The 72089-nt window shown below is 44.1% G+C and overlaps 1 protein-coding gene across 1 annotated transcript; it reads right to left on the bottom strand.

The window, feature by feature from the left end:
• Positions 1 to 25748: 25748 nt before the first annotated feature.
• CASR (calcium sensing receptor) lies at positions 25749 to 51993 on the bottom strand (the record flags this gene model as incomplete). The annotated part of the gene is made up of 6 exons (XM_080919599.1): positions 25749 to 27247; positions 29057 to 29180; positions 31368 to 31598; positions 43877 to 44761; positions 48958 to 49264; positions 51809 to 51993. The coding sequence occupies 6 exons, from the start codon at positions 51991 to 51993 to the stop codon at positions 25749 to 25751; spliced, it is 3231 nt and encodes a 1076-aa protein (XP_080775725.1).
• Positions 51994 to 72089: the final 20096 nt, after the last annotated feature.

The following is a 72089-nucleotide window of genomic DNA, read 5'->3' as shown; positions in this document are numbered from 1 at the left end:
GGTGAAAGCACTTGTCTGGCTCCGTATGTGCGTCATGTCGAAGGAATGCCTCCCCGAAGTAAATAAAATTAAAGTATGAAATAGCAATTGTTTAGGGGTTAGTGCTGGGGCCTAGTTGGCAGAGTGCTTGCTTGGCATGTACAAAGCCATAGGCCTGATCTCCATCCCAGCATGAAACCAAGTGTGGTGGACCTGTGATCCCACTGCTTAGGGGAGAGTTGGGAGGACCCAAAGTTGAAGATCACTACAGAGTAAATTCAAGGCCAGCCTGAGCTACATGAAATGTCTCGAAACCCAAACAACAGCAACAACGGCAACTCCCCCAATGACTTTATTTCTCAGACCATAAAGATATTGTGAACATTGCAGAAATAAAAACAAACAAACAAACGAACAAAAAACAAAAAAGAAAAGAAAGAACCATACCTTCTAAATTCTAAAAGGAGATTTCCAGCTTTTTTTTTTATTTTTTATTTTTTAATGCATCCAAGTACCAGTGACCCTTCCTGTCTTCAAGTTCTATATATGTAAATTCAACAGATGTCAGATCAGAAAGATTTGGGAAATGGGGCTGAAGAGAGGGCTCAGTGGTTAAGATCACTGACTGCTCTTGCAGAGGACCCGGGCTTGGATTTCCTAACCCACACTGAGTATCATACAAAAACCTGTCACAGGATCCCTATTCTGGACACTGCGTACTGCATGAGTTTGATGCATAGACACATACAGACACAGACACACACAGACACACAGACCCAAACACACACACACACACACACACACACACACACACAAATAAATAAAAAAAATTAAAATTAAATATTTGGAAACGTAGCTCTGTACTGAGCATGCAGAGGCTTTTAGTAATTATGTTTTTGCAAATACTATCAGAATGATTTATATAACACTTATGCCATATTAGATATTAACATAATCTGTGATGGTTAAATGTCTATGGGAGGATGTGTGTAAGTTATATATGAATACTATATCACTTCACATAAATGCCTTGAACAGCCAAAGATTGTGGAATGCTCAGAAGTCTTGGGGTCGATCACCTCTAGACACGGAGGGTCTGGTGTCTGGTTAGCATAAACTTATGTTTGCCTGGTTCATATTGTCTCTGTTGTTTTGACTGCCAGTGCTCTTAACATACGCTTTCATAACTTGACACTTTCTCCATTGACTTCTCTGTGGCCTTTTCTCTTTTCACACCCGTGGCCAGCTTGTCCTCATTGTTTGAGGAGAGGGACGTATGTAGCAGACAACAGTTAGACAATGTTCTGGTTTCTGCTTAAGAAAGAGATTCTGATTCCACCTAAGAATCTAGGGGCTGGAGAGCTGGCTCAATGGTTAATAACTGATTGCTCTTCCAGAGGACCCGGGTTCAATTCCCAGCACCCATATGGCAGCTCACAACTGTCTGTAACTCTAGAATAAAATATTCTTACAAAAACATACACAGATAAAACACCAATGAACGTTTAAAAAAACTAAAAAAGAGATTAAATCTAGAATGGAGAGGAAGCCGCATTCAAGGGGTCTGCTTGTAATGACAGTGGACTTTGAAAATATTTCCCCTCAGTTTAGGGGAAGGAAATGGTCAAATGTACAAAAATCTCTGAGGGCTGGAGGGAACCAAGGTTCTCAAAACCAGAAGGTCTATGTTGGCCTGGTCCAGGGGAGAGGCATTGTAGCCAGAAGCTTCATTTGGGGCATTCAGTGCTCACAACACCAGGACCCCTCTTTCCTAACAAGGGCCCCTTAACAGTGAAGAATGCTCAGTGGAGATGGAACATTTATAGTCCCTCTGTCCTCTTAGGAGCTGTGATAGGTCTCTGGTCACTGCTAGCTTCCACCTGCCTATAATTTTGCACACTCTCATGGGAAGTGTAAGTTCCCGCCATCTTGTTATTGTGTGTGTTCTAAACACGTGTACTATGTGACAGCTCAGCCTCCAGTTGAAGGGTGGGGCTCTTGTGGTCTTTGGCAAATGGGAGTGAAGAGCAAGATACGGACCGTGATCCTTTTCAGACTTTGTATTTTGATCCTGCAGCCTTTATTACAGTTCCTCATGTTGTGACCTCCAGTCATGAAATTATTTTTGTTGCTACTTCATAACTGTTTTTTGCTATTGTTACAAATCATAATACAATACAGTCCGTATCTGATATGTAGATGGCCTCAGGCGACCCTGTGAAAGGGTCGCTTGTCCGCCAGAGCAGTTGCAAACCCCAGGTTGAGAACCATTGGCATAGAAAGACAGACCGGAGAAGTCAGTCAGAAGTCTTGCCTGGAACTTGTTCTGAGAAGTCTGCTATTAGCTATTCTCATCTACAGAGTTCAAAAGTACAAAGAAGGGTTTATACCACTGGAAAACTTCAGTCCTAAGCACCTGCAAGATGTTCAGACTCACAGATGTGTGTGGGCAATCCTGGGAGAATTAAGGCAGCCCTCTAAGAATAATAACCTCAGTGCACGGATGCGATGGCTTTGTAATTCTTATCTAATAGGTACTTAAAAGATGAGATGAAAAGAAGGTGCAAGCGGCAGAAAAAGGAACCCATACCCATGTTCTTAAACAGTGTAAACTATAGCAATTAAGTCACAGAGAAAGCAAAATGGAGCAGAGTTTAGAGACCCACCAGCCCTGGGGCTTAACTACTGCGTCACAAGCTAAACCTAGTCTGGCTCTATATTTATTTTTTTAATACCCCTTAATCTAAGAATAGGCTTTGTATTTTAAAGACTTCTAAATTTAATATAGTTTTTTTTTTTCTCCTTGAGACAGGGATTCTCTGTGTAGCCCTGGCTGCCCTGGAACTCACTCTGTAGACCAGGCTGGTCTCAATCTCACAGACTCACCTATTTTTGTCTCCTAAGTGCTGAGACTGAAGGCATGTGCCTCCACTGGCTAAGACTATTTTAAATAGTGTGTGTGTGTGTGTGTGTGTGTGTGTGTGTGTGTGTGTGTGTGTGTAAGAGAGGGAGGGGGAGCAGGAGAGAGAGCAGTGCATGTGGAGTTCAGAAGAGGACGCTGGGTTCCTTGGAGATGGATTTAGGCAGTTGTTAGGCACTTGGTAGGGTTCTGGCAATGGAGTTTGGGTCCTCACAAAAACATTAGATACTTGACCACAAAACAGTCTCTTCAGACCCCAGTTTTGGCATTTTTTAGTGGCAGGGGAGAAATCCAAAGAAGAATGGTGTTTAATGAACCATGAAGATGATGTAAAGGTTCAGTATCAGTGTCCACAGATGAAGTTCCATGAAAGAAGCCACACAGTTTGCCTCTGTATCGGCCATCACTGCCTTTGTCCTCTTGGGCCAAGTTGGAACAGGGTGTGACTTGTGAAGCTAAATATATTTATTATCTGGTTCTTCCTAGGGAAAAAATGTACTTAACTCTACATAGCTCAAAGTTCAGATGAAGAAAATCCCTCCGAGTACAACTGGTTTGCTCTGCTACCGAAAAAGGAATAAAGCAGTTCTTCCTTTTGGAGTAGTGTAGACCAAGAGCAAGCCTAAATTTAATCTACCCAGTTCTTTCCCTCCATCTTCTGTCTGTCTATCAATTGTGGCCATCTATTTTGTCTGCCTGATGTCTGTCTGCCCTTAACATGGGGGGCTTTTTGTTCTGTATTTTTGAAGAGCACAGAAAATGTGGTGTGAGAAAGAAATGAATTTTCAACAGAAAAATGTTAACAGAATTTTATAAGAGAGGGAGTTACTGACCCCAAGAGGCCCAGAATGGTACCCCAAATCACAGACAGATGTGATCCCTTGAATTCACATGTTGCTTCCAATATTATGATGGATAAATGATTACTACCACCACCCCCCACCTACACACACACACACACACACACACACACACACACACACACTATTGTGGGTCAGGGCCATTTAAGAGCACATAGTTTAAGGCTAAAGATATGCATTTGGCATAGGTTGCATAAGCAATTACATGGAAAATGTAGGTCACAGTAAGATTGGTCACATTATTCCTTAAAGCTATGCTTAGGTTCTACAGGGTGAGTGCACACTAGGGAAATGGGTGGAGTTTGTAGTTAGAAGTAGTCTCAAGGCACATCATTAAGTTAGCTGCAGGTCTGACAGAAGCTCGGACTCTGAAGGTGAGAGGTGTTTCCAGACAAAGTCCTTCCTAGGCTACATTTTTGGTCTATGGCTAAACGTTTGTAGGTGCTTCATGCTCTCTGGACTACACAACTTCAGTTCTTGTTATAATGTCAGCAATTCTACCCATTCTCAAAGCACGTTCTAACTCCAAAGAGCTTTCCTAATAGAATTTTCTAGTTTGTTCCCAAAACTGTTTTTGGCCAAAACCAGATTCTTTCTACTTTTCGTCTAATCCTCTATTTCCCCCTTTTAAGTCTGTTGTGGCACATGTTCCAGGCCAGGAATCTGCCAAGTCCAGCCCAAGGCTCCGTATGGGCCAAAGCACAGGCCACACTCGCCCCTCATTACCCTCCTGGCCTGTGTTGTGTTTTATTTTGACACTTCTACCCTACCCAAAATTTCCACTACAAATGACACAATCACCCCAGTGACACCTCTCTTTCATAAAAATCAAAAGGGGGAAATTATGGGATGTAAAACCATGCCAGGAAGTTTGGTAAGGTGGAGTAGGTGCAGACTCAGTGGGCACACACCTGAGGCTTAGGCAACTCCTGATTCCCTGCCAGATTCCTGGCCTGGAACACATGCCATGCTCCTCATATGAAAGAAATGTGACCTCTGGTTACATAGGTCCAAAACAGAGTTCGCCATGCTAAAGAGAAAGGAACCTAGAGGCCCTGAGGTCTTAGTCAATAGGTTTCCTTTCCCAGACATTCCTCCCTGCAAAAGGTATTTATTCTCAGGTCTACCCTGAGAAGGGGGTATGGCACATTATACATCCATTTTCCACCATGAACAATCAACAAACTCTTTAGTACCATGGACGGTCTCTTTCATCAAGATCCTCTGTGGAGAGCCATGGAGAAGACCTTCAACTACAGAGACACAGCTTAATTCTCACATAGAAGGCCTCTCTGTGCTCTGAGCCAGGGGCACCACCAAGCCTGCCTACACCAAGCCAAGGACAGTCCTCCAGGCTGGGACAAGCAGAAGCTCCCCTTACCTCCAGCCTCAGGCTAGACGCTGTCCTCCGACCACAGGCCCACAACTCTGTGCTTGGCTCTTCTGTGACTCCCAGCAGCACCTGGATGTCCAAGAGTCAGAGAACCCCATCCCCCCAGCCTTGTCTCAGGGCCAGGAATCCCCAAACCAGTTCCAGCATTTTTACGCCTGGATCTTGGCAGCAATGTGGGCTTAGTGCAGTCAGACTCCTTCTGTTCTGAGCCATGGGCAGACTCAGACCAACAGCCATTCATTCACTTTCTGGGCTGTCCAAAAAAAGGCATCTTGAAATCATCAAAAAAATGTCATCATAAATTAATGTCCAAATCTATTAATAAGTTGTTTCTACCACTCAAGAATCTTCCTCAGAGCTTGGATAGATAGCCCTGTGGTCAAGTGGCAGTTGGTACATGGCTTATCCTCACCAAGCTGAGCTACCATAGAATTATCAAGGGGTCACAAAATCCAAAAGCAGAACTTTTTTCTCCCCAAAGATAAGCCTACATGCTTACTCTATTATATACAAAGCCAGATATACAGGCATACAAGCTGGAAAGACGCAGCGGGGGCTCTCCTTGGTTTCAACTGCTGTTTATCTTAGAAAGCTGTAGGCAAACTGACTTTTGTTAGATGTTAAAGTCTCACAACCTTCTTACCTATTCCATTTTTACTAGGCACACCACAGGGACGTTTTAAAACAGTTCACATCAGAAAGTCTTGAAGCTTGCTATTTATTTTTTCACTCAGGGACTCCCTAGGAGTCCCTGCAGAGTGGGTGTGGAGGTCACAGGAAAACCCTGGCTCTTAGTTCTTGATTTCCACCTTGTTCTAGTTAATATCTCTGTTGTTTTGTCTCTGAGCATGAGGATCCAGCTGCCCCTTGAGTTCCCACCACCCTGTAGAAACATTGGGATTAGAGATGAGCTACCATACCCCTTCTTTACAAAAGTTTTGGAGATTAAAAAGCAGGTCTTCTTCCTGCTTGTGCAGAGACTGCTTTACATGCTGAGCCTTCTACCCAACCCCTGTAAATTGTTTTAGTGAGAAGCAGTATAATGAGGTAAGGCAGTGGTGTCGGGCGCCCGGAGGTGGAGAGAGGATGCTCTCTGAGTTCCAGGCTAGCCTCTTCTACACTTAAGTTCCAAGACAGCCAGGGCTACACAGAGAGACCTTGTCTCAAAAAAGTCAGAGCAGTGATTGCAGAAGTCTGCTTGCAGCTCCTCGGGACAGACACCTGCTCACTACTCAGACATTTCTTCTCTCGTGAAATGGCAAATTATTTGTTCATGCCTTTTGTGACTTTTTATTAGGTTTTGTTCTTTGTTTCCCTTTAGTCTCATTATTTACCACTTCCTTCCTCTCCTTACACCTTCACCCTCATCCAAACAAGAAAATATGAAAATTTTATGTATTAGTACAAAATAAACATTTCCGGAAGGAAAACGTAGAAGAAATTTCGCTCTCAGGCTTCTCCTGCAATTCAGATGAGCTCCGCTAGGTGGGAGCAGAGGTCTTGGCTATGGTTTCCACCGCAATTTTAAACTGGGTTTCTATGTCAATGACAGTACAGATTTTTAGAAACCTTTTTATTGATTCTTTGTTTCACGTCATGCAACCCAGTCCTGCCCATCTCCCCATCTTCTCATATCTGCCCTTCAGCCTTGCAACTACTCCCTCCAAATAACACACACACCAAAACAAAAGACAAAGCATAAGAAACATCTCACTGTGGAAGCTGTGGTATGTCACAGTGTGCCCGCAGTGTACCTCTCTGTCCACACATCTTCACTTGGAAACGCTCGCTGCAATGAGTCATTGGTCTGGTTCCAGAACACTGGCTTCTGTGGCACCCATCAATATGGATCCTCACCGGCCCCTCCTGGTCATTCTGTAGTTGCCTGGTGTCGTGGAGATCTTGAAGCCTTGGACCAGTAGGATTGGCCCTTTTACGAGTGCCAACTGTTCTCAGATAATATAGATTTGCGGGGTGGGCCAACTCAGACCTGGATCTGGGCCTGGGTAGTAACTGAGCTAGTGGGCTCCACGCCTGCTCTTCCTTACTGAGGAATCAGGGCTAGTTCCCCAGCACTGCTGTGGCTAGGCCACCCAACGCTGTCGTCAGCAGGAGGCAGGGTCAGCCCTCCTGCGAGGCCAGCCCACCATCTCCCACACTTTCAGGGTCAGCTACACTGTGCTGCCTGAGTGAGGTACAGGGCCTACTTTCTCCAGTGCTGCCACCAGTTAGAGATGGGCAAGCTCCCCAGAGTGCCCCATTCAATGATGGGGAGGCAGTTATGCACATCCATGTGTTCCCTGGCAGCTGCCCCTACCAGAAACATCCTCATGTTTTCTACTGGTTAATATGAGCCACAGACATACAGACATCAGCACCAGCTCCAGTTGATGTATAGCCATGGACTCAGACAGGGCCCTCAGCAGCAGGGACCTCACCACGGCCTCAGGTGGCAGGGCTGGCCACTCACTACAGGCTGTGCCTCTCTACCCTTGAGTCTTCCGTTCCATCTCACTTTATGATGTTTAAGCTTCTTCATTTCTCTTTCTCTCTCTCTCTCCCGTCTGACCACCACATACTTGCTCGTTGTGATGGCTCCCACTGCAGGCTGGGCATGCAGCTTGTGGCCCGTGGATGACATCTTTCATCTGTGCTGCCTGTGGTAGCAGCAAGTGGGTGTCTATGCCCCCCTCAGTGAGGAGCGCTGGAGGGCAGGTTCACGGGTGGCATGGAAGGCCACAGGTTTCCGTCTGTCTTTCTCCTCCCACACTGTGCTGTCTGGATTTGATTCGATTTTTATAAGACAGCTTTGTCCTCCAAGCCACACGTCAAGCTCAGATGAACAATGGACAGTCACCTGCTCTGCCCCTGACAGATACAAGAACTCCACCAACAACATGTCTCTTTATCCCTTGCCAGGGGTGACAGTGCAGCTTTTAATTGTATATTAACTTAGAACACTGTTTGAACATTTTAAACATGAAACTACTAATTATTATTTGAACCCAGGCATTGAAACCCAAACTTTTTAGATATATGTATTTTTATTATTTTATGTGTATATGTGATATGCATTCTGCATGTATGCCATGTCTGCTCTGCAGAGTTCAGGAAAGGGGGGTTGGAGTTTCTGGAACTGGAGTTACAAATGAGGTATTTGTAAGGACAATACATGTTTTTATAAATGCTGAGCCAACTCTCTAGTCCCGTGTGCCAACTCACCTGACTGCTGTTTTAATACAAATAAAACCCAAATATTTAAAAAAGCTTTAAAAGAAACTTGTATAAATCTTTTATTCTACTTTTAACCAGTTCTTATCCTTAGATTAATTGGGATGTTGTTCCTTTGTTTTCTGTTATAGTTTCGCATGGGAATATGTTAGTAAGAAAGGGGTGGCTTAGCTCTGGGCCTTTGGAGTTGATGACTAACTTGTTGTAACATCTACTGTGGTCTATAGGATGCTGAGGTATAGATATAGTGGTCCTGATTGTCTGTCTCACATGTCCATAAGTTTCCACTTTTTATTTTTAGAGTTTCATTTTTATCTGTTTTGTTGGCAAAATCAAGAAATGAAATCTATGAGTTACTGAGACCAAAAATTCCCCCTCTGCCAAGTTGGGCTTCATCTGGAGGGAAGCAGCTTCTCTTGAGTCACAGAATGATGTCATCCTATGCTGTAAGCTTTCTAACTGGAAATGTATGTAAGCTGTTTTACATGTGAGCATGTTCACCAACATTTGAGCTACTGCAGTTCATTTTTCCCCCAATGGGGGAAGGTTTGGTATTTGAACTAAGGGACTTAGATATACTAGGCAAATACTCTACCACTGAGCTATATTAACTACATTACTATTAATTTTATTTTACTAATTTTTTACACAGTTGAGGATACAATTAATTTTAGAAAGAAAACTCTATAGAAGAAATTTTAAACTAAAATGTAAAGTTTTGAATAAGGGTTGAATAAGTGCTTCTGAATAGTTTTAGAAACAAATTTCCTTAGCTTTTTAAAAAAATACACTTATTTAATGTGAGTACACTATAGCTGTCCTCAGACACACCAGAAGAGGGCATCAAATCTCATTTCAGATGGTTGTGAGCCACCATGTGGTATCTGGGATTTGAACTCAGGACCTCTGGAAGAGCAGTCAGTGCTCTTAACTACTGAGCCAGCTGTCTAGCACTCCCTTAGCATTTTTAAATTTTAATTTTTAAAGTTTTCATATATTTACATATTTCATATTCCACACTTTTTTCTTAAGATTTATTTTATTTTTATTTTTATTTTTGTGTGTGTGTGGGGGGGGTGGTGTACACGAGAAAGCCAGATGATGGTGTTGACTGCCCTGGAGCTTGAGTGGTTGTAAGCTGCCAGACACTCATGATGATAACTAAACCCTGTCCTATGCATGAGCCACAGACCTCCTAACCTCTGACCTCCTAACCTCTGAGTCACTCCTCCATTCCCCTCCTTCTAGCTTTTAATTGTAGAATTTTCAAACACCCAGGCAGACAGTGCAACAAAGACCCCCAAACCACAATGCAGATCAAACAATTATTAATATTTGTGATATACATTTTAGTATTTCTGCAGCGCATTCTGAAACTGTTCATCATGCAGTTCTTAAGGACAAGGACGTTCTTCCACACAATCAGGTTCTTAAGCCGTGAGAGAATTCACAACACTCTAAACTTCATGTAAAACATGTTTATGGGCTGGAGTGATGGCTCAGCCAGTAAGCACACTGCTTGCTCTTCCATAGGTCACAGGTTCATTTTCCAGCACTCTCATGGTGGCTCACACCTCTCTAACTCTCTAACAGGGTATCTGTATCCCTTTCCTGGTCTCTGAGGGCACTGTATATACACATACATACAGGCAAAACACCCCTATGCACAAAATTAAATTAAAATCTTAAAAAAAAAATTTTAAGACCACATTTCCATTTCTCCAATTCAAGAGTGACAAGTCACATATATTGATGCTGAGTCTCTTTAGATTCACATAATCTAGAAACACTTTTTATTTTTTTCACTTTTTTATTTTGGCAATGCTGACTTATCAAACTAACACTTGATAGTCATGTGTGATACCACACTAAAATAGTCACACCCTTAATATGTAATCTTTAAGAAATATTTATTTTCTCTCTCTGTGTGTGTGTGTGTGTGTGTGTGTTTGTGCGCACGTGCACGCACCTGAGTTCATGATATGTACCACATGTGTGTAGGAACCTAAGGAGATCAGAAAAGGGCATCGGATTCCCTGTACTTAAAGATAGAGATGTAGGAATTAAGAATTAAACGTGAGTCCTCTGTAGGGATAGTAGTGGATCATAATTGCTGACCATCTCTCTAGTCCCCCCCCCCCAAAAGCCACCCCCCAACACACAGAGGAGGAGGGAACATGATGGTACATTCAGGGGATAGACAATTGTGTATGTCTGTGTAGGTGTGTATCTCTTTTAAAGGAGACCTGCCTATGGCCCTTTTAATGTGTTGACACCTTGGATTTATCTGATTTACCTTTGCAGTGTTTAGTTTCATGACCGCCAGTTCCCAGCACTGTGTGAGGTTTTTCAGAAGTGGCCGTGGTTTGAACCCACAGTCTTTTGGTTTGAACAAATGTTTCATGGCTCAGGAAGACTTGTGACCGTAGACTGTCAGATCGGGGAACCTACTCCCACACATTAGGAAGCCGAGACCCTAAAGGGGTAAATGTAATGGTTTCCTGTTGCTGCTGTAGTGTTACCACAGACCCAGAGACCCAGACTTCACATGACCTAAGGGTGTCATTTCACACATCTGGAGGTCTGCTGGATTACATCATAGTACTGGCAGACTGGAGACAGGCAAAACAGCCTCGTTCCCAGCTTCTGCTTTCCTTGGTTTATGGCCACTTTCACTTGCAAAGTCTCTCTCATTCTGGCTTTGACTTTCTTGCCTCCCTATTTTCCATGAAAGGACTCTGGAGACTACATAGAGAGAGAAAGAAGACTCTGATTTTTCAGAGATTGGATATTTTAAATGGATTGCAATTTTAATATGTAAGAATTTGTGGGTCTAGTTGACAAGAAGTCGATTGTACTGGCTGGTTTTGTGTCAACTTGACACAAGCTGGAGTTAATCACTGAGAAAGGAGCCTCAGTTGAGGAAATGCCTCCATGAGATCCAGTTGTAAGGCATTTTCTCAACTAGGAATCAAAGGGGAGGGTCCAGCCCTGGGCTGGTAGACCTGGGCTATAGGAAAGCAGGCTGAGCAAGCCAGGGGAAGCAAGTCAGTAAGTAACATCCATCCATGGCCTCTGCATCAGCTCCTGCTTCCTGACTTACTTGAGTTCCAGTCCTGACTTCCTTTAGCACCGTGGAAGTGTACACTGAATAAACCCTTTCCTCCCCAACTTGCTTCATGGTTATGATGTTTTGTGCAGGAATAGAAACCCTTACTAAGACATACATTGTTCACATAAAAGAGCTCCTGTTTCAAAGGGAATAGAAGATGGCTTATTCTGAGCCACATGAGTGATCATGACCTGGGAACACAGGTTCAGATGACTCTGGGTGACACATTCCACCATAGAATAGTTTATATAAACTTTTATAGAATAAAACTTACTAAGCAATTCACTTGATAACAACATATGAAGGGTGTCATGAGAGGGCCACAGTAGAATGGGGTCTGAAATATCTTAGTTTTAGGGTTGGAATGGAACCTGGTAGTGAGCTAGCTAAGTTCAGCAACACATTCCAAAACTTGCCTCAGGGTTATTGGGTCAGCTTCAGGGTATGTCAGTGAGAGACTATTAAAGGAGCAGAAGGCAACTCTTGAGAATTTTGACCTTTAATCTGCAACAGCTCATCTCCCCACAAGCACAAAGTTCTAGTCAGCCCATCTTCAGGGTCTTCAACATGTATGCTGAAGTCATTTAGAGGACTTTTCTTCATGGTATCGAGGGTGGAAGACCTCCCTAGAGTGGCCTTACCCAGCAAGGATAGTGCTGAGGGAAAGAGGAGGAACCTGATCACATTTGGGTCAAAGGACAGTCTTTTTCATAGAGCTTCTTCAAGTCTGTGAAAGCAAGAACAGCATTTGAGATACGCTGAGTCTCCCATTGAGGTGGCTGTATCAGGGGAAGTACACTGAGCATCTTTGTGTGACCAAGCCAGCTCAGTCAACACAGTCTCAAAGGAAGGAGTGAGGACTGAAAAGAAAAAGACAACCAGACAACAATATGATGTGACTCCAGCCAGTGCTGAGTCTGAAGTGGTTTATGTTTTCCAGTCAACTTTTATACTGTTCTAGGTACCTGCTGAGAATAGGGTTAGTAATCAAACAAGATAATAAACAAAGAGATCAAACAAGGCAATAAATTAAGCCCCCTGGATACTCTCTAAGGACTTATCAGGATGACCAAGAGAAAAGGAATGCCATACATTCCTGGGCTGAGTTTACCTTGAGCTTTGTATTAACCCAAATACGAATATTCTTATCTGAGTCTACTTCTTTGAACCCAGTGACAAATACATGCCAAATTTCTATAAGCAGCACCAAGAGCTCTCCATCAGAGTTCTCCACAGTGTGTACCCATATTAGAGCATTTATCCTGTCTGGTAGCTATTGCAACTTAGGAGAGAGCTGGCATCCAGGTTGTGAGGATTTAGAGCAGTGATTCTCAACCTGCCTAGTTCTATGACTTTTTAATACAGTTCTTCACATGATGATGACCCCAAACAGAAAATTACTTTTATTGCTGCTTTATACATTGTAATTACTGTTAGGAATCATAATGTAAATATCTCATATGCAGATGGTCTTAGGTGACCATCTTAGGTGAACCCTTGTGAAAGGTTCATTCAACCCCTTCCAGGGGTCACAACCCACAGGTTGAGAAAAGCTAATTTAGATTTATTCTTTTGTATGTTCCTATTCCTGGGTCCTGTTCAGGAGAACTGCCTAGAGAGGCAAATGAACCAGACACTGCAGGACATTTGGAGGAGCCGGAGAAACAATATGGCATTAATTTGAATAAGTGTCAGCACTAGGTCCCAACAGACGAGTGTTAATAGGCATATTTAAGTCTCCTCTGTCTTAATCTTTACACACAGAGGTCAACCTGGACTGACCTGGCAACCAATCCATCGCTGTTTCTTTCTGTCACACACATACGAGAAAAGCAACATTGAAATAACCAATCCATTTGTTTGGTTTGGTTTATTTTTCCGCTTCAGCCCTTTTCTTCTATAAAACCAACATTTTCCCTAGCCCTCTGGGCTATTTATTCTACTTTGCAGAATGGAGTGTTACCTGACTTTAGAAGCACAAGACAAAACTATGTTCATTTTTTTGAGTCATGTTTTTAGGTGTGTGTGTGTGTGTGTGTGAGTGTGTTGTGTGTGTACCCTCTTATGTGTGCATGCACACACATGTACATGTCACAGGGAGCATGTAGAGATCAGGAGACAATTTTGAGAGTAGTAAAGGAGGAAGGCTCAGAGCTTCCATATGTGAGCACAGCAGGCTCACCCTCTCGGTAAGCGCAAATCCCATAGGCAAGGCCAGAAGCTCAAAGAATGAAGAAGGGCTCAGTATAGCAAGTAAGGAGAGAATTCTTCAAGTGGTGCCTCCTCAAACCAGGATGAGAGACTTGTATTGGAAACACACACATACTTACACAGGAAAGACTCTCCGTCATGGACAGCAGCACACATACTACTGAGCATGCTCAGTTTGACATCACAGATCACGTGCCTCTGGGTGGGGAGGAGTTTAGCATTATATGAGCAAAGCTTATTCTAGGGCCTGTAAAAAGAATGAGAATCACCTTGTGGTTTTTTGTTTGGTTTGTTTTGTTTTCGTTTTCCTTTCTCTTTTGTCTTGTTTCAGCATTTTTGTGGAAGGACAGTCCAAAAATAAAAGAAAGAAAAAGGAAAAAGGAAAAGAATTAAACTATCTAATAGTTGGTTTATGAGGATAAGGTAAAAAAAACAGATCAAATGTCATAACGGGATTCAACAAGCTTCGGGAAGAATGTCCTGGCATGCTCCAAACTCACCGTGGATTTGTAGTAAAGATGTTCAGTTCATTGATTTCCTTTTGGTTTTGGAGATTGCGCCCAGGGCTTCAGCATGTGCTGCATCCAGCTACCGAGCTATATGCACTGTCAGTGTTACCTAAAGGATCTTACTTCGTTAAAATGTCGGCTCCACAGCCGACTTCCAGGTTCTTTCTGCTGGAATCATTTTACTGACTAATTTCTGCAGTGATTAATCTCTAGTCAAGTCAGGGGAATTCTTCAGTCTGACTTTTAAGATGTTGAATTTTTAAAAATTTTTTTGGTTTTTTTTAAAAAAGATTTATTTATTATTTATACAGCCTGCAGACTGGAAGAGGGCACCAGATCTTGTTATAGATGGCTGTGAGCCACCATGTAGGTGCTGGTAATTACTCTGGAAGAGCAATCAGTGCTCTTAACCTCTGAGCTATCTCTCCAGCCCTGTCCTAGATGAGAGTTGACAACCATGACCTTCTGTGGCTCTTTCCTTTGACTACACATCTATCTCTGCAATGTACATACATATACACATACACAGGCACGAACACACACACACACACACACATACACACACGTGGGAGATCTGCCTGCCTCTGCCTCCCAAGTGCTGGGGTTAAAGGCTCATGGGACCACCTCTCAGCTGGATGTATTGTATTTAATTGAGCTTATTTTTAGATTTTTAGTTAGATTTTATCTATCTATCTATCTATCTATCTATCTATCTATCTATCTATTTATTTATTTATTCATTTATTTATTTATTTGTATGTTTGAGGGTATGTGCCTGTGAATATCCTTGAAGACCAGAAGAGGGGGTTGGATCTCTTGGAGCTGGAGTTTCAGGTGGTAGTGAGCTCTTCCAGGGGGGTTGTGGGAAGAAAACTTAGGTCCTCCAGAGAAGCAGCAACACTCCTGCCTGCTGAACCCTCTCTTCAGGCCCTCTACGCAGTGTTTTAAAGAGAATCCAGAGATTGTTAGTTCCTGTGCGTGCATGCTTTACCGCGCATTGTTAACTGACCATGACACAGGTATAGAATAAGAGGGTGAAACGATCTCAACAGAGTGAGGTGTGTGTGTGTGTGTGTGTGTGTGTGTGTGTGTGTGTGTAGTTCTTTGCATTGTTTTTACTTTTCCAATTTCCTGTAATTTTGAATTTATTTCTAACACAAAAAAACAATGAGCAAAGGAAAACCATGACCCATCATATCTAATAACCCTAGTAGCAAGTTTCTTCCTGTTTTATAATAAACCCACCCTTCTAGAAGGCTTTTTTCTTTTTCTTTTCTTTTCTTTTCTTTTCTTTCTTTCTTCCTTTCTTTCTTGTTCTTTTTTTGTCGTTGTTATTTTTATTTTGTAGTGCTGGGGCTCAAACCCAGAGCTTATGAGTGCTGGGCCAACACTTTCACACACTGACACCTACAGCTTTGATATATATATAATCAATGTATTTGGGGTGGGGGAAGGAAATCCATCTTTGTTTTCTCTGTGTGAAAAGGAGCTAAAGAAAAGCAAAACTCAGCAAACACGGGCTGGACCTAGCCCTGTGCCCCCCACTCCCCGCACATATGTAGCAGATGAGCAGCTTGGTCTTCATGTGGGTCCTGAACAACTGGAACAGGAGCTGTCCCTCAGCTGTTGCCTGTCTGTGGGATATGTTCTTCTTGCTGGGCTGCCTTGTCTGGCTTTAGTGAGAAAGTGCCTAGCCTCACAGAGACTTGAAATACCAGGGTGGCGGGATACCCAGGGGGACTGCCACCTACTCAGAGGGGAAGGGGATGGGGGAAGGGTTGTGGGAGGAGGTGTCCAGGAGGGGAGGGCAGTGAATAAGTAAAAAAAAAAATAAATTTTTTAAAAAAGGAAATGAGATCACCCACATTTCTAAGATCCCCCCCCTACAATCACTGTTAAAAGACTGTATTTTTCCCATACACCAGATACAGCCACACATGTGAAGACGCACGTACACAAACACATATTACTTGAAAGCCACTACTAATGGGCTGTAACAGGTCCCGCCAGACCCCCACTCTCTGCAGAACTCCTACCTGCTTGCTCTGTCTTAGCTGTCAGCAGGTTGCTGGCCAAACACAGGCTCATCTGATCATCACGTCTGTTGACATGAAAGGAAATCATTCCGCCCCCAGTTCCATCAAAAAAGTACGAGTTTCATGTTTGATCTTAAAAAGATGTGGTTTGACGTGCAGATCATGATCTTCCAGCATGCCCCTCCTGAGAAGCCTCAGAAGCCAACAGTAAATTTTCAGGCAGACTGTGGCCTGCAGGTCTGCCTGTGACTGACCATGACAGCTACAGGACAGGTTCTGGGTCCTGGATGCTAAGGGAAGGTGGAGGAGGGAGTGAAGCTTTTGCTTAACAGCACGGAGAGAGGGAAAGCACAGCTTGCTCCTGGTGGGGCCGCACTGAATCTGGCTTTGCAACATAAAACACATCCCAGTGCCTCAGAATGAATGAATGCCTTTCTGAGTAAGCAGTACAGAGTGGGAGAATTCCATACTTTCTGTGTATTTAAAAGTAAACCTTGAGGGTTTAATGCTTATCTATATTTTATACATATTCTTGAAGGTGATTTTTTTCTCATGTTTTATTTTTTTCCCTTTCTTTCCTGAAACGGGGTCTTCCCTCTGTAGTTCTGATGAGTCTCTGCCTCCCCCTGAATTCTGGGATTATAGAAATGTGATACCATACCTGTCTTCAATTTATTTATTTTTAAGATTTGATATGTTTAAAAATGTGTGTATGTATGTGTAGGGGGGGCGTGAGAAGAGAGGGGAGCAGAAAGGGGAGTGGGAGAGGGAGGGAGACGTGTTGGTGCCCAAGGAGACCAGAAGAGGGCATGGAATCTCCTGTATCTGGAGTTCTAGGTAGCTATGAGCTTCCCAGTGTGGACGCTGAGAACTGAGCTCCAGAGCTCAGGGAAGCAGCGAGAGCTCGCAGCAAGAGCTCTTAAGCGCGGAGATGTCTCTCCGGCCTTACAACTGCTTTGTAGAGTTCGCCACTATGATTTTTTTTTTTCAGTGCTAAATATTGAACTTAGGGCCTGTATATACAGATTACTTTATTTGGTCCGTAGCCATAGTTTGCAACTTTAGTAGGAGGTATTGTATCTGGCTCACATAGGAAACTGAGACAAAGAAAAGCTGTTAACAGTCGTTGGAAACTCACTCTAGATTTCCCACTAGTGTACAGTTGATGTGCCTGTGAGTAAATAAATCAAAGGATTTGATAGTCCATTCTCGAGCCATTCAGAGTACAGAAAAACTTTAGGGGGCCGGGGTAACTGCCCAAATAGGGTGATTCTCACCTTAAACAATGTGGTATCTATTTAAAATTCAGTTGCACGCCTCCTTTAAATTCTTTTCATTTTTAAAGAGATTCTGTTGTGTCTGTACCAGGTTTGCAGCATCGTGCTATAGGATGCTTACCAATGGTAAAATGGTCATTAGCATAAATCAAATGAACATAGCCATTGTTTTATAGGGCTGCTTAATCTATTTTGTGCTACTGTAACAGAATGTTGGGGACTGGGTGATGTAAAAGAACGGGTTTTATTTCCTGCAGTTTTTTTTTTTTTTTTTTTATTTAAAAAGAAGGATTTATTTCCTATAGTTCTGGGGTCTGAGATGTCCAGATTCAAAGGGCTCATACCTGGTGAGGGCCTTCTTACCCAGTCATCTCCAACTGGGGAGTGGGAACCCATTCCGATGCTTGCACATGTGTGCAAATAAAGAGGGGTGAGTGGGGCGGAGGGGAGAAGATTGGGCCAAAATGCATCTGTTTGGCAAACTCACTTCCAAGGTAAGGGCACTAATGAGGACACGGGTAACTGACTTTTCCTGTTTGTGTTGGTTTCTTTTTCTTTTCTGAAAAGGGTTTTCATTCAGCCCCCACAGGCCTGGAACTCACCATCTAGACCAAGCTGGCTTTGAACTCACAGAGATCCATCCTCTTCTGTCCCAGAGTGTTAGGATTAAAGGTGTGTGCTACCACAGCTAGCCCTAAGTACCTTTTACAGGTTCTACCTCTTAAACAGTGTTTCATCCTGGTGTAAAGTTTTACAATGTGAACTCAAGCAGACATATTCAAGATATGGTACTTCTGTGTGTCTGTCTGTGGGTCTGTCTGTCTTCTGTCAGTCAGTCAGTCTGTCTGTCTGTCTATTTTTTTTTAGCAAGAGCAGCCAAAATAAATTCACTTCTTAGGAATCGATACCTTGTGGTGTGCTGTTGATAGACTACTTTCTAGACTTATTCATCTTTCTAAATATTTAGAACATTCTAAAACAAAACAAAACAAAACATTACAGTGAGTTTGTGTCCAGCCTGGGCTACATGAGACCCTGTTCTGAAATAAAACCAAAGAAGCAAAGCAAAACCCAAGACAGAGGAGGTACCAGCTGTTCAACAAACTCTGTGCATAATGCTAATGCTGCCAGCTGTCACAGGGAAGGAAACCTTCAAAGAGAAGAAATCAGGACACTTTTAACAACCACAGCAGGCTTGGGTTGATGTGCAGGAGGATGACCATTTCCCTTCTACAACATTTCCTAATGGTTTGCTGGGCTTCCAGCCCTGTACCCACCCCAAAGGCTGTGTTCAGTAACCACACACACAGGCGTTTGTCTTTCAGTCGGAGGACTTCAGTTCTGGAGTTAGAGGCTCTTACAGCTTCCAGACCCCTGTGCAATCAGTCACCCATGTGGTTCGCCCACGGTACAGAGGCAGCCGTTGATTGGTCCCTCTCTCTACCCTTACCTTCTAGTCTGCTAGGAGTTTCCTTTTTATTTTATTATTTTTAATATTGCTATTTTATTTCATTATTTTCTGTGTGGATGTCTTGCCTGTATGTATGTCTGTACACTGCGGTGCTTGGTACCCTGGGAGGTCAAAAGAGGGTGTTGGAACTCCTGGGAGTGAAGGCACATGTGGAGAGCAGGTGTGGCGGCAGTCCAAAGATGGCGCTTGGGACTCCGGCCTAGTCTTGTGACTAGCACCTGACTTCCTCCTGCCCCCCGAGATTAGCCACTCCCACTGTTCGAGCTGCGCAGGCACACCCATGATGCGAAATCAGACCAGATGATGAGGACCTATGAACTGCAGTCACGCAACATGGACTGAGGAGGTGGAGTTGAGAGAGGATTAAAGGGTCTGCCCTTGGGGGAAAGGGAGAGAAAGAAAAACAGAAAGAGAAACAGAAAGAGACAGAAAGATTTTCACTGGCACACTATAAGTTTCCTGAATAAATCGCTTTGAGAAGAACGCTGTGTTATCGCTCCTTTTCTGCTGGTCAGAGATGGTAGCGATAAGTGGTGGCCCGTACAGGGATAACTGACTTGTGGTGGCCAAGAATTCATAGCGACGTCACTTTTTGATCCTTCGATGTTGGCTCTTCCTATCATTGTGAAGCAGAATTCACCAAGTGTTGGATTGTTCACCCACTAATCCACAGGGATGACCGTCAGTGGGATAGAGATGATTGTCGCGATCTGAGAGACCTGAGAGACAGAAGGGATTTAAGAGATGATAGAGATTGGAGAGGACCTCCTCTTAGATCAGAGTGAGAGGAAGCAAGCTCTTGGAGACACACTGATGATAGGAAAGATGACCGGACTGAAGAAAGGGATCCACCTCGTCTAGCTCTTTCAAGAGATAGAGATAGAGAAAGAGAGAGAACGAGAAGGTGAGAAAGAAAAGGCATCCTGGAGAGCTGAGAAAGACAGGGAGTCCCTTCGTCGTACTAAGAATGAAACTGATGAAGATGGATGGATCACAGTCCAATGTTAAATCACAAGACTAGGCTGGGGTCCCAAGTGCCATCTTTGGACTGCCGCCACACCCACTCGCCATAGGTACAGATGGTGAACCATCATGTGGATGTTTGGGATCAAACTCTGCTACTTTGCAAGGGCAGTTGTAGGTTGATATCAAGGCTACATGGTTGGACAGTGGAGAGTTGGGTGGGGGAAAAGTCTGGAGGAGCAGAAGAGGAGGAGGAAGGAGAAGATAGAGGAGGAGGAAGGTGGAAGCAGATGTGGATGTTTTTCTCGGTGAATATATAAATTGATAAGGTTGTCATGATTATCTCTAAAGGTTTCTATGGGTTTAACTTATTTCATATAGATGGGCAGTTAATATGTCTGTCCACTGGTTGTAAGCTTATTGTGTAGAGGGTTTGTGGATTAAGAATTTAACATATAAACCTGTTTGGTGAGTTAATGATTGTTGAGTCATGTTTATACTGGGCAGTAGAGGAAAGTGAGTGAAAACAATATGCAGAGGTGGTGGAGTTAACCTCGCCTGAGTTCTTAGAGGTGGCATGAAGCCACTAAGTTAGAGTTTTTTACAGTGCCATGTAGCCCTATGGGAGCTAGCCCTACCATGGGAAAAAAGGTTTCAATGTTTTAATATTTACTGCAACAGGCAGTCAGTGTCTTTAACTAATGAATAATCTCTCCAGCTGCAGGAGCTCTTAATATAAATGGACCCATTTTCAAACACACCAAATTCCTTAGGGCTTAAAGGAAGAGAAGATTATGATAATAACCCCGGCCAAAGGAAAATTCACCCCAGACTCATTTGATATTTGAGGCAGGGGTGTCCCTGTGGACCTCTCTCACCTCTCTTACTACCTGCTGCCCAGTGAAATACTCTTTTGCCTATCTTCAGAATATGCATAATCAGGGACCGGTCACATCCTGTGCTAGTCCCATCTCACTCTGATGAACAGCCAAGACATTTTCAGGCAACCCTTGAAGGTTTTTCCTCTTTCTGGGTCAAGAATCCATGCTCTTCTGGAAACCAGAGATTCCTACACACCCCAATTCCGTACACATTCTGTATCAATGGATTCTGAAATGTGCAGCTAGTGTTCATTCCCTCATCTGGTGATTTACACTGTACCCTTGTTGATATTCTGTACCTCCAGGTCTAAATTTGTTTTTAACTCTCTAAGTTCTCCCTTCCTGTCCTCCCTCACTCCCCTTCTTCACAGGGTCTTGCTTTGTAGCCCAGGCTAGCCACAGATGCTCAGTCTTCTAGCCTCAGCCTTCAGAGTATTGGTGTTACAGACAATATACCACCACATACTGTTTAGTATTAATGATTTCAAACATGGAAGACAAGGGAGAAGAAACTAAGGCTCTAGGCAGAAATAGCCATGTGGTTTTATTCAGGTTAAAGGACAAACATTGTCCTAAACTGTGACTTTTAGAGGAATAGTATCAAGATAGCCCAGCTTTCCCCAAGGTTGAGACACTAGTGAGTGAAAATGGACTAAGCCCCTGAGACTGTAAGCAAGCCCCTCAATTAAACGCCTTCTTTTAAAAGAGTTGCCTTGGTCATGGTATCTCTTCACAGAACAAGAACAGCAATAAGACAGTGATCACACATTTATCTCTTAAAATCTTTTATGCGAGAGAAAAATGATACCAGCGTGCTGAAGCTACTGTCAAGTTTCTGATGCTAACAGACAGGTTGGGCCTGTTTGGATAGTTGTTTTCTGTAGCCACCAGGCAATATGAGTCAGAACATGGGGTTAACAGTTCTCACATGGAGTTGGAGAGGAGAACTCTGGCTAAGACCTGTTACTGGGGAAGGGAGACCTAGTTGGGAGGAAGGGTGGTCATGAGAGCAGGAAGGGATATCTGAGAAGGTCTCAGTCTGATGTATCTAAGCAGAAAAGATCAGGACACATTTGGCCTGGGAGCACAACTCTGGGGCAGAATGCCTGCTTTTCATGGAAGACGCCCTGAGTTCAATTCTTCACACTGAAAAACAGTTGACTCTTGCAAAGATAAAGGACCACAAACTCAGTGACTTAAAACAGCATAAATTTATTATCTTACAGGTCTAGAGGTCAGAAGTCCTCCAAGGGTCTCACTGGGCTGAAACCAAGGTACTCTAGCTCTGCATTTCTTCCTGGAGACTCCCAGAAAAAAATAAGTTTTCTTACTTGGTCCAGCTTCTAGAAACAACCCTCAACCCTTTGCCTCTCCTTTTCTTCCACACACAAAGCAATGGAGAATAGATGGTTTGCAGAATCATCTTCATACTGTTATTCCACCATTATTCTGACACAATCACAGGCTCTGGGGCCATAACTCTCAGCATCTTTGGCTGAACATTATTCTGTTTAGTGCAAAGGTCCATACAGGTTTGTCAGTATTTTACCCAGCTTCTCATTCACGAGTGCTCTGTATACCCGCTAATGTACAGGAAGACTCTGTATTGACATAGTTGGGCAGCAGCAGTAAGGGGTAACTGCTGTAACAACTCATAGAGTTTCCTGGTCCGTAGGATGTGCCTGGAGGGAGCTGAGAGGACTTGCAGGCCTAGGAAGGGACAGTGATTCATCATGGAAACCATCACATATACCATTGTGGGGACTGGATGGGGATGTGATGTTTTCGTAGTTTAGATATGATTTCCAAGGAGGTCCATGAATTAGGAGCTTGGCCCTAGTGTGATCACAATAAGAGTTAAAGACTTTTAGAAGGACTTTTGGTCAACGGGGCATCTGCTTTTTGAGGAATTTAAGTAGTTCTTGTGGGTACTCCAGAACCTCAAGATTAAGTTGTTAGATGAGTAAAGATGATTCCCGTGTCACCCTCTCACTTTCTATTTTGATGTGTAATCTCTCTCTCCCAGTGTTTTTCTGCCACTGTGGTGATCAATGGTGATTGTATAGTTTTGGCCCTTGAAGTGGAAAAAGTATGAGTTAAATAAACCTCTTTTCTCTGTAAAGTTAGCCTGCTTAGCTATTCTGTTACAGTAACAGAAAGTAGACTGTCACAGATACATTGCAGGAAGCCAGCATGGAGACACAATTACAGACAAGATGGTTTCAGGAACACCAAGAGGACCTGCCCCTGATTTAAGACCCTCTCTCCCTATATTCTACAACCCACCTGGAAAGAGAAAGAAAAAACCCCCAACGACTTCTGAACTTATACCTAAAAATATAATTTAAATCAGAAAACTCTGGATATTCAGGGGAAACCCCCAATTTGATTCATCTGTAGCTTTGGTCCTGGCCAAATAGGAATTTGAGATAAATGTTAGGTTGCTATGGATACATGATGAGAATTTCTATCTACCTTTCTGATGAGGGTGTTCAAAAGCATTACTTGATGTGCAAGCCCCCGGCAAAATGAACGCCTAGTGCAATGTTTTCCTTGATGATCCTCACTTTTCTTTTTTCTTTTTTTACAAGTCATGAAATGAGGAGATTATTTGCAGAAGACAGGGTGGCATGCACTGAAATCAGCCTAATAAGGATGAATGTGTGACAATTTTACTGAAGTTATTCCCACACAGTTTTGTGGAACGCCTTTGAAAAGTCATTAAACTTTTGGCTGCAATTTTGTTAGTTCACTTATGTATTTTAGGGCCAAGTGAAATGTTAAGGATAAATCCCCACTCGCACGGTGCCTTGCTCAGAGGCTGACAACAGAAGGCATCAGGCTCTGACAGACTGCACCCTGTCTGGCTGGAGTGTTGGTGGCACATGGGGACAGTTTTTGTGTGACAGGATATGTTCTCTACTGCACACTCCTGTCTCAGTCCATCACTGTCTTCATGGTCATAACGCCAACCATTCCCTTAAAAACCCCAGAAGGAAGTGGTCAGAGGAAGACTCACCATGGACTGTAAATCTTAAAACCACCGATGAGTTTACGTTCTAGGGCTTGGTCTTGGCATCAGTGTGGCTTGGCTTGATGAAATCTGCTCTGAGAAACTGTTAGTCAGTGGCGACGCTGGGAGCGGTACTGTTACCACTGAGGCAGAACACTGGGTTTGTCAGGGGGAGGATTTGGCTCCTGCTGACACCTTGACCTGGAGCTCAGAAGTTTGGGACTTCTGAAGTAAGCTACTCTGATCAGTGAATTAGTCATTAAAATCTGGATACTTGATAAGATTTTGCTTTATCTCTTGCAATAGTCAGCTTTCTCTCACTGTAATAAAATACTTCAGATAATTCGAGAGAGAATAGGTTACTCTTGATGCTTTGTTTTAGGAGGTTCTGGTCCATGCTCAGATGGGTCATTGTTTGCATCTCTGGTGGGGTGCCAGATGGCAATGATGTGTCAACCTGTGCCATAGAAACTGTTTCACTTACGGCCAGGAAGGAGAAGAGAGAGTACGGCCAGAATCCCATAACTCCCTTCAAAGGCACACCCCCAATGGCTGAATGATGTCCTACTAAGTCCTTCAAAGAGGGCTACCTCAGAGCCAGATCTGTTAACATGAGGACCTTTAGCATCATAGTCCAAGCTATGGCATAGTCTAAGCAAGTGGAAACTATATCACTAATCATATATACTAATATTAAATGTCTTTGTGTGTTACACACTGTGCTAAGGTATGGTACACACATGCTTACTTGACTCATCTGGGGGCTCCATAGCTGGGGGGCTGTAACTCTCTACTTTATACTCAAAGAAGCTGGGGCTTAAAGAGTCTGGGGTTTCTTCCTTACAACCACCCATCTTACCAATGACCAAGCCAGAGCCTGAACCTTGGTTTCTGTTGTCCACATTTTTAGTTTCACTGCTGAGGGAACTGTGGCGTTCACGGGGAGCCATGCTTTGTTCTGGGAGCTTATGCTTCATAGAGCCAGGTCTGGATTTGGCTGAATAAAGCCTTCAGTTCAGGGATGGGGCATGGGGCACGATTGGAGCTATGGGGTCTTGATAGGGTCGGCACGGGCTCTGCTCACCACGACGAGGGCACGGGATGGGAAAGGAAAACAGAATTCAATAATACTGTCTTATAGAATCCAGACTGTGACACTTTTTAGTTTATAATCGCCCATGTACCATTACAACAGAAGCATTTTCTTAAGGGCTAAGCTATGTACAGCAATATTAGTTACAGAGACAGCTCGTTGGATTTAGTCAGTCCTTTCCCAGTGCTTAGAGGAGATACTTGTGATCCTGAGATCAGGTCCTGGACACATCCAGACATGATGCCACAGGAAGGATGCAGATGGAACAGATGTCACACAATAAGCAGCAGTAAAGAGGCTAAAATGACTTCTTAAGGTCTCTATAAATAGGAGAGGACACATCTGCCTGATGTTTTGAACATGTCCACTGGCAATGTGATAGACAGTCCCAGTGACGATCTGGCTTTCAGACTCAGCTCTAGTGGTGGCATATCTGCTGTCCCATCAGTCTGGATCTGGACTGTTTCAGATCATGCTTTCGTAGAATCCCGGGGCAGGCGTTTCTGGATATAAGCATTTTTAGAGGGAAGCAGGTGGGTAGCTTATAGCTTTCGTCTGAGCTGGCGGTGGATGGAGCAGAGGAAAAGACTTCAGCAAACCCGGGGTATGACATTAAGCTCTGGGAAACGACCCCAAAACATGGCTCTTCTAACTTTAAAGAGCACACCAGTCAGTTCACTTTCAGGCAAAGCAGTGCTTTGATGTGCTACTTTCCCTGGCTTCCTGGGAAGAAAAGAAGGACCCGTCCTTTTTCCCGGGACTCTAAGAAAAACTCTCAACTGGATAGCCTTTCCTTTCATTAGGAGTGCAGTATGTTTTCCGTCACAGAGCTACCTCCACCGCTAATGACGAAGCTCCGAGAGGTGGACATGACCAGCGCTGGGGACATTTCATCTGGGCTTTCCATTTCTGCCTGGTGGTCCCCCACCATGGGCCCTTGCAGGCCTGTTTCCTGAATGGTCATGTCTGAGTCCGCGTCTGCACACTGTAGGGGGAGCAGGGCCTGGTGTCTGTTCAAGGTGTCATTGCTCTTCTGGGCCTCCAGGGAGTTCTGACGCATGGAGTTCCTGTGGGCCATGGCGTTCTTCTGAGGCTCGTCAAAGCTCAGAGAGAAGGTGACCGTGCCACTGCCGAAGATGACCTTCTGTTTGCATCTCGGCTGCTGTGGCTGCTGCGGGTGAAGAGTCAGGGGCTGCTGCTGCTGTTCTTGCTGGGTCAGGGCCAGCGGTTGCTGTTGCTTCTGCCTCTCTGGCTGCGGGAACCGATCTTCGCTGTTGCTTTTGCTGCTGATGGAGGAGGAGGGAATGGAACCGGTGGAGCCTCCGAGGCTGCTGGACCGCTTCCGGGAGATGTTGGGGCGACGTAGAGTGGCGCGGGCTGCCACTTTGAAAGCATGCGCCGCGGTGCTGGAGCGCACCTCCTCGATGGTGTTCCTGGAAGGCTTGAAGAGGATGATGTAGATCTTGTTGAAGAAGATGCAGGCTAGCAAGCCAAAGCTGGCTGCCAGGATGGCGATCACCTCCACTGCGGAGACAAACTTGCCGTAGGTGCTGGCATAGGCTGGAATGAAGGAGATCCAGACGATGAAGAAGATAAGCATGCTGAACGTAATGAACTTGGCTTCGTTGAAGTTCTCTGGCAGCTTCCGGGACTTGAAGGCAAAAAAGAAGCAGATGGCAGCCAGCAGGCAGGTGTAGCCGATCAGGGAGCCGAGCGCCATGAGTGAGCCCTCATGGCACGTGATGAAGATGATTTCGTCTTCCAGCTCATGGTTGCGGTAGCTGGAAGGGGGCGCCGTGTAGAGCCAGATGATGCAGATGACAATCTGCATGAAGGTGCAGAGGAAAACCAGCAGGAACTGCAGGTTGAGTCCCCACCACTTCCGGTGAAAGCTGGTGGGTATTTTGGCCTCAAATACCAGGAGGACGCGATTGGTCTTCACCAAGATGCACGAGATACAGAGCACGAAGCTGATGCCGAAGGCGGGCTGTCGCAGGCGGCACGTCCAGTCCTGGGGTTCCCCAATGAAGAACAGGGAGCTGGAGAAGCAGCAGAGTAGCGAGAAGAGCAGGAGGTAGGACAGCTCTCGGTTGGTGGCCTTGACGATGGGCGTGTTTCGGAATTTGATGAAGACGCCCAGCACAAAGGCGGTCAGGAAAATGCCCAGCACCGCAAAGAGAGTGAGAGCGATTCCAAAGGGCTCGGTCCACGCCAGAAACTCAATCTCCTTGGCAATGCAGGAAGTGTGGTTCTCATTGGACCAGAAATCATCCGGGCACTTGTCACAGGCACTCGCATCTGAAAATGACCAGCGCAGATTCAGTTACTGTGTGGCACAGTCAATGTAAGTGTGCCTGTGGAGGGTACAAGTGGTCGCTTCGTATTTTACTTATTGATATTATTGCTATGTTTTGTATCTATCAAGAATAATCTGTTCCCTTCCCCAACAATCGTGGGGTGGTCCACCATTTCTTGCAGCACTGTCCAAAATAGTTTGAAGCAGATACTACCTTGCACCCCAGAGGTCTAAGAGGGCCCCACACTCTGTTTAAAGTTCTGTCTGACTTATACTTAAAAAGAAAATAATTAAATTGTCCATGTTTGAGGTTTTCTGGATGGTGCTGTGCAAACTGATAATGACATGGTACCACAGTGACATTTATTAACACTGCCGGGCTTATTTTGAATATGTGATGGGTTTGGTTGCCATGCCAGAAAAGATGTCCTTTTAGATGAAGGCCAAGTGTCCCTTGCATGTGGTCAGTTTTATCGGTCTTCTGAACTTTCCAATGAGGGAGACCACACGTTTATCTAGATCAGTGGTTTTCAGCCTTCCTGATGCCATAACCCTTTAATACAGTTCCTCATATTGTGCTGACCCTCAGCCTTAAAGTTATTCATGTTGTGATTTCATTTCTGTAATTTCGCTACTGTTATGAACCATAATGTAAATATCTGTTACTCAGCATATCTGGTATGCCACCCCAAAGGGGTCACAACCCAGGTTGAGAACTGTTGATCTGGATAATGAGCATTATTAAGGTGTTATTGCCTGAGCATTATTAAGGTGTTATTGCCTGCCAGGCAGTGTGCAGTTTGGAGCATGGATGTTTTCAGTTAGAGACTGAAATGGGATCCTGGCCATGCCATTTGCTGGCTGTGTAAATTGGTCACAGTTAATTCTCCAAGACTCACTTTTCACATTTCTAAGATGGAGGGAAAGATGACCCATTATTGTGGTCAGGTTGAAAGAACAAGAATTATAGTCAATATTTCTCTATCTAGTCCTTCCAGTATGCAAAGTTTTATTTCAGAAGCGTGTATACATATGTATATGTATATATATATATACATATATATGTATATATGTATATATATATATATATATATATATATATATATATATATATATATATATATACTTAATGTTAATTTTTAACTTTCTCAGCCCCATAAGGGTCTAACTGTGATTGTCTTTTAGGAGAATTCCAGCCTGGGCTGGAGAGATGGCTCAGTGGTGAAGAGCACTTGCTGTTCACTGACATGGCAGCTCATAAGCCTTCTGTAACTCCAGTTCGAAGAGAGCGAAAAGGCTCTTCTGACACCTGTAGCCACCAGGCATGCATTAGGTGTACAGACATACAGGCAAGCAAATCACTCACACACATTAGATAAACAACAAACAAGTAGATGTATAAAGAGCTTGAGATTTAGGAAGAACATGAGAGAGAGGGGGGAGGGGGGAACAACCAGGCACCAGCAGGCAATCTGTCACAGCCTTGACTCTGGAGCCTTAGAGCTGGATCAGATGTCACTTTGTCTACTTAGGATCATGGAGCTTTAAGAAAAGGGACACATTACTGGATGTCAGGGTTGGAGGTAGGAAAAGGAGTATTACAGGAATGTTTATAAACACCTGGGATATCAAAATGATACCTGATGAGGCCTTTCTAGTCATCTCCTGCCCAGTGTATGCAGTGCTTAAGCATGCTCTCCTTAGAAGCTCAGTGGTTCTAAGCACCAGCTCTGTCCAGCTCTCCCATGGGCTTTTCTGACCCCCGAGGCAGCCCAAGTCCTGCACAGGGACTGTGAGGGGCCATGTCTTACCTGTCTCACCACTATACTCTCCATCAGGACACTCCACACACTCAAAGCAGCAGGTGGGCTCTCCCTCGATGATCCCCTTCCTGGTCCCTGCCTGACAGTCCCGGCTGCAGTTGGAGAAGGGCACCTGAGGGCAGGAAACAGACATGAGAGGTTTGGGACAGGGCATCAAGGGCCAGTCTTGCAATTCCTTTGACATGGGAAAAGTGAAGAGTTTTGGATATAAGAATTAGCCTGGCAACTCCCGGCCATCCCAGAGAGAGAGAGAGAGAGAGAGAGAGAGAGAGAGACAGAGAGAGAGAGAGAGCCAGGCTTCTTGGTCCTGTTCCTTATAAAAGCAAAAGGTGATAAGGCCAAGAGTGGACATACTTGACGGTTTGGTTCAAACTCACATGAAAAGTCCTAGAGTTCACTTGATCTCAGTAGCAACTTCATGAGACTTGTAAAGAAATTATTAATATATAATCCATAATTTTAAAATACATGGTATTTTTTGTCATTGCTTCCACAACTTTTTCAGAAGTCGGTTTGGCTCCAAGATTTGTTGGATGCCTATTGTGAGCTAGCTTTCAGATCACGTTTCAATCAAGAATTGAAATTTAATTTATAAATCTGCCAAGTAGTCAGGGACATAAATGACTGCATGTGTAAGGATTAGGAACCATACAGGAAATAGCTTCCAAGAAGGTGGGGAGATGAGTCACGTCCCACTGCACACAATGAGGACACACGATAAGCTGATAACACAGCAGCAGTGTGCCAGCCGATGGGATGGCCAGTTGGTTTGGGCTCAGTCATTTGAAAAACCGACAAGGAGATAATTAGTGGGCATAAGAGTTCAACCCATGGAATCCAAAGTCCTCCATTCTGAAAAGGATGCTTCAACTGATGTGAGGACTTGCCCACTGTGGATGAAATTAACTGTCACGGGAGACCTCCCCATGGCAAAGCCACCCCACACACTGGGGAAAGTGGCAATTTGGCAATAAGAACAAGTTGACTCTTTGGTCATGTCATGAAATGTGGTTCACAATGCTCAACAGAAAGGCACTGCAAAGAGAAATGTAGTGGATCTCAGCCAGACTCCCAGGCTGTTGTAGAGGATGCCTGGTTCCGAGGATGCTTCTGCAGAGGAGCTGGGGCTCTGCACCTTGCTCTATTCTAGCAGGCTCTTTATGCTTTTGTTGCTGTGAGAAACACCAGGACCAAAATCAACGTGGGGAGGAAACGGTTTCCTTTCTTTTAGCTGCAGTTCATCAGGGAAACTAGGTTAGGAGCTTGAGGCAGGAACTGAAACAGAGGCTATAAAGGGACGCTACTTATTGGCTTGCTCCCCCTGGCTTGCTCAGATCTCTTTTTTATGCCACTAAAGTCTACCTTCCCAAGAGTGGCAACAGCCATATCAGGCAGGGCATTCCTTCATCAACCATTAAATCAAAAATGCTTTATGGACTTAAACACAAGTGAATCTGTTGGGCATTTCTTATTTCCAATTGAGGTTTTTTTTTCCCTATTGATTACTAGTTGTATTGATACTAGTTGTGCCAATTTGACAAAACAAAACAAAAAAACCCTAAGTAGTACCTTAGCATACAGCTTCTCAGAATGTTCAGTGTATCCTATGTCTTTCCTTAATGATCATCTTCACTGGGTGATGAAGTTCTGGTATTAATCAGGGCTTTCAGATATGGACAGGACAACTTGAGCAGAGTCACAAGCAAAGTAGAATGAGTGGCCCTTTTGATTTTTGTATGGGTCAGCCTGGAGCTATTTGAATATCCTTGTTCTAAAGCTTCCAAGTCTATTTTGGGTTCACATCCCTACATGACTAATGGAGATTGGGGTGAATGAAAAATGTTGTAAAAGATTGTCTCGTGCATGCTGGGCATTTAGCATCCCTGAACCCTAAGTGTTGAAGGATAGATAATATTACTTCTGGGTTATTGTGACAACCCAAAAAGGATTCCCCTCAATCTTAAACTTGAGTCTCCTTCACAAGGTAGATAGGATGTCTCCTTCAATGCCATTCAAGAGCCACTAGCTTGAGAGACGTTTGTTTAAATATTTTGCTCTGGTTGGGAAAGTTTATACCTGGGAAGCTTTATGACTAGCCAGGGAGTCAAAAGTGTAGCTAGTCATGAAGCTCAGGCTCCAGAGCTTCCTCTCATTGCTTAAACACTCATAGTTTATGGGAACCCTGGACACCTAGATCTAGGGAAAATGTCTTTTTCTGGGGGCCTGAGATGAATCCCAAGGCCCTCCCAAGCCAGCAGTTCCCTATCTGGAGTGCTGACATGGTGCATTTTGCTCATACCTCTCTGGAGAACCCACTCCACAAGATCTTCTCCTCATTGATGAAGAGTCTTTCTCCTTTCTTGGCATACACGTTGTAGTACCCAACTTCCTTGAACACAATGGAGCCGTCCTCTGAGGAGAGGTGCCAGTTGATGATGGAATAGTTCCCCATCAGGTCACCGCACTCATCGAAGGCCACCTGCTCCCCCATGTTGTTGGTGAAGTTCAGGTGCCGTAAGTGCTTCAGGACCTGAAGAAGGCAGAGATGAATGAACAGGAGCCATGAACTGCTCATTCCAGCAAAGAAACAAACACAGAACCAAAGAAGAGACCTTCCTATACTTTTCCTTACTGTGCTTACATGTTTATGGTGGCTCTAATCAGCCATGGCCTTATTCACTACCCACAATGTAAGTAGTGTAGGAAACACTTTTCTGAAGATAGGGAGGAGAAAAGACTATATCTCCCTTTACCACATCAAATGAAAGTCTCTTTAGGAGTGTCATGATCTCTTGGAGCCAGGACCAGTAGGGCCAGGCCCTTCCTGGCATCTCCTGAGTTGAGTGTTGGGAAAGGAGAGGAGGAAAGAATGAGAGTTATTGATATTTGCATCTTCTTTCCCTACGGCTTTGAGTCTCTAGAGATGTCTTGCTGCCAAAATTCAGTATGGAGTAGAAGAAAGAAACAGAGACTGTGGGTGGAGTCCTGGTCACCACTGTTGACAGTCATGGCAGATCCTTGAATTTATTTAAGGTCTTAGGGGCCAACAGAGCCCTTGGAGACAAAAGCAACTGTAGTAACTGCTATCACATATTACACATGAGTCATTTAAAAATTTAAATATTGTTTTACTGCCTTTGGGGCATGGTCCACAGTGTTCTCTCTTATTTATCACAAAAATAGTGCAAACGCCCCCCTTCCCCCTTTTGTTTTTTTTTCTTTTTTATTCTTTTCTTTCTTTCTTTCTTTCTTTCTTCTTCTTCTTCTTCTTCTTCTTCTTCTTCTTCTTCTTCTTCTTCTTCTTCTTCTTCTTCTTCTTCTTCTTCTTTTTTTTTTTGAAGTCACTTTGTAGACTTTGTTGGTCTTGAACTTAAGAGATCCAACCATCTCTGCCTCCCGAGTATAAAGATTAAAGGCATACGCCATCACGTCTGGCTCAACTCCTTATTCTATTAATTGGGGAACCAAAGTGCAGAAAATTGAAATACTTTGTCCTGAATCATAAGAAGCCTGTGCTTGTGAGCAAACGCCGCATTCTGTTGCAGCTCCTGTTCCATGCGACTGAGACACCAAGTGAAGAGACAGGCCCAGTCAGGAGCACGGCACACTCATTCCTTGCTGGACCCGTTTTTCTGCCTGAAGTGTGGTGATGCCCGGGTGGGTTGGCTAAAGTGTCTCAGCTTGAGCACCGAGTCCTCTGCTCTGTGGATTGGAGAACATCTATAGGCGACATCCACTTTCATAGATTCTTTTTTCTTTTGTTGGGGCATGGGTGTGGTTTCACCATATAGCCCAGGCTGGCTCTGAAATCACAATCTCTCTGCCTCTGTCTTCTGAGTGCTGGGTCACAGGCCCGGCTTGTTGCTATTTTAAAAGTACTTAAAAATCCAGGATCCAATCAGATATTGGGGAAAAGTTTAGTGTAAGTCCATACGATCATGGTCTTACTGGGCCATATAGAGGCCCAGACAAACACCAGTTCTTCACAGATATCTGATGTGTGTGACAAACTATGTCAAGCCTTGCTGGCCTGGCCAGAGCCACAGGAGAACCTCACAGAGGTGATGCTGCTGCTTTTTTTTAAAGCTTTATTAATTATGTATACAGTATTCTGCCTGCATGTATGCATACATGTCAGAAGAGGGCACCAGATCTCATTATAGATGGTTCCAAGCCACCATGTGCTTGCTGGAAATTGAACTCAGGACCTCTGGAAGATTTTAAAATTTGCATTTGTTGTAAGGACGGAGAACAGGAATGGCCTAGATTTACTCATAAGAACTTAGAAACCTGTTTGGAGGCTGACGTCCATGGCGGAAACCTGCTCCTTCAGGTATGTTCCTGGCTGCTTCACACTCCAGGCCTGCTTTTTATGGTCCGCTCTCTTAGTGTCCTTACTGCCCCTCTGGATGTCCTGGGTTTTGTTCCAGGACCTGTGGAACAGGGCCTGCTCCTTCTACACCAGCCAGTTCTGCAACCAGACAGAACCATCCTCACACCTGGTGGGAACGAGCCCCACCAAGGTGTTGTACCTCACATCTCCTGAGCGTTTCCCAGTGAGCATCAGTCTTTGTCTGTCTTCATTTGTACTTACTTCTTAAGTCAGTCTTGGCTACAGGGGATATTTCACATGTGCCCTCTTTTAAGGATGCACCTGCTTTCCCTCCTACTTTTACAAAAGGCATCTCTGTGTGCTCACATACATCCCTATCTCAGGGGCACACAGCTCCCTGCTCTTTAACAGTCTCCTGCCTGCAGCTCTCTGAGCTTCCCTCTTTTGGCTCTGAGACCTCTGTGATATGGCCATAGCTCCTCCCACTTCTGGCTGAGGATAGTTGGCCCCTCCCACTTCTGGCTGAAGACCTTCCATGGCTCAGATGAACATTCTTCAGACTTCTCTAGGAAGCTTCCAGAAGTTCCTTCCTCCTATGTATGTAATCATTTTATCATGGAAGATGCTACAGTTGCTACTGCCTTTTCTACTTGCCACTCCAACTTTGTGAAAGGAGGACAGAACAGTAGAGAGGGAGGTGTGGAAGGCCCTGTACTCTATGTGCTATGTGTCAGCATTGTTGTCTATGAATATAGCTTCCCTGATGCTTCACAACCCTGTAGATTCCTTTTATACACAATGACACTGGACATAGAAGGTTAAGCAACTTGCAGGAGTCGGTTGGCAAAGGTTAGGGCTGGGTGTTCGCCTCAGACAGAGCTGACTCAGTGTCCAAGGTGAAGAGGTCAATATGATTTCCTTATGAAATGAATTTTTTAAAAAGCATCACTTTTATTCGAAGAACCTCTTCATATTTGTGTGTGTGTGTGTGTGTGTGTGTGTGTGTGTGTGTGATTAATATTATGTGCCAAGCTGACTGGATTCCTGATTACCTGCAAACCTGGTAAAATGCTATCTGGATGAGCTACCTTACCTACTGTGCTTCAGAGGGGGTTAGCATGTGAGCCCAGTTGAGCTGGTGGGAAAGATCCACATATAATGTCAGTGGACACCATGTAACCTTAAGATGATCATAGAAATCAAATATGAATGGTAGACTGGCCTCTCTCCCCAAGACAGGATACACTTGACTTGTTGGACGTCTGAAGTTCACGCTCTGGATCCCAGGGTTTCACCAACAACTTCATTCACAGGTTCTCAGGATCTCATCTGAGAGTTGTCGCACCATTGGCTTCTCTAGTTATGAGGTCATCTGTCGGAGCCATGCTATCAACATCCTGTGTCCCTAGCCTGTAGGTGAGGACTTATCATCTTCCATAAATGCATACATGTATATCCATAGCCAAATGTCCTATTTCTCTGAGAAATCTGAATAATAACATATGTAATAGAAAAACTAGAGCCATCGATTTCTTTCCTCTTGTTTAAGTTTCCTGACTCTCAACACACTGTACTGGCTGGTTTTGGGTGTCAACTTGACACAAGCTGGAGTTATCTCAGAGAAAGGAACCTCCCTTGAGAAAATGCCTCCATGAGCTTAAGGCATTTTCTCAATTAGTGATCAAGGAGGGAGGCCCCAGCCCATTGTGGGTGGTGCCATCCCTGGGCTGGTGGTCCTGGGTTCTATAAAAAAGCAAGCTGAGCAAGGCAGGGGAAGCAAGTCAGTAAGTAACATCCTCCCGTGGCCTCTGCATCACCTCCTGCCTCCAAGTTTTTGCCCTGTGTGAGTTCCTGCCATGACTTCCTTTGGTGAGGAACAGTCATGTGGAAGTGTGAGCTGAATAAACCCTTTCCTCCCCAACTTACTTCTTGGTCATGATGTTTTGTGCAGGAATAGAAACAATGACTAAGACACACAGAAAGCAACAGGTGGCTTCTTTTCTCTCTTCTGTCCACTATACTCTATAGTATCCAGGAGTCGGGAAAATTGGGGGCCAAGAGCTAGAATGAAATTATTTCATAACTAGCCGATTATCTTCCACACAGACAACACAAACGAGTAAAGCAGACCTCCTGGCTTCAGGTGTGTCACTGCTGGTTCTGGCTGGAGATTTCAACCATGTTCTTAACCCAGAAGAAGAAAGATACACCCCCAAATCATATCCTCAAAGTTTTCAAGTTTCCACTCATGAACTCGTTATGCTGGGTTTCAATACTCAGGATTTGGTTGGATCTGACTGCAGCCTTCTGAGTTGTGGCTTTCTCATTTGTCCCGCAATTGCCCTTAAATTCTGATTTTCCCCCCTCTATATAGTGTTCTAGTGCATTATAACAACTTTTAGAGTACACCATGGAGTTTAAAACCCAGGTCCTGATGACACTAGTATAATGCCTAATGAGCCTGAAATTAGTTTGTGATAATCAGATATATTCTGCAATGGATGAAACTACTAGTCTCTTAACAATTTTATGCATGAATATTTTGCCTGCATCCATGTCTGTACTCTATGTGCGTGCCTGGTTCCCCCAGGAGGCTGGAAGAGGACACCTGATCCCTTGGAACTGGAGCTACAGAATCCTGCGAGCTTCTATTCATGTGCTGGGAATCGAACCCAGGCCCTCCGGAATGGAGCAGACAGTGCCACCACACCTGGGTTGAGAGAGAATTTTTTGGTATGAATGTGGTGTATAGAGATTCACGTGTACTGACATATGTGTGTGTGCATATGTGCATGCCTGTACACGTGCCAGAGCCAAGAGGACATCTGGTTTCAATGGGAGAAAGGACCTCCCACTGAAGTGGAACTAGGCTGCTGGCCAGCCCGCACCAGTAATCCTCTAGTTCTGCTTCCTGGAGTTATGGTATGTGGGCTGTCTAGGTAGAACTCAGGTCCTGTCCTGATGCCTGTATATCACGCATGCTTATCCACTGTGCCATCTCTCCAGCCCCTTGTTAAACTCTCAATGTCTGTATCACAATATTTCCCCATCCCTGTCCTTTCTTCACTGATGATGCGGAAGAGTCACTTGCTGCCTATCTGGTGCTATCACTGGCTGCCTTCACATACCTATGGATATAAAAACTGCCAAAGACCGGCCCCATATTTCTCGTCTACCCACATATAGGAGATGCTCAGTAAATAGTGGTCCATAGTAACCTCTACCACGTAGAGTACCAGTACCACAGTGGACTGGGAACATGACTGCTTCTCCGAGACCACATGCCTTCTCCCTCGTCTATTCCTATGCTGTCTTATCATCCATGAAAATTCTTTTTTTTTTTTTTTTTTTTTTTTTTTTCAGTATACAACTGCGGCCAAGTCTCTTCCTTTATTTGTTTATTTCACAACTAGGGACAAAAAGGCTGTTTTGAAGATGATATATAATAGTGTTTGATACAGATAAGGAGATGTTGGTTATACCCTAACATGTTCAGTCATATCCACGGGCAGCTTCCCACACACCGTACTTTCTCCCTGTAGAAAGTGTGTGTATGAATCAGCATTTGAGAACAAGTGCCTGAGTTCAGCATTGCACTAGCATCTTCCCTAGGAGTCTATCTATGGGCCAGCACCGTCTCAGGGTCTAACAGATCTGTGTGGAGAGGGATCTTTTGACTACATAGCTCTTTCAGAGGTAACACTGTCCTTGACAGGGCACAGATCATCTGGACATGGCCTTTCTTACTGGGTAGCTACATGAATTTGATAAGTAATTTTAATCACCTTAGGTCTTTTCCCTGTGCACAAGATAAGAGTACTCAAGATCGCTGTTTATTGAACATTTAATTAGTATAAACACCACCTTGAGCTCTCTGTGCGTATTAACTGATTAATAACTTATAACAATCTTATGGTCTCATGGTGCCTGTTTCTTGGGCCAGGAAAGTGGGGCACAGGGCATTGATTGGCTGCCTAAGGTCAGAAAACCATTAGGTAGAGCTGAGTATGGAGTTGATTTACATTATCAACTTACACAAGCCAATTTACAATGCCACCTGCTCCTGTGTAGAAGTCAGATGAGACATGTCATCAGGACGTTTGTCTCTAGACCAACAGCTTACCTAGAAGAAAGTTTAAAAATGGAAGTCTGGAGAAATGGCTCAATGGTTAAGAACACCCGTTGCTCTTATAGAGAACCCGTGTTCAATTCCTGGCACCCACATGGTGGCTCCAAACCATTCTTTACTCAGGGGAGTTTATGCCCTTTTCCAGCCTCCTTGAGCACCAGGGATGGATGTAGTGCCCAGACGGCCATGCAGGCAAAACACTCAGACACATGAAATAAAAAGAAATTCTTAACAATAAGATAAAATAAAAGTGGGATGGAGGATTCTCGGAGGCCATTATTGGAAAAGAAGTTTGAAGTTAATGACATCTTGCTCTTCAAATGTGGCTTGTGCTTTTCTACCTTTGAGATTTAAAAACCTTAGTGCACCTTGGTGAGAAATACTGTGCATAAGATAAGTACACCACGTGTAAGTGTAAACTCTCAAGTTTTATCCGACCTTCATTACTCTCCCTTCTGCCACCTTACAAGGCTTCCTGATGCTGTTCTCCAGCTGTGGTAATTTGAATTGGAAGGGCCACAATAGACTCTCATGTGTTTGAATGCTTGGCCCATAATGGTGAGTAGCACTATTAGAAGGTGTGGTCTTGTTGGAGAAAGTGTGGCCTTGTTCCAGGAAGTATTTCACTGTAGGGGCGGGGCTTTGAGGTCTCTGCTCAAGTTTTATCCAGTGTAAAACACAGTCTTATTCTGCTACCTTTGGATCAAGATGTAGAACTCTCAGCCCTGTCTCCAGCACCATGTCTGCCTGCAGGCTGCCATGCTTCTCACCATCATGATAATGTACTGAATCTCTGAAACTATAAGCAAACTGTGATGGTTTGTATCTGCTTGGGCCAGGGAATGGCACTATTAGGAGGTGTGGCCTTGTCGGAATAGGTGATGAATCATGCCTGCCTGGATGCTGCCATGCTCCCACCTTGATGATAATGGACTGAACCTCTGAACCTGTCACCTAGCCCCAGTTCAATGTTGTCTGTATAAGAGTTGCCTTAGTGAAGTGTCTGTTCACAACAGTAAAACCTTAACTAAGACACAAGACCTAATTAAAAATTTTCCTTTGTAAGAGTTGCCTTGGTCATAGTGTCTCTTTACAGGAATGGAAATCCTCCCTAAGACATTACCCAACCTCCATATTCTCACAGCCAGGACCCTCACTGATGTGTCATTAGAAATAGAGCACTGTGCAAATGGAACCAGAAGATGGTATTCTTCATCCTCCACATGTCCATTCCTTTATGAGGCTAATGTTGCGGTGACTCATTTATCTAGTCTGCATTTACCTTTGCACCAGGATTTCCTCACACAGACCCATCTCCATACCCACAAATCCTACCTGTTCCTCAGGACCATCTCACACAACATTTCCCATTTCCTTCCTTCCTTTAAATTCTAAACTGGATGGTATAGTCTTTCCTCCTCAGTCATGTGAGTGAGAAATGTATTTGAGTCAAAATTTGTGTCTTGTCCAGTACCAAACCCATTATTTGCTTACTAAGTATTATTTCTTTAAATCTTTTTTAGAAATTATTATTTTATTCTATGTTTATGGATGTTTAGCCTTCATGGATAGTTTTACACCATGTGTATGCTTGGTGTCAGCAGAAGCTAGAAGATTCCGCTGGGACTGGAACTAAAGTAAAATGTCAAGCCAATTATGTATCTCCTCTTAGTCACCACATGGGTGCAAGGACAGAATCTGAATCCCCTGCACAAGCATCTAGTGCTCATAAGTTAGAGAGCCATCTCTACACTCGCCTAAGTCCCATTTCTCTTCTTAAAGTATCAGTGAATTAAATTTATGTGTACGGATGTTTCGTCTGAATACATGTCTGTGTTCCATGTGCAGAAGCAAGAAGAGGGCATTGGATTCCCTGGAACTGAAATTAGAACAGTTGTGAGTGATGTGGGTGCTGGGAGTTGAACCCTGGTTCTCTGGAAGAACAACCAATGCTCTTAAACTGAGCCATCACTCCAGCCCCATCCTTAGTAGTTCTTCTTGGCCTGCAGACTTGTAAGTTTTACATTAGAGCACTTTACATTCTGCATAATACTTCACCTTTGAGTCATGTAGTGGAGAAGATAGAGGTGAAAACATTTCACACTTAAGAGCAATGACAGAGAGTCTTTACATCGATGATTCCTGGCACACACTAAAACATTTATTTTTTAAAATGGCACTAGGATTTGAAGCCACAAACCTCATGACTGCTAGGTAAGTTCTCTCCCACTGAGCTACAGCTAGTGAGGATGTGGGGAAAAGGGAACCTTTGTAAGGTCCTGATGAGAATGTAAATTAGACTAGCCACTATGACTGTCGGTATGAATTTCCCCAGAAAGCTGAAAGAAGAACCACTATTTGCAATGGATTTTGAATCAGCCATAGCTAAGAATGCAATTATGTCACTGGCTGAAAAATGGATATAAACAAAGATGTTCGGATTAGGCAAAATCAGCCAGACAAATATCACACCTTTTGATGTTTTCTTCTTTGTAGATCCTAGATTTTATACAGACATGCAAATCTCATCTAGAAAACAGAAGTGAGATTATCTGGGAAAGAATGGGGATCAGGAGCGAGGAGGGGAACGTCAGGGAGGGTGAATGTGAAAATACATGACACACTTAAATAAAAATGTGTTTATGGGGCTCATCATCACTACGTGTAATGAAGGTGTCAATAAAAAGCAATTAAAATAAAAAACAATTTAGGTATTTCTCCCAGAGAAGGCATTCCTCTGTTTTCAGAATGCTAAAGAGAAAATGTTAATTCCACCGAAAAAGAAAATGTGAGGTTCTTCTTTAGATTGTACAGCAACATAGCATGTTGCTTCTTTGTTCTCTCTGTGAAGTGGTGGAGGGAGAATGAGTACATCAGGAGTTGGGTGAGAGGAAGACACAACAGGATCCCAGGTGCATTCCCACACTCTGAGAAAGACGAGTGTATCTCGGAGAAGAGTAAGTGTGTGAGAGTTCTGAGAATTCCGCTTTCTTCTGTGTGGCGATATTTCCATCTTGTGGTCTTTGAGGGTATTCCCACCACAAGACCACAGAGCTAACATGTGTGCATTGTAGGTATACATGGGAAGCCCCTATTTACATACATTATAACAGGCAATAGAACTTAGCCAGAACCAAGAAGCCAGAAATAGTTGACACACAGGTAGGACTTTCTGTCAACCAAAGGAGCATATGCTTGTCAGGAAGCCATCAAAAATAAGGAAAAAAAATTAATAGATTGGAAGTACATGGGAGTCTCACTGAAAAAGATTTCCAGGAGCAACTGAATTTTGACAAAAAGGAAAAGTTAATGACAGATAGTGCTTAGAAATAAAACATGGTGCCCCTTAGGTGTACCTTTCATGGGACATAGTTCTTCCTTTGATGGGGCATAGACTTGAAGAGATGAAAAACAAAGATGCCATGCCAACAGCTAATGAGAAACGAGATTTCTGCATCAAAAATTAATAAGTGATTTGAAGGATGGTGTCAGGCAAGTGACTTAGAAGCAAAGAGTTGAGAAATGGCAGACTCTGGGCTGCAAGCTAATTCTTGGATGAGACTACATATTGGTGGCAGGCTTTTACCTACATAGGTCCTCACAATGACGTCACTGCTTGCTGGCACATCTCCCAATAGTGAGAGACATGGCCAAGGTCTTAGAGAGTCAATGGAGACTGTGATAATCAAGAAAACACCTTAGCTTGTGCGCATGCCACCATCCTCAGTCTTCTGAAGCCACTTTCCAGTCCCTGCCCACTTCTCCTTCTTAACCTTTTTTTGAACTTAAAGCTACTGCAGAGGCTGCAAACAGTGATACCAGGGAATAAGGAACAGAAAGATGGAGATGGAATCACCTGTGCTGGGAACACTTCTGAGCTCTGCAGCAAGACGACCCACAAAACTTCCTTCCCCCCTTTGAACAGGTCAATTTGACTTGAGTTTTCTATTACATTACTAATGAGCTTGAATCATAACTATAGTCCCTCCCCTGACTCAAATTTAGCCCCGGCCATCTTACTTCCTAGTCTTGAAAAACAGTTACTGGAAAGCCAAGTTTCCCACAGAAAACTTCTTTCCCTTCAACCCTACACTGCTTCTGTAGCATTTTCAAGAGCAGAGGTCTTCTTTTCGTGGGCTATAGATGGGAAGAGATATCTTTCACCCAGATATTATTGTTTGATTTGCCTTACTTAAAATTTTACAACTGAAGCATGACTTCTGCGGTCTTCACTGCAGATTAATGCTTTTTTGGTAGTGGTTCACCGTGAAGAGGAGGTTTGGGCAGCCCACAGAGATTAGGAACTTTTGTTGGTAGTGATGTCTAAGGGAGATTTTCCTATTCAAGGAGGGCTGAGAACTTGTGAATACTGACTTGTTTTATGAGCCTAAACAGTTACTCTTTAAAAGTGCATGGGAGTTGCTATATTAACAAACATACATTAAATGCTTTTTGTTTCTTTAGTATCTTTCCCTGAAAGGTCTATGGTGGTGGGAATAGGTATACAAAATTAGTTAACTTCTAATTTTTGTTAACTGATTAATTATGAATATATTAAGATACCATACAATAAGGGCTGTCAAAAATAGCTCTGCCATTAAGATGCTTGCATGAAGATCTGGTTTAGTTTGCAGCACTTATTTAAAAGGACAGACATGATGGTACATCTCTGTGGTAGCACTGGAGGGAAGGAGGAAGAGACAGAGACAGGAAGCTCATTGATCGTTACTGAGCTCTAGGTTCAGTAAGAGGCCTTGTCTCAAAAATTAGGTGGAGAACTACTGAAGAGGACGCCCAAGAGTTGATTGCCGATGTCTGCATCATGAACATATACCCACACACAAATTATTACTGTGATGCCCACATATTTGTTTATAGCTTGCAAGTTCATGACCTGCTTTTATATCTTATTTCATTTTTAAAAGAAATATGTGTAAACAGCTGGTTAGATATAAGGTCCATGTTACAAGGGAAGAGTCTATTACTAGAGTCTTGGCTTGCCTAAGATCGCAGCTTAGAAAGGGGCTACTGAAGCTGAACCATTTGTTTCGGAGTCAAAGGATACCTCATTCCATTTTTATGCAGTTTCTTGACTATATTCTGAACGTGAGAAAAACATACAAAAGGTATAAAACAGAGTCTGATTGAAAAACCAGAGATGACATATAAGACATGAACAGCCATATAGGATATGATCTATACTTGGTTATTACCTTCAGAAATTCATAAGATGACAAACATTGTAATGTCACTTCTATGTATAATTAAAAACTTTTGCACATCTAAATGACTAACCCATAAAACACCTGTGAGACCTTCACTAAGTCCTGATTTTTTTTTTTTTTTTTTTTTTTTTTTTTTTTTTTTTTTTGGTAGTTATAGCTAATGTTTCTCTTTGAAACATTTACCATTTTAGGTTTGGCATGCCTTTTGTATGTTTGTTTCTACAGTTCATGTTAAGCTGGCCACCAGGCCAGTCCAGTACTGGAAGAGTGACATATGGCAAATACAGTGTCTACACACAATACCACTTTCCTCCCTGTAAGCATATGGAATGCAATAGGTAATGGACAAATGACGGTTATTCACAAGGGAAGACATCTTTAACTCGGATGTTATTCAAGCCACACTAAACCAGTCCCCAGACACTTGAGAACTTTTAGGAGCAATGCTTTAGGCATTTTGGATGTTGGGGATAATCAATGGTTAGGCTGCAGCTTTTCAGTGACAACAATCAGACACCATCAGTTTTGTAGCACTTGGTTTTTCAGATGTTCGAAAAGGTTTCATGAATCCTAAGTCCTACTTCACTCTCATTTTGATATTGGCATTTTTGTAATCACTTGGATGATTAATCTTTGTTGTCTTAACTGATTACCTAGGAGATGGAGGCCTACCCCTGGGTGTGACTATGAATGTGTCTTCAGAGCGGATTTAGCTGAGGAGGAAAGACCCACTCTGATGCTGGCACCATCCCCCTGCCTGAGGTCCAGGAGATAAAGAAAGAAGGGAAAGGAAGAAGAGGTAGAGAAATAAAAAGAGGAGGGAGAAGAAGAGGAGGAAGAAGAGTAGCTAGTTGTTCTCTACTTCTTGGTTGGCCAAAAAGTGAATAGTTCTCTTATGCCACTATTATGACTATGATGTCCTTCCCAAGCACATGGGACGAAATGTTCTATAGGCTAGACCCTTGGAAACTGAGTCCAAATAAAACCTCCTTTACATTGGTCTCTCAGGTACTTTGGGTTACAGTGCTACAAAAGTAAATAATGTAGTCATTATGTTTCTTTGCTGTGCCACCTTGATTCTGTTTTATCACAGAGAACTGCCATATAAGCGAGAGACTTACCTGCCAGGCCTCAACTTTCTTGATGTCTGCACAGGACCCATTGGTGAAAAGCCCTCTTCCTGGTAAGCAGGTATATATATCCTGCAGCGCATGTGCAATGGAGTAGACCGCTAAGTACACATTGTAAGATATCCGTAAATGCTCGTAATCCATGTAAGGGGTCTCTACACTGTTGATGTTCTCATCCCCTGTGCACAGGGGTCGGAAGGCAGTGGAGCCATTGAATAACTTGTTGCTACCTTCCTCGTGACTTCTCACAAAGGTATCTACAGGGAGAGGTCCTTTTGTGCCTTCTTGCAGGTGGCAATTAAAAGTTTCTTCCCAAAACTCTTTGGCAAAACCATTGTGGACAGACTTCCTGGGATGGACGTTCTGTAGGAATTCTCGGAAGCCTGGTATCTGCCCAGCCTTCAGACCGAACCCAATGGTGCCCCCAACTACATGGAAGTACTCAGGCATAGCAATCAGGGAGGAGCTGGCCCAGGCCTCGCTGGCTAGCCAGATCCTGCCTGTGATGTTACGTCGCACAATCTCCTTGATGAGGGGCTCTAGGTCTGGGCCACTGGAGAAAACGACAATGACCTTGGCTGTGGAGTTCTGGATCACTTCCACCACCTGCTGGATCTCTTTCTCACCAGAGTACTGGGAAATGAGCTCGCTGAAGTCAATGCAGATATCCCTCTCCTCGGCTTCTTCTCGGAACTTCTCAATGCCAGGTCTGCCATAGTCGTCATCCGCTGCAATTGTGCCCACCCAGTTCCAACGGAAATACTCGATGATGTCAGCCATCGCGGTGGCCTGGTGTTCGTCATTGGGAATGGTGCGGAGGAAGGATTTGAACTGGTTCTTATTGCTGAGGAGCCTGCTGGAGGAGGCGTAGCTCACCTGGGAAGAACCAAGGGTTCAGAATGAGTGAGTGAGTGATGTGTCGGGCCAGTCTAAAGGATTAACTTAATGTCACTTACCAAACGTGTTCAATGTGGACAAGACAGAGGTGTGAGAGCAATCAAGCAGCTCCACCCCAACATGAACCCCAAGCACCAGTTAGTTTATTCAGGGAACTTCCTGATTCCTAGTGCGTGATTCTTCACAATAATGCTTTTGAAGATGCTGCTAGCAATAGACCTAACCCCTTCATAGGGTAATGGGATTCTCTCTAAAGAAGTCTTGTGCCTTCTAGCTTCCTCTGAGGTGCCTCTGATGATACTAGATCTATGTGCTCACTTGACACTACTTTGTCTGTTGGGCCCAGGTTCTGGTCTGAACATTATAGCTTCCTGCTTACTGTTATAAATGCTTTGTACATAATCCAATGTCTGGGAGAATCAGCGTTCCTATGGTGGCAAACTTTAGGCTCTTCAGAGGACCCCAAGGAGGTCCTTCCCCCCACTCTGCTCATTTACTTCCCAGGATTCCTCTCCTACTTTCCCTGCTCTTTAGAACACCAGGTCCAGGAAATCCCCAGAGCTGTTTAGCCTTTGGGCTCAGTTAAGTCAGTCAAGCAGAGTAATGTAAGCTCAGTTGAACCAGATCAGTAGCAATAACGAACCTCACTAAATGTCGCCAGAAAAACACCCTTTCTTCTCCCGGCTTCTCGATGCTTCAACTATCACCCAAATCCCCTTCCTCTGCTCAACTGCAAGTAATGACTAAGACTACTTGTCCAGACTCTGATGTGAGTCCCAGAGACACAATGGAGGCTGAAAGGGGCCTGGAGAAGGTATGCTGTTGGTAGGCTGCCGCACTGTAGCTCCACATTTGCTCATGGGTGTCCATCAGAGACAGAAATTTCTTGATGTTCAGAGATCACTGTTTACAGAGCTCTGCAACATTTTAAAAAATATCAGGGCACAGGAGATGGGCAATGGATAAGCTGACTAACCCTAGCAGGAATATTCAGGCTCTCCTCTCCCCAGGCCCCACTTAAATTCTGAAAGGGTCAGAGAATTGACACTTCTCCTTGGGCCCCTGGTAGCACCCCTGGAAGTCATCACCGCTCACCAGCTAGGGAGTCCCGAGTTATCAGAGCATTTCTTCTGATAAAGAGATAACTTTCCTCTTAACAGACTCCTGGGAAGTGAAGTAGCATTTAACAGCCACTGTTCTCTAGTTCCCTAAGGCACCCTTGAACTTCTTTAGAAAACAAGCCAAAGAGATCAACAGGGATGCTTTTCACACACTTCTTACTGTGAGAACAATTAGCTTCATTTGGACAATCTTTTAAAATAAACATTCCAACAGGCATCTTTTTCATTGGCTTAGAGTCTTACTATGAAAAATATCCAAGATACTGGTCTATGAGAGACTCAATCAAATTTGCCAAAGGCAACTACTCTGACAAGGGCTTTGATCTTAGAAGTCATAATATGAAAGTGACAATATATATATATATATTTAATCTGAATAATCTCCTCCTGCTTTGATAGAAATTCAGGATCTAGGTGATAAGATGAGGTGATTTGTGTACGTGTTATTAACTTTTGAGAGCCTGTTGGAGGTCTTAGCAGGGAAGCACAGTTACTGTACTCAGGGAAGGTCCTCTTTGACCATGTGAGCAGCTTCAGGAAGAATGTACCTGGAGTGGTTGGGGAGGAAGGGGACACCCGCCTAGCCAGCCAGATCAGCTGAATCAACCCTGGTGATCAATGGGACGACAGATGTCCTAGCCAGATCCATATTATTAATTTTTAAAAGTTTTGTTTGTAGATAAAAAAGGAAAGAAAAAGGAACTGTCTTCAGAGTTAGGGATTTCCTGACATTTGCCCGTCACTGCTCATTTCTTTATTTGCTTTTAAAAATGGGTCGAAAATGTTTATAAATTGGTATAAATTAAAACTCATATTATCTCTCCTAGATATATTCTATTAATGTATTAAATATAATATTGGACCTTTTTCAAAAGACAGCCTACAAAGTCAAGTAAATGTTACTCCGTGTCCTCCCAAAACATAATGCCTTTAAAAACACATCAAACTTTCTTTCTTTGACAGAGGGAGAAGCAACATGGAAAATTCAGACAACCAGTTTCTTCCAGCTGGTCTTTTACTTTCATCCACTTGGTAGTGTGACTGACATAAGTAACAGGGCTGGGCTTATGGCCCTCACCACAGAACAGTGTTTTCTAGCCCTGCAGTGCAATTTACTGGGGAAGGATCCCAGTTCCAGATAGGCTGCATCCTAGCCTCTTAGGGCATGAGCTCTGCAGGGTGAACCCGAGCAGCTCCCTTGGTGATTCTAACTTAAAGGCACAGAAAAGAGCTTCTGCAGAAGAATGACGAGTAATTATCACCGTCACCCCCATCATCCTCTTCCTCCTCTTCTTCTTCATCATCATCATCATTATCATCATCATCATCATCATCAACATCATCATCATCATCAGAGACAGTGTTTCTCTATGTGGTCAGTGTGCTGTATGTTTAAATCTGGCACGCAGACTGCAGCATTATTTTAAATGCACCACGAAGGTAAGTTGAGAAAAAGTATCACTTTGTAGGTAGCCAGCCCTGAATTCACAGGGCAGAGCAAGCTGGTCTCAGATTCCAGGAGCCCCACCAGCCCGGGTTAAAGGTGTGGGTACTACTGCACCCAGCCAGCTGCAGCCTATCACTTTGATCAATCATTCCCTTCTTGTCCTCTGGCCATGAGGAAATGATGCTCTCCCTTCCCATTCTTTACCTGACATCATCCCCATCTTCTACCGCTGGGCTGACAGCTGTACCTTCATGGTGCTTTTAAAGTACTGTTTCACAGTCTACCAGATTTAAACACAGCCAGCCCACTGACTAATGCTGACTGGGTCAGAGCATTTTAGTACAAATGTGACAGAGTCAGGGTTTTCCTACTACATGGAGCACCTTTACATAGGGAAGTATAAGACACAAGTGCCTCTGTTGTAACAAGTCTGCAAAAGGATTAAGGTTCTCAGCAAAGAAGCAGACACCTTGCAACAAGAGACATGGGAATTTATTCCTATGAATTTTAAATACTGTTTCGAATATTAAGCAGTGAAAAAATTAGAAGTCTGATCCTTAATTTAATTTACAATTGAAGGCCATATCACAGCCAAGCTGATTCTATTTTCTTATCCACAGACGTTAATCTACTTGCAATTTTCACCGAGACACGCACCATCTGTAGTTATTAATCCAAAGAAAGGTTGACTTGAGAGGCTGTAGTGCTAAAGGGGGGGAAATCAGGTAATAAAACGGCATTGAGAGATTGCTGTTGTTTGGAGTGGGGGAAGTAGAGCACAACTTTGAATCAATGCTTGTAAAAGACTTGCTTGCTTTGGTGGATGATTAGCCTTTGAGAACACACCCACATCTCACCCAGGCTGAGTTCCTGCAGGATAGAGACAGTTCATATGCATCCTGCCAGTATTTGTTGGGGGATATTAGGGTATGCTCCACTTCAGAATTCATGTCACAGTGATTAAGCTCCTGTACCATGGGGAAGCAAGCTTTATTGCTCCTTGAACAGAAGATGATAATGGGGAAGAAGAGACTTTGAGGAAAAAAAATTAGGGGCAGATATTTTTTTATTTGAACGGTGAGATTCACATCATAGGATCTTACACTCTTTTTAGTAAAGATAGAAGGTCAGTTACAAAATGAGGGACATTGAAAATAACGGTGAGAAAAAAAAATCCAGTCGTATACATGCCATGTTATGTTGAAAGGAATATTGGAAGAACAGCAAAGGTCTAGGTCTCAGAGACCCCCCTCCAAGTGCTCCCGACACAGTGCCCAACTACCTCTGTGTCTATGAAAAGCCTCAGAGGAGACTGCTAGCATGCAACTCTCCAAACATGCTTCTCCTGCTCCCCGAGTCTGGTGACCACCTAAAGAGATGCCACTTGGGTGGAGGATAGCTCAGAGGTTAAATGGTTAAACTGTTCTTTCAGACAACCTGAGTTCAATTCCCAGGGCCTGTGTTGGGTGGCTCACAACCACCTGTAATGGCAGCTCTAGGAGATCTGACACCTCTATCTCTGAAGGCACCTGCACTCGTGCACATATGCAAACACACACATAATTTAAAGTAATAAAAATTAGTCTTAGGAAGGAAAGTAGCAGTACCTGGGGGATGTAGAAAAGTCCCAGCAAGTTGGCTACCGCCGTGGAGACACCGGAGCCGGTTGCTCCCACCACGGCAATGGTTGAAGGGATGTGCTCCGAGCAGTTGCAGAACTCATCCAGGTTCAAAGAATCGATTTTGTTCTGGGCAACAAAACTCAAGGTGGCCTCCAGTGCCTTGGAGACAGTGTTACAGGTGTCGAATATTCTATACCCCAGTGTCAGATTGGGAAGAAGGGCGGGGCTGCTGTTTATCTCCTCTATGGCAAATATCATGGCTTGTAACCACCGGAATCCACGGAAGTTATACCTGGAAGAAAGATATGGATGTGGTGGGAAGTCCTGTTGGAGTAAGTAAGGACTGTCAGAGTCGGGCTTGCATCTCAGCTCTGTTACCCTTCAGTTTTGTGATGTGCCCTTCGAGGTTCAAGGTTCTCCGTGTAAAAACAGGAGCAACACTTTCCTATTAGTCTGTCTTTAAAGATGTCTTGAGATAGGTGACATTCTCAGGACAGTGCATTCCCTTTGAATTAGGGAACGATAATAAAATTGACTGTTATTGGTATTTACTGGAATGATTGATAGCTGCATTCTCTGGCATAAACTTTGCAATCACTGGTGTGAAGTATTTTCTGAAGGGGTAAAAGTGTAAACTTAAAGCATGACTGGATGTAGTGGTACATGTCTGTATGATGTATAATTATCAGGCTGTAGTGGGTAGGTTGTGAGTTTGAGGCCAGTCCTGGGCTACATAACAAGTCCCCCAGGCCCCCAAAAAGCACCGGGAGACTGCGAATTGATGAGGATATTAATATGTGGGCACCTAAAAGCAAACTCAGATTTGCAACTTTGTCACAAATTTAGACTGTGACATTCTTGGAGGTTAAAGCAGAAAGTGAAACGATCCTTTTAAAGATAAATATCAAGTATTTAAAGAGCTGTGAGCCAAAAGGGTAGGAGGTGCCTTAAGAATTCTATGTGTTGGGCTAATTTATAAATTTTGCTTTTAAAAAAATGACCATTGCTACCTTTTATAGAACATTATTTTAAGAAAGAAGAACAGGAGGAGGAGGTGGTGGTAGAGGAGGTGGAGGAGGAGGAGGAGGAAAGAGGAGGAGGAGGAGGAGGAGGAGGAGGAGGAGGAGGAGGAGGAGGAAGAGGAGGAGGAGGAGGAGGAGGAGGAGGAGGAGGAGGAGGAGGAGGAGGAGGAAGAAGAAGAAGAAGAAGAAGAAGAAGAAGAAGAAGAAGAAGAAGAAGAAGAAGAAGAAGAAGAAGAAGAAGAAGAAGAAGAAGAAGAAGAAGAAGAAGAAGAAGAAGAAGAAGAAACGAATTAAGAATCAAATGAATCAACAAAGAAATAGTATCTGTTTTCTTTCTTTCTGGCTTGGGAGGGTGAAGGCGGGATAAATTTGCTGACTCAGCAAATCGGGGTCCAGAGGAAGAGCCACCACCAGAGGCAGGCTCTTCCTCCTCCGTGTTGTGAGCCCAGCTCAAACTCAGCAACAGCAGGAGAAATCTGACACATTGTACCTACTGGTGGTCAGGTTTCCAGAGGTTTTGGTCTAACCTTGGATTTAAAAATTTCCATGTCACTTTATGTTTCTTTCAACACTTAGTTACTTGTCTCAAATTTGTAAGATGATTAGGAGATAATAGATTCTTTTAAAAATATTAATTAAATATTATTTTTATAAAATCGCTACTAAACTGGTTCTGCTATTGTTAACACATTTTCAGGGCAAGTGTTTTGTTCCTTCGCAAGGCTGTTCCGTAAGGAGCAACACAGGCATTTGTCCATGTAGGTCACATGAAGATATAGTTAGTTTTGATGCAATCCTACACTTAGTTTTTTTCTATATCCATGAGAAAAAAAATGTCCTTGGATATCCTTACGGTAAAACCGAAACCCAGTTTGACTATTGGCTCAAAGAAGAAATGATTTGGAAGGACAGGTTAGCTGCTATCCAGTGTCTTGAGAAGCCACAGGATACCTAAGTACTCTGTGATGTCCCGTCTGTGCCAGGTATGATCTTGTGTGTGACAGAGTCAGATGTAGATAGTGTCAGGGAATAGGGCACAGGAAGGGGGTTAGCCTGTTATGCAAAAGACATTAAACAGAAATAGTTTCAAAATGTAGAAGGCTGTATTTAGAAAGTGCTTGCTTGGGTCTTAGAGGCTACGCTGCTTCTTTCAACTCTAAATGCCTCTGTTAATGATGAACAGCAATAGAAAGGGCAAAGCAGCCAAGACCCAGGGGTCACTGGAGCACATAGGTCAAAGAGAAACTTCCTATGAAAGTTTATGAGCTAAAATGAACTTTTATCCATACCTATTTAATTAATCAGTTGGCAAATGGATGAATCACTATTGTTGCATTCAACACATGTGCATTCTAGGAAGAGCTGTATACTAGGCTAAGTCCCAAGCCTTATTGATTGATTGATTGATTGATTTGGTATCTCTGTTTTGAGACAAGGTCCTACTACTGAGACAGGGTCTTGGTGTATAACCTGGAACTCTCAATCCTCCTGTGTCCCTGTTGGAGCAGCAGGATGTACCACCCTGCTCAGCTCACCTCCCTCTTGGTCTTGAATTGAGTGACACTACTACCAGATGCAGTTACTACATGAATAGCAATGCTCTGGCTACCAAATTACTGGCCCTTGACAGGCCTGGTGTTTTCTATACCTGGTTTTTTCTCTGTAGAAAAAAAAGGAGGAATCAATAGGCCTCAGCATGATAACTATTTGTATTGAAGAAGAGAGAAAAGGTTTTGAGGGTTCTTTTTGTACCGGACAGCTTTTTCTCTAACCATCCAGAGATGGAGATAACCCTCAATTCAGCCTTCCCTTACCTAATGCACTCCACAGACTCTGGTCTTGACTTCAGATCTTGATCTTTGGCTGCTACTCCAAAATGGATAGGAAAGAGGCCCCCTAGGATAATATCCCCCTTCTTTTGGGCTCGCTGGTCGGGCCCGTAGGCAGAGGAGTGCCAGGCAAGAGCCAAGAGGGCCAAACAGCAGCTGTACGATGCCATGGCTCTGCCTTCCATCCAGAGGACAGCTGAAGGTGTTAGTGGTTTGGGGCCTGAGAACTCCACGCCCCTCGGGGTGGTTCAAGCCTTCTGGTGGGGACACATGTCTACAGGGTAGTTAATGACAGAACAGAAGTGATGGCCTTTGGGTCTCCATTTCTGCCTTCTCTGTTGCAGTGGTGTAGGATGGTTGGTCCCTGAGTCCTGAGAAGCGACATCATGGAGAGACCTTCCAAGACGTTTTCTGAAAGAAAAGAAACAGTGGATTCAGTTAAACCTATGTTCCATTTTAGTCCTGCGACAGAGGTAGCTGGGAATTTTCATTTAGAGGGGCTCAGGAGTAGCAGATGGAGACACATGACTTAGAATCACAATTTCTCAGCATTACATGTAAGATACAGAAAACCTCAGTTGCTCATATTGCAGAAGGCCCGTATCCAATTCCGAGAGGCCACATTCTAAAGAGGCCATCGATAGGCCCAGCCTGCTCCGTTGCTGCTCACTGTAAACCACCCATCGCATGAATGGTGTGTGAAAATGTCCCGGAAGTAGCAGCTTCTTCAGTTAAAATACCAGTGATGCCATTATTTACCCATATACTCCTACAGAAAACACAAGACAAATTTCATTTAAGTTTAAATCTGACTTCAAACCAAGCAACAATGTCAGAAAAGATCATTTATTTTGATAGCCTCCTCCCCTTTTAGTGAAGCTCTGTATTTCCAGTTTGTAATGAAATGGTTTCCAAGGCTTTTAGAACTGTTCATCGGAAACATGGCATCTTAAATGGTGGGTTGCAACATAGTGGGTCATGCAACTGAATGTGAGGGAGCCTGGGAATTATGACAAGGGCCAGCAGGATGGTTCTTTGAGAAAAAGTGCTGGCTACCCACACTGATGACCTGAGGATCCGAGTTCAATTACTGAAGGGGAGAATGGACTCATAAACGTTGTCCTTTGATCTTAATCCCCTTTTACAGTTTTAAAATGGCAACAGTGAAGATTCTCTGAAGAAGTACCGGCAGGACATTAGTTCTAAATCAAATGCATGGTGGATCTGAGGTGCTCTCGGCAGTGCTTAGCCTGGCTGTGTCATGTGATTTTACCACCACCTTGCTTCTGAGCACACTTGTACTTAGGTATTAGCCTGCCATCACACGGGGTGACAAACTAATGCTCCTGGAAATGCCTTAGCTTAGATTTAAGACAGTTGTGCATACGAACTGCAGTGTTTTATGAAACCTACAAAGTCTTCTGCTCTTAAACTATAATGGCTCAGTTACAGAAAGCAGACATTTCCTGTTTCCCTATTGCCATCCCTTGGCATGTATGGAAATATTGTATTTTCAGATTGTATTGCCTCAGAAGGTTTGATTGTTCAACATTGCCATTTGAGTTGCTGATTAGAATGTTTTGAAAAAGTCAAAACCATTCAAAGGATTTTGGCTTGGGTTTGGGGCAGATTTTCAACAATCCTAATCAGACTTCTGTCATTTTGTGCTACACATTTATACAAAGCAGCGTGTTCTGCATCGATAATTGTGATCCAGAATATCAATAAACTCTTGGGAATGTTGACAATATTTTAGCTGAGATTTGTTTATACAAACATAAACAAGTACATTCAAATCAGTATGTAAGTTTGCCGTTGCCTTTAATAAAAATTAAAATTATGTATATACCAAATGCTCTATAGTTTTTTTCTTTTTCTTTTCTTTTTAAATACATGGTCTCTCTGTAGGCCTAGCCAGCCTGAAGCTCTCTATGTAGACCAAGCTGACCTCAAACTTTGAGATCTGCCTACTTCTGCCTCCCAAGTGCTGGGATCAAAGGTGTGCACTATTGTATCTGGCTTCCAGCTTTAATTGTCAATTTGACATAGCCTAGACTTATTTGAGAAAAAAAAGTCTTCTTTTAGCAATTGGCTATATAAGGTTTTCCTGTGGCCATAGCTGTGAGGGATTGTCTCTTATTGACCAATACAGGGTGGCCCAGCCCCTGTGAGTGGCACAGGCGCAGGTCGGTGGTCCTGGACTGTACAGGAAAGTCAGCTAACCATGAGACTGAAAGGAACAAACAGAATGCATCACTTCCTGGTTCCTGCTTCAGGTTCCTGGCCTCGTTCTCCTTCAGTCAAGAACTTTGACCTTCAAGTGTAAAACGAAATAACCCCCTTCTTTTTTAACTCTCAGTTTCTCTCTTTCTCTCCCTCCATCTCTACTTCCCTCTCTCTTTCAAGACAGGGTCTCACCGTATAGCTCTGGCTGTCCTGAACTCGCTCTGTAAGACCATGCTGGCATTAAACTCAAAGATCACCTGCCTCTTCCTCCTGAATGCTGGGACTAAAGGCTTGTACTATCACAACCTGCCTCTCTAAGCTGCTTTTAGTCCAAGTTTTAACAAGAATTTGCTTATTAATTGCAATTGAACATTGTAGCTGTCTTCAGACACACCAGAAGAGGGCACCAGATCTCATTACAGATGGTTGTGAGCCACCATGTGGTTGCTGGGATTTGAACTCAGGACCTCTGGAAAAACAGTTAGTACTCTTAACCACTGAGCCATCTCTCCAGACCCCAGATTTTTTTTTTAATCACAGTAACAAAATGAAATTAGAACAATGAATAGTTGCTTTAGATGCCTTCTTTTCCAATTCACAATCAGTAAAGATTTTATTTTAGTGGGGACAAGTGAAAGGGTGAAGGATTTCAGGAAATTATGGATCAACCACTGACCCTGGGGAAGCCTTTCTGCTGAGACCTCATCAGCCTGCTAAGCCTTCTGGGCTGTGTTCATCCCAGATCCCTCCTGAGAGGGTAAATAATGATTGCTTTTTGATGTTGGTTCCATATTGTCTTTTCCAAGCTCAGAGCCAAGGACTGCACTGTCAGCTGAGCATCTTCATGTGGATGACCCTTCTGAGCTGCTGCATCTTCACAAGCCCCAAACATGCCTCCCTCCAAAATTTGTTTCCCTCACTGCTTTCCATTAAGGAAAATTATTTGGTACCCACCAAGAACAAGCTTCCCCTCTCACCATTATGATCACTGCAGAGTCTTCTTTCTACATCCTCCTGGAATCCACCCAATTCTCCTTACATTCAAGAGCATCTAAAGTCTTTTTTTTTTAAACCTGAACTTATACATTTCTTCCTGGCTTGCCTTCCCACTGTGAGAGAATCTTTATTTTAATTGTTTAGTTTGTTTTCTGTTTTGAAACGGGTCTTGCTAGGTAGTTCAGACTGGGCTAGAACTCACTATGTAAGCCAGGCTATTCTCAAGCTGGAGATTTCTCTCAGCCTGAAGGTTTATAGACATGTACCACCACACTCATATCCACTCAGATTTCAGTGTGGGCGCTGTGGTGTGTTTACCAGAATTCACAGTTAGCAGAAGGAAGGGTTTGGAGCACAGGCTTCGAGTTAGCCCTGGCTTTGTATTTCTACAGTCCCAGTATGAGACTCTGGGCGAGTTTCTGGATTTCTGTGAACTTAGTCATACAATGCATGGTGAACCATCAGCACATGTAAACTACTAGAAATGCTTAGTGTGACAAACCTCTTTCTTGGAAATTTTTGTATTATACAAGGTCACACAAGGCCATGTTCATACAGGTATAGGAGGTACTTTGAGCACAGTCAGTCCTTATACTCTGCCTGATACATGTCTCTTCTCCCCCTCTTCCCATTGGCTCCCTTTGTTCCCAGAAAATTTTATGTGCCCTTCCATGTCACCTGCACATACATGACTCTATGTGTGCCTTAATATGTTTATCTCCTACTGCATACATTCCCCTGTCAATGATGTAACTTCATTCTTCTTTTCTTTAAAAAGATTTTAAACATTTAAGTTGATGAGTATGAGCCTGTTTGTGAGTGTATGTGGTGTGTCTATGTGAATGTGGGGTATATGTGTGTGAGTATATGTGGTATGTGTGAGTGTTTGTCATGTATGTGTATGTGTGTGAGTGTTTGTCATGTATGTATATGTGTGTGAGTGTATGTGGTATGTATGTATGTGTGTGTGTGTGTGTGAATGTGGGGTATATGTGTGTGAGTATATGTCTACTTCTCTAATGGCTAGCGATGTTGACAGACTATTATATGCTCGTTGGCTTTTTGTATTTCATCTTTTGAGAACTGTCAGTTCACTTCATTAGCCTATTTATTGATTGTTTGGTGTTCAATATTTTGAGGTCTAGTTATTTTTTTTAAACAATAATGTCAAAAGCACACATTGGAGAAAAGACAGATTTTTCGTCAAATAGTGCTCGCAAAGCTGGATAGTCCACACACAGAATAGGACCACATCAGTATTTTTCACTCTGTACAAAAACTGACTCCAGATAGATTGAAGACTTGGACATATTACTCTAAAACTGAAGGAGAAAAAGGCCCAGAAAACACTGTTAAGGCCCTAGGCATGGACGAGAACTTGTGACTGGGACTCCAGCTGCTCAGGTAACTAACATCACCAATACAGTAATGGGATGTCTGCCCAGCAAAGGAAATGGGAGGAAGAGGCAGGCTGGGAAACCGAGAAACCCTTTCTGGCTGTATCTCTGACTAGTTACTTTCCAGATTGCTGTTTGCTTTGGACTCTGTCCTTGGCCCTACTGAACTTCCACTCCCCTGGCCTCCTAAGAAACTCTGACAGCAATTTTAGACAATATCACTGGACTTCACATGGGAAGAGAAAATCGGAGATGGTGAACTTCCATAAAATTAACTCCAGACATGTCCAAATATCCATGATCACTCTGGTTTTTGAACTCCAATTTTACTTTTGGATATTTGGCTTCATCATGCATGCAAACTTGTCTATACAGTTTAATATAAAAGTGTACAGAGACCTGGTAGTATCAAAATGATAAGGACATAAATAATCATATATAATTCTGTCCTGAAGAGTCCAGGGTCAGTGGGAGGGACCGGTAGTTCCTGGAGAGAAGCATCAGCATTTACCTCAAGAGAAAAGTGACAAGCAAGCTGCCTTCCACAAAACTGGACTTTCTTTCTTCAGACTAAATCCAAGCATAACTAAGGCCTGCCCTTAGCACAATGTCTAAACAAGTAAGTGCTGTTGGTGGAAATGAACTCTAAGGAAGAGCAAGTGTTTGGAAAGAGACAGACACTTGTGTGTTGATAAGCTGTTGTGCCAGCTCCTGCAAACTCCAGTCTACTTGAAATCGGGCAGCGATTTGGCAAAGAAGGTAACACCCACTTTGCAGGTGAGAAGTAGGTCCTCTCTATACGCGGCTCACTCAAGTGAGAAGGCTGGCACTTGAATTAAGTATGCCTCAAGAACTCAGAATTTTAAGGAGGCCTGTGCCCTGAATTAGGTAGAAGTGAGAACACTGTGGCCAGCTGGCATCGCTAAGACCTGTTAGGGTTTTCCAGTGACAGATTAGCTCCTAAGGGAAGTTTATTAACTTCAGTAATCCACTCAACAGAAAATCCATGGCGAGAAGTAACAGACGCTGAAGACGTGGGGTCTGTTTGCAGCAGCAGTGAAGGCTGCCGGCCTAAGTCTCTGGGTCACGACCAGTGACTGATTTGCTTTCAGAGCTGAGAGGCATCCTAGAGTCTCTCCTCCATCTCCCCTCACATGGAGACCCTCCCTCTGCCTTCCTCTGCCCGCTGCTGGTGGTCCCTTAGTCAGACTTCCAGCATATCCCTGCTAGAGCATCCATTTTTGCTCTCTAGCCCTTGCTTCCACACGTGGACATGACAATGAGGGAAAGACCAAGTTCATCCAATTGTAGCAATGAAACTCGAAAAGTTCGTGAATAATCAGTAACAACACTTGGCATTTTTAAAAGACAAAGTGTGTGTGTGTGTGTGTGTGTGTGTGTGTGTGTAGGGGGGAGGGAGGGGGAGTAGGGGAGAGAGAGAAGGAGAGAGAACCTGGGGAGGACAGAAAGTGGCTAAAATAAAGTCTATCCTCCTCTCCCCTCATCTCTGATGTTACATGTTCATGGATTACGTCCTTGCCAACAGGATTTAGGGTGGGGCCTGTGACAGCTTCTAAGAAACCTGCTTAGGAGAGCCAGCCCTTCATCCCTGCATCTGCTTCCTTTGCTCTGCTGAATGGAGGTGTATGTGACAGCTGAGGTCCAACTGGAACTGAGAGGAATGTGCTAGGGAGTGATGGTTCTGTGGGTTAAGAATCTCATGGATCTGAAACACACTCCTGAACTAGCCCAACCTTTCCGACATGTTTAAACCAGGGTTTTTCTATATTTTTTTTCTTAACTAATTATTCCTAACAGTACCTGTCCTGAGTCACAAACTCATTTGCGATCCACACACTAAGTTTATTCCATTCAAATCACATCAATCCTGTTTGCCTTCCTCCAAAAAGCACCACACACAAAGCCAATGCTAATATTTGTTTTTTCTCTACCTGGCAGACACATATCGGAAGCAGCTGGCCCCAGGGTTAGAAGGTTCTGGCCATGATGAAGATGTCATGAGGGGTGTTTTGGTATAGACAGGTGATTTCCCACTGAGTTTCTTACCCAAGAGACGTGAGCAGACTGGACTATGGGGATGAACTAAATCATGGTTTTGAGTGACATGCAGCATCTTGGGGACAGGGTCTGTCTCTTCCTTATTATTGTAGCCTACCACAAAGTCCCACAAGCATCACATCTGGGATTTATTTGATAACACACACATATTTGTTAAAGAGTGACTGGTACAGACCAGGTCTCTGGTTGGGCAGTTTGCAGAGGGAGTAGGGAAACAATCACCACACATGACCTCAAGGTTCCTGCGGGTGGGGCGTCTTTATGACCCCAGTTGAGTCTATAGCTTTAACAAGGGACTAAAATTAAATGGATACTTTTAAAAAAATCTATCAGTTGAACTTGCCTTTGTTTAAACATGTAGTCTTTGTCTGGTGTAAGCTCCACGGTTTAGAACAGGTTGCCAGAGGATAAAAACAGGCTAGCATTTTGACTTTCCGTTTTCACCAAAGAGAAGTCCTCCTTCATCTTCCTTTGGTGTCACTGTTTCTAGAAACTGTGTAATTCCGCAGCCAAAAGATTTTGTCTACCTAGAGACAGCCCAGGCACAGATCTTCCGAACACAACGCCTGTATGTGTACTCAAGGCACCGACAAGTTTAACAACTGTGATCTCTCAACTTCTGGGCTGTAGAAATAATATTTCTAGATTACCCATGATACGGGCAAAATGGAAATGAAATCGAAAGAAAAGAAATCTTTACAAAGCCAAATTGATTTCCAATGGAGATCATCTGTCATTGTAGGCTGAGTGCACGGATTTCACTTTGACTGATTGTAATCTTTGCCCTCTTTGTCACAGACTGTGGGGTTTGAACCACTATTGTGGAAAGGTGAGAATTGCATATGCCTTAATGAGAATGAACAGGGAAAAGTAGCTGGGAGGGTTCAAGCAATGATCAGCAAACTTGTGTACCTGGCTCTGGACACAGCCTTTTAGTCTTGCTTGCTAAGGATGCATCCATGGTGAGGGGTTCTCACTTGTTGCCTAAGAATCAGGGAAAGTCATCGGCCATCATCCGTGTGACCATCCCCCACCAACACGACTGTCCCCAGTTCTAGGTCTGACTTCATTTCTTCTGTTTCAAGGTGGGACATCTCTTGTTTTACATTGGGGGACTCTTTCAGCACTGTAGGGAGCACAAACTGCCCTGGTCACACTCGGGTGCCTCCTGCAGCCGGCTAGTCTGCTGGCCAGCTGTGCAGGTTCCCCTCCCCCAAATCTCCCTGACAACAGGTGTGATTTTCGGACAGCCCACGCCTCATTTAGCTCCGGTAATGGCTTAATTGAGTTGGAAAAACATGCAAAGACAGGAGCATGATAAAAACCAGCTGAGCTGGGGACTGGAGGGGAAAGAGGAAGGAAATGGATGAACGGGGTGGGGAGGGGTATCCCAGGACTAGGAGCACCACGAGAGAAGCCAGATGAAGCAAATGAAGGAGAGTAGCAGGCCAGCCAGGGTGCTGGCAGGCATTATAGCTCAGCTTTAGGAACCTTCTGACAGGCAGAGGTGGCTCAAGGTGCAGGGCTACACGTATGACTATTGTGTGCACGTCCACACTTAGTGTGCCAAAACACAAGTGCTATGTGAGGAGCTCATGATGTTCTCAAAAAAAAAAAAAAAAAAAAAAAGCAATGGAATGTGAGAGGTGTGGAAGTTTAAAGCTAAAACATGAGCAGGACTCTCGGCTGGATTTTGCGAGCAGACAGTGTAGTGGGGGTGCTGCCCGGACCCTGCTGATGACTAGTCTCCAGGTAGAACTGGGGTTACTGGGGGCACAGATCAAGAGTTAGCAAGTCTTCTGTCCCACTTCGCTTCATATCCAAGTGAGCTCTGCCAATGGCTGTGTGCACACACGCAGGGTTAATTAAATGGTTCATTTGAACTGCAGAGGTGTCCAAGAAGTGTCTTCATAACTATAACAAACCTCCCAGGCTTACCCAGAAATGCCTTTGTGGAATAGCATCATAGCGTTGCCTTTCCAAATCACTGGGGTCCCTGACACCCAGGATGGCATAGTTCAGTCTGTTGTCCCAACACGCGCCACCACCTAGGGTGAAACTGATGTGTGTACTCTGCTACTGGGTAAATTTACTTCTAAAAGGCCCTGGCAGAAGAGATTATCCCCTCTTGTACCCAGACACTTGCTTCCCTCTAGAATGCTGTAGAACATGGACTTGGAAGTGCTGCCCTGGTGGAAAGCCTAAGATCCTGGGATCTTAGAGTCTCCTGGGCTTTCTGAACAAATTCTGTATGAGACCCGTCTCCCCCGTGGTGGGTGCCACTTGTTCTGCAAATGGCAGCTATGAGATTCCAAAAGGCAGTCCTGGAGGGAAGGGGGTGGGTGACTGTTTCAGCATACTTTCCCATCATTTCAAGGGTAGACTCCGGCTCCCATCTGCTCCCCAAGAGTACCCCTGCTGTACTCAACAGGCCTGAATGAGGAGCTCTTCTACCCACCTGTACCCTGTGCAGGATCCACATGGAGTAATGTCCTAGACAACTAGGTGTCTGAAGAAAAGGGAAGAAAAAAGGGAGTAGACATAAAAGATCCCACAGATCTATTAAATTAGAAATACATTCCTCATGGTAGCCAGCTGTCAGGTAGGATCCTGGTGGCATGTGCGGTAGACCCATTGTGGGCAGTTTCAAATTACTGATGGTAAAACAACCAAATTGTAAAACACCTATATATCAATTGCATCATTACCTTGGAAGGTGCAGGATGCAGGGCATACAGAGGTCCTGGGTTCAGTTGGGCTGTACCTTGTGTATGTACACCTATACAAGGGCCTTCAGAAACTGGGTGGCTCATGGAATTACTAGGTTTTGTTTTTGCTTTGTTTTTTAATTAGCCCCAAGTACTTTTTAAGGTACCACAAACTTCCTCGGTTTCTCTTTCTTGCAAACTGGATCTACGATCCAGTTCTCATTAAGAAAGAAATTGAAAGGTGTACGGTGGAGTTTACTACGACTCAACAACAACAACAACACAAACCAACACCCACCCCGAACAAACAAACAACCTCCATTTTTACACCTCATTAAATCTTTCCATTTTATACACAGTGATAGAGTCATAAACACAAATCCCTGTGCAAATCTGGCCTGTTGTCTAGGGCAATGAGAAGTGTCATCAGGTGAAACTCATGTGTCCCTAGCAGGCAGGGGACACAAGAGCCATCCTGACGTCATTAGCTGAAGGAACAGATTTAAACAGAGTATCTCATCATGTCATTGATCTCAGATGTAAGAGTTCACAGGCAGAAGAGACATAGGCAGCTTATCTATCTTTCTGGGAAATGGTTTATCAAGTCAAAAATCACAGGGGCCAATCCCACCAGAATCAGGAGTTGGGACTCACAACATCCGGGTTTAGTGATCAAAGAGAGAGCATTTTCTGCTGAGTCTGTGGGGATGTCACTACGAAGTCCCCCTCTCCACATGCACCCCCCCTCACACACACAATTCGTTCATATAGAATTTTTTAAAATGTCGGTTTGGGTCTTAAAAGAAGTCCTCTTCAGTTGTAGCATAAAATCCACTTAGTGTGGGGTTACTTTCCATTCTAATTGGACCACAGGTGCACACTATTGGATTATGAATAAACAGTGGCTAATAATCTCTGCCTCCCATTTGGCTTTTTTTGTTATTTTTATAATAAATCTATGGCCCTGAACAAAGAGTTTTCCTGTTTCTTCCCAACTGGGAGGCCTGAACTGTAGACTCAGCACACCTTGCTTCCCTCCCCTCTCATGCTATAAATCTCTTTAAAAATCCTCAAAAACATTCTAAGAAGAGTTTATTACATCAAGGGGTGATTAGACCTTGGTGATGAAGTTCGGGACTTCGACTGCTGCTTGTGAAATTTTGAGAAATAGTGTGCGTTACCTTTTGTGAGTTGCCAAGGCTTGAACCCATGGCCTTTTCTTTGCTAAATGCTCTATCAGCCTGTGTTACTTTTAAAACCAGAAATGATGTCCTGTATATGTTACTAAAAGACTGGCTATAGGGTTGCAGAGATGGCTCTGGGACTAAGAGAACCCTTCCAGTGGCCTTGAGTTTGGGTCCCAGCACCCACGAGGCTCATGAACACCCATAGCTGCAGTTCCATGGGATCCAACAGCCTCGTCGAGCCTCTGCAGGGACATTCTTTCACCACCACCCCCATTAAAAATGGTGTATGGATGGATTCAAATATTAACCATAAAAAGCCAAAGGGTCTTGTGCCTAGTTATGTGGCACAGCCTTCAGATATAATTTTGACAATCTATGGTCATGGATAGAGCACTGCATATTGGCTGTCTAGGCTTGTGGATAACGCATTGAGTATCGGGTCCATTTCTCTTATTGCCCACTTCTGTCCTTTACCTCCTTTGTCCTTTCACTCCCCACTAAGTAGACTTTTATTTGGGATGTGACAGACATCAAGACATGCTCACAAAACTTAAGTGAATTCTCAATCTAAAAACAGCCATGGGATTGGTTTCCAAGCTAAGAGAGAATCAGAACCTCAAAGGATGACAAAGATCTCCCCAGACATTATGTTTTCTATGAGGACCACACTCGCACACGCATGCACACACACAGGCACATACACACATAAACACACACACACACACACACACACACACAAACACACACGTATGAAGCAGAGTCTCTAGCAGTAACCTCTCTCCCAGCCTAAAGTTTTGTACTTCTGTGCCCGGCATCTTTTGTTTAATATGTTTGCAGCCACGCAGTATTGAGGAACCAGTTTGCTTTTCTTCTCCATTGAGTAACACAGCCACCATGTGTCCGTCAGCAGTGGGGCAAGGTCTCATGCTGGGAGGCTATGACAGTCACGGTGCACTTACACAGACGCAGACAGCTTAGGGTTGTCACTCAGTGCGTCTTCTTTTAAAACAGTTCTTCACTCGTTATATGTGTTCGGGTGTGCTTCCTGCAGGCATGATGTCTTTGTACTCTGTGTGTGCCTGGTGCCCGCAGAGTTCAGATGAGGATGCCAGATCCCATTAGTCTTTCTGAGCCGGGTTTACCTTGCTTCAAGTAATGTCTTCTAGCTCCACCCACTTTCCTTAGGATTTTCTTTTCATTTGTTTGCCTTCTTTTTATATTATATATAGTGTTTACCTGCATTCCTAAAAGCTCGTGAACATTGTAATTATTTTAAACTTTTAAAAGAATACCATATTGTGTGTCATCTTCTGATACTTCATAAGACCCACCTGTAAGTTTCCACCCTTAAGTCATGATTTCAATTGCTGTGCGATATTTCATTACACGACTGTCCACCCATTCAGGTTTTCTCTAAAGGGTATTTGAGATTTTCTAAGCATCCCTTCCATGTACCACCTTCATGAAACCTAAATGCCGTTAACTTTTTGTAGAATTTTAAGGACTTGAGGAACAGGCTCAAAGTACATTTGTATGTGTTTGAACTTATGTAAGAATAAATTTTAAAATTGCCTGAAATGTTAACTAAAAACCATGTGTCTTTGAAAATTAAGGCTGCTTCTTGAGCTGGAGAGATGGCTCAGCGGTTAAGAGCACTGACTGCTCTTCCAGAGGTCCCGAGTTCAACTCTCAGCAACCACATGGTGGCTCCCAACCATCTGTAATAAGATCTGATGCTCTTTTCTGGTGTGTCTGAAGACACCAACTGTGTACTCATATAAATAAAATAAATCTTAAGAAGAAAAAAAAGATGATGTTTCTCCAGCTTGGTCACCACTGCCGCAAAACAGCAAAATGCTCATTTCTTATAGAGGTAGAATTAAATCAGTCTCCTTGTCCCAAGCCTAACAACTCAAGGGACTTTATTTCCAGAAACTTTAAATTATTTCATACTTTTCCCAGAGATTTCTATCAATATCTTATAGACCTTTCCATCGTCTTTTAGGGCATGCTAACAATCATGGCTGTTGTGTTTTTTAACTGACCTCAGCCTGAGAGGAACAACCTAGATAATCTCCGGGCATGTGTGTGCCTGTTCCCGATGATGTCACAATGTGGCCAACCACTTCCCACATCCCTGTCACCCAGGTCCTCCGAGCTGTGCATTTGTATGCCTTTTTGGGAAGTCCTTTTGGAATCTTTGTTGGTGTTTTCGTCTCCAAATATAACCGCACTACAACCAGGAAAACTGAGTTTGGTTTTATTTTTGAGGAACCATGCCTCTTGGTTAAATTCATTTTGATTGTTGTTCCCTGTTTTAAAGGAACATATCTCCCCCTTCAGGAAATATTTATAGACTCATTAGCTGTCCTTTCCAGATTTTCCCAGGAGTACCCCGAGTCACCCTTTAAAACAAACAAACCAAATGGAAAAAAACAAATCCTGGAGTACATCAGTTAGTTGTCCCCACGAAGAGTCTTCATTAGTGACAGCACCTGAAGCTGTCCTGAGAGAGGACTGTCCTGACCTTGCCTTCCCTAGCTAAAGCTGACTTTAATGCACATGGAAAGGCACCCCCACCCCCCAGCACTAGGAATGTAATCCAGGACATTAGCCATAATGGTAAGGCCTGCTGCTAAGCCAGGGCCCCAGCTTCAGCGGCCTCTGCTTTCACAAACCTAATGTGAAAGAGCTGTGGCCACCAGGCTGTGCAGGACAGAGAATCGTAGCATGTAGTCCCTGGGCCTGCAGCAGTAATAAACATGGAGACCGGTTAGAACCATGGGTTGCCAGTCTCCCTCCATCCACAGAACCGGAAGCCCTCTGTGTGTGACTGATGCATTCAAGTCGGAGCATCTTGGCCAGATTACTTCTTTTGTGCATTTGCACCAGGTCATATTCTGTTAAGAGTCCCCTTGAATCCAAGAATGATTTATTCTTGTTTTAAGTGAATCTTTTCCTTCCAGCATTGTAATTTCCTAATGTAACCAGCAAAGCAAACAGAACAAACAAATGAAAACCCACAACAACAGCAACAAGACAGTCTCCCTAAAATCTCTCACGCCACAAGCTGCTGAACGCAGTGACCCTGCATTCTAAGGCATTACCCCGAAAACATGGCCCACCAGCCTTATGAATTTCTGTGAGCTAGGAAAACACAGGCACTGCCCGCAGGAAGCAACGCACCATCCCCCCATCACAAACCTGAAGGGAAGCTGCAGCAGAAGAGAAGGGACTTACCTTCGGGGCTGTCACATTCCTCCACCCTTTCCCAGAAGTCTCATGAGATCTACTTGTAACTGGAATCTCAGTATTAAGTCCCTTTCTCAGATATGCAAAATGACTACATTTCTTTTCTTCCTCACATCTATCCACTGGTCCCCAAAAGGATGGCCTGAGACTAAGCAGGGCTTTCAGAAGTCCCCCTTGCAAAGCTTTGTTCATCACCCCCTGCCCGTGCTGGTCTTCCAGGAGTCTTTTTCAGAGTCCTTCCAGGGCTACCTGCTAGCAGTGTGTGCTGTGTGTCTGCCCGGTGCTCTCTGTCTCTCTGCCTTGCCTGCACCTGGCCTCCGGGTGGCACAGTTTCTGGTCACAACTGGCCAGCTTAAGTACAGATGACCAGCCTTCCAGAGTCACAAGGTGGCCTTGCTACTTGGAGGCCTTGCTGACAGCTGCTTGATTCCACACCCCTTTGAAATAAGATTTGATCTTCTTACTCTTGCTTTCTGATCTCTCTGCAAATGGTCTAAAAGTTGAGTGCAAAGGTCGGTGCATCCTTTTCTAGTTTTGGGCCACTTTATGTTGATTTCATTAGACCAGGACCCAATGCAGCTCATGGGTGGCTTGTTTGTGTAAACAAACTTTCCATTTAAATACAAGCTTGACGCCTGGCTTCCTGGGGATATTTTTGTGTTGCAAGGGTAGTGTGACAAGTTGTGGCAAAGGCCGATTTGCCCACCAAGTCTAAAATGTTTACAATTTGGCACCGTACAGAAATGTCTGTGGAGACCTGCATGCAGCCGGGCGCAAACCCCTTACTTTCACTCACCAGCCAGCCTGGCTCTGACAACTGACGAACCTGGAGGGAGCTGCACCTTCTGCCATTTAAAAGGAGTGGATTTTACCAGGAGCCTTGATAGGAGGAGTAAGTGTGAGGGTCTGACTGTGGTTCTGGACAGAGGCCAGCTCTTTCTGCTCGCTGTCATCTGACTCCAGGCACCTGGAGCTGGGCTGTTGACAGGAATAGAAGAGAGTAGAGGCCTGAGACGGGACCTCCCCTACCCCATCGCTGGAAAGCTTTCAGCTAAAAGAGGGAAATCAAACTGTGGTTCTGACTCACCAGTGCGGCACAGAGCTTACCCCTTAGATTGCCCAGAGAGCCACTTCTGTAGTGTATGGGTTGCCTTCCAGTGAAATGACCTGACAGGATTGTGTGTTTGCTGGGGCTTGACTGGTAAGTAGAAATGCCACTTACCAAGCAGCTCAGGCATGACCTAAAATTGGGCGGTGGTGTTTGAGGAGGGTAAGCACATAAGAATCCAGAGTGGGGAGAGAATCCTCTCCCTCTTGTGTTTCTCTTCCTCGTTTTCTTCTTAGTAATACCCTGAGGTGCAGAGCAGGGTCTCTTTGGAGGGAACTGGGGAGAGCAATCAATGTCCTTCAAATAGGGCCTGCTTGGATGGGTGGGAAACAGGCTCAGACAAGAGGTAGGAAATGAAGGGATGCACAGCTTGGCACAGCCAGCCCCGTGTGGCTTGGACCAGTTAGGGTCTTGCTCAGAAGGACCACTGTGGGGCAGCGCATGAAGAAAGTTCTAGAAAGAGATTGCAGGGGATCCTCACTGATATGGAGACCTGTTGTCATGTACAAATATATTCCTAGATATTCTAGGATGCATGTGGCCTGTGGGCTGAGGTCAAACATGCTGATAAAGGACTCAGATTGTACTAGGTGGTTTGTGGGAGGGTTTACAGAAGTTGCCCTTTGCATGCTGTCAATCAATATTAATAGCTCTTGTCTAGAAGGAAGGCAAGCTAGAATGAGGCTGGGGCTGGAACTGACTGGAAACCAGGCCAGGGAGATGATTTCTACTGATTGAATGATGTAATGTTCCTGTGTGCACTCAGACACGATTACAGAGTGGCTCTGTCTTCATCACAGATGCAGTGTGGCCTTGTTTTACACTCTACTGGGTCATGAGTGTGCAACAGGAGAGTTCAAAGGCCAAACTGATAGACCCCAGAAAGCTGCCCAAACTCTCCTTTCTGGTGCTGACTTCTTCCCTTTCTCTGACATTGCAAAAATCCCAGGATAATGGAGTCAGAAAAGACTTTGAAAATCATCTAGTTCAAGCTCTCAAAGTTCAAGGAAGTGGAAGGTCAGAGATATTATGTGACTTCCAGTGTCACATAGCCAGCAAGTTTCACAACTGGTAAACCTGAACCCCCACCAGCATGGGTCTGGCTCCATCAAGCCTCCCTTCCTATCTCTTTACTCCAGCCTGCATAGCCCTTAGTGCCCCGTTAGTCTCAAAGCTTCAAGGTCCTTCTCACCAGCTGGTTTTTTTTTTTTTTTTTTTTTTTTTTTCAGAAAAAAAGCAATAGAAAAGATCAGAAGAGAGCACAGGAGAGCAGTACCCCAAGAGATACACAGACAAGGGCCTGCTCAAGGCTCTGTCTGTTGTTTGAGATACCCTTTCAGCATGCTGACTCACACCATGTATTCCTCCTCACTCCTCAGGAAGGGCTCAGAGTGCACATCTTCACGAAGCCCTTCCCAATTCTCAGTGCTCTGGGCCCCTGCTTGGCATTTCTATTTCAGAGTCTCTAGTCCTTGTCTTGAAGTCAGGGCTGTCTTAGATCTATAAGATGTCCTCCTAGTAACCCTATGACACACACCTGCTTCACCCCAAGACTGAAGGGGGCTCTGTGACCATCCTTCTTTTCCAAGTATAACTTAAAAGGAATATGAACGTAGAGTAGACAGAGTAAAGAACACAAAAGACCCAGTGAAAATGCTGAGGTGTTAAGGTGCAGGGTGAATCTGATGATCTCCAGGACACCCTTCCTGTGATGGCTATCTGGACATGCGGGCATGCTGGAAGAACTGGCCACGACTGGGGGATTCTGGCTCAGCAGCCTGCAGCTGGTATGTTCAAGCTCCTTTTAGAAGAGAACCTAGGGTTGCCTGTGCAGCAGAACAGGGTATAAGGACGATACAGCCCTGACCAGCAATGACTCTATTTGTGGAAGCAGGCAGTGGTGTCTCTATAGTCAGTCAGACTACTAAGCCTGCTCTTACCAGAAAAATGCTCATATGCGTAGTTGATCCAATTTGGATGTTTCTTTTATTTGAAAAAACAAGATGAAATGGCTTGCCCAAAGTCACATAGGCAGAACAACAGTGAGGGTTGGGTGTTTGCTGGGGAATATCATGGACTGTTGTTCTTCTAGAGGAAGCGAGTTCAATTCCCAGCACCCACATGATAGCTCACAACAGTCTGTAACTCCAGTTCCAGGGGATCTGATGCCCTCTCGCTTCTGGCTTTCATGGACCTTGCATTCACAGGGTACACAGGCATACGCAGGCAAAACACTTATACAGAGAAATAAGTAATAAAGAACAGAAGGCATGGTTCTTATCTCTTACACCAAATGTCAGTTCCACCTTGAGGGACAACAGAGCACAAGGCGATAGGGTTCAATTCTGTTTTAGCGACGATCCGCTGGGAACAGGGGTCTGATTGTTCTGTCTTTGTGCCTCTGCTTTCCCATTCTGTAACACAGGAGTAATCGTGGCGGGGTTACATTAAAATAATGCTGTGAGCATTTTGCATGGGACTCAGTAAACAGTAATTCTTAGTATGAGAATGTGACAGTGACCTTCCCCAGGAGTTCCTAGGGTCCTTACTAGGTGAACTGATCAGGGGAGCGACTCAATATCTCCCCACTGACTACAGAATGCTATTAGCTTAGTCCCTCCTAGAGGACCCAACTTCTGTGATGACAAGACAGGAGGGACAGAACGTCACGCAAACCACCTCACTGGACCAGAGACATGTGTCATTAGTGTTGTGAGGTGTGTGTGGAAAGCGACACTTCCCTACCATAGGGGCACAATCCATAGGGACATTCTTGATGTCTCTAAAATGTCTGCAGTGGACAGATGCCAATCAGAGAGTTGTGAAAGGTCGAACTTGTGGAAAGTGGGACAATAGAGAAAGTCTGGACGTTTGGGATGGGTAGGGGTGAGTGGGAACGGAACTAGGGATGGGAGCAGACACGGGTGGGGAGAGGGAGAATTCCAGGTTCCAAAGGCAGGTCTTCCCATCTTTAAAGACTTCCCATTGGACGGGACTGCAGAACACCTTGGAAGCCTGCTCTTCTAAAGAAGAGTGCCTTTCACGGAAAAGGCCTAGAGGACTTAGCAGACCCGGAAGGGAAGGGTCCGGTGACAGTGGCTGGCTCTGGGCTGTGTGTCTCTTGGTAGGATGATGATTCAGCTAGGCCCTATGCATGGAGCCTCAGTAGAGTTCGAGTTGGAAGCTGCCATTGTCCCCCAGATGGCCAGTTGTGAGGGTCTTCTTCCTGTGTGCCGGGCTGCACTCGCCCTGGGGCCGGCAGTTCCTCTCCCTGAAGCTCCTTTCCCCCACGTCAGCAGCCCGCATCCGCCTGCACCTGCCTCGCCAGAGCAGAAAGATCTCAGCTCGCTTTGCAGTTTTGCCCGGCTTGGCTTCAGCAGGAGAGCTCCGTTTGGTTTGTAAGGCATCTTTCTGGAGCAGCGGCTCTCTGGCTAGTGGATGCCACCTCTACACTTTACAGCCCTCCTAACCCGTGGCTCCTTCAGCCGCAGGTTGAGCTTCAGTGTTTGTTTCCCTGGACACCTCAAGTGCAGCAAGTCACTTCTGCACCGAGTGAATGCTTAGGGTCCCAGTTACTGCCCGGAGGCTGTCTCAGAATAGTTCGGTGTCTGTGTTCCATTTTACAAAGCGAGTGCACGGAGGTTCCGAGAGGGAAGAGACTTGTGGTGATTGGGGGGGGACGGTGGGGGTAGGGACAGTGTTCTGAGTAGAGTGAGTAGTAATAGAAATCATCTGATTCCGAATTATCAGGGTGCGAACTGTACCCAGAAGGAAACGAGCCACAGTGGAAAATGCCCACCCCCGGGGATATTAGGATGTGTTCAGATGAGAGAACTTTAAATTTTAAAAGGAACTAGAAGTCAGTTAGCTGATATATTCATTAGCTGGTGCCTAGTGTTGGGCGAAGGTGCAGACTCCAGAGGTTCGTGATCTGTCACAGCTGTCACTGTGTACATGGTTTCTGCCTTTAAAAATGTTGTGGACATTCTTCCTCCTTCCTAAACCATTCTTGGGCAAAGCAATTTGATAATAACCAGGTCCTCTATGTACCTTTGTGTACAGAGATACTAGTGGGTAACGCTGTTTAGCAGAAGAGAAAACCAATAGTCAGAGGGGAAAGAGCCCCTTTCCAGGACCAGTGATCTCATTTTGTAGCATCTCCTTTGAGACAAGGCTATTGTTTTGGGGAAGCTATTTTCCACAAACAGAAGAAATATGGGAGCCAGCTCTCCCTTCCTGGAGAGTTCTCTGTGAATGGGTTTGGGTGGAAGGGAGCAGAGCCCATAGATGTGGATTCAAGTGTTTGCATGGAGACCGTGCAAGCTTAATGGATGTAAGTGGAAGTGAGTGTTTAATGGATAAACAAAGCAAAGCAGGTAAGCAGTAGCTAAAAGCTACTGCATATTTGTTAGTGTTGTTGGTTGAGGACTCCAGTGATCTCATGGGTACCCTGTCCCTAGTTTTAAATGGATGAACTGGGGGAGACTCAGAAAGGTAAGGACACTCTGGCAGGTCACAAGAATAACCCTGGAGAAGGGGTTTTAAATGAGATGCTGCTGCTCTCAGAAGACCTGGCAGGCACACCAGAGAGTTTTATGTGTATCACTTTTATCACTTTCTTTTCTGGCAATAGGTTCCTAAAGATTCTGCATCTTTAATGCTCAGAGATCATTGCGTTTGCTTTTTCAAGCCTGAAGAATTCAGAACTTCTGGACCTTGGTAGGTCTCCACTTTGCCCCACTGTGGACCATCTAGGTGAAGACTATGGGCAGTGAGGTTTGGGAGTTGGACCGTGGGGCGGGGGTGGGGTAGGGCTGGACCAAGATGAGAGAGGATGGCATCAAGCTAGCTGGAAGGCTGGGAACTGATTGAACAAGGCAGGGAACAAGGAGAGAGAAAGGGAGCAACAGCCTTGGGTCAAGCACATATACAAACACGTGTTAAATAAATCTAAACGGATCAGATTTTCACTTTCTTTGAGGCAGGGTTTCTTGCGGCCCTGTCTGGCCTCAGATTCACCATGCAGCTGAAGATAACCCTGAACTTCGGATCCTCATTCTCCATCTCTCAAATGCCAGGAGTACAATTATGTGGCACCATGCTTGGTTTCCGCAGGTTGGGGACTGAAGCCTGGCTTTCAGTCGTGTATGCTAGCTAACCCTACCAACTGAGCTGTAGCCCCAGCCTCGTTATCAGTTTTTAACAGTCTAGATTGTAAAGTCTCCAAGAGGAGGCTCTAACGAGCAAAGCAGAGAGTTAAGAAAAGCAAGTGCCATCCTGTTATGCTCCCCCTGCCCCCGTCATTTTCTCCCC

The sequence above is a fragment of the Micromys minutus genome (assembly GCF_963924665.1).
Source record: "Micromys minutus genome assembly, chromosome: 7".
In the NCBI taxonomy this organism is placed as follows: domain Eukaryota; kingdom Metazoa; phylum Chordata; class Mammalia; order Rodentia; family Muridae; genus Micromys; species Micromys minutus.
The sequence above is the reverse complement of the archived record's forward strand: the minus strand, read 5'-3'. Positions and strand labels throughout refer to the sequence as shown.